The 72,089-nt window shown below is 36.5% G+C and overlaps 1 protein-coding gene across 2 annotated transcripts; it reads right to left on the bottom strand.

Moving 5' to 3' along the window:
• Window positions 1-16,231: 16,231 nt before the first annotated feature.
• GASK1B (golgi associated kinase 1B) lies at window positions 16,232-64,426 on the bottom strand. 2 transcript variants are annotated; one of them, XM_058277992.1, is made up of 5 exons: window positions 63,998-64,426; window positions 62,146-63,286; window positions 48,399-48,613; window positions 21,991-22,217; window positions 16,232-19,522 (listed from the first exon to the last, which is right to left on the bottom strand). In XM_058277992.1, the coding sequence occupies exons 2-5, from the start codon at window positions 63,050-63,052 to the stop codon at window positions 19,315-19,317; spliced, it is 1,557 nt and encodes a 518-aa protein (XP_058133975.1). In that variant the 5' UTR covers window positions 63,053-63,286; window positions 63,998-64,426; the 3' UTR covers window positions 16,232-19,314. The 2 variants fall into 2 exon arrangements, with proteins under 2 accessions (XP_058133975.1, XP_058133965.1); XM_058277982.2 differs by having other exon boundaries at window positions 63,994-64,099.
• Between the last annotated feature and the right edge of the window lie 7,663 nt (window positions 64,427-72,089).

Below are 72,089 nucleotides of genomic sequence, written 5' to 3'. Positions count from 1 at the left end.
ATGTATATTTTCAGAAAAAAAGATTATTGAGATACTGCCTTTAAATACATAAAATCTAAGACTAAATAAATACTAATGAAAAAAGCCCATTGAATCCAGAAGCAAAAAACATGTAAGAGGCAAAGAAATGAATAAATAAATAAAATATTTTTAAATCAAGTAATTGCCAAGGGTTTGTGCAACTTCAGGATCTTAAGAAATATGAGCAAGAGCCAAAGCATTTCCTGAGTAGAAGAGATTCAGCAGAGGGAAATAATCAATATAGAAAAGGCTATGTGGAAGATTTGAGATCACAGGAAATGCCTGCCTGGTGAGAGAATCTGTTCCTGCATCTTTTTCATAGTAAACATTTGTAGTACTTACTTTATAGCATGCATTGTGTGCTAGGTATTTCAATCCCCTAACTGGGATTCAAATTCAGACCTTGTCTAGCCCAGAGTTGGGTTCTTAACACTAAGCAACATGCTTTTCCTCTAGGGCCACAGTTTCTTCATCTGCAAAATGTGATAATATCAAACTCCCACAAATATTATGAGAACTAACCAAATGACTATATGGGAAAGAAGCATCCTAGCAGCTTGGAGCACTGGTTCTTGAGTCCGACAGTCAGGGTTAAAATTCAACTCTGCACCTTACTTTCTTGTGATCTGGGGCAGAAAGCTATTTCTCTCAGGTTGTCTCCTCACATATATAACAGAAATAAATTATAGCACCTTCCTCACAGGTTATTTGAGACTTAAAAGAGAAAACCCTTGCAAAGTATTTGGCACACAGAAAGCACTCAATAAATGGAAGCTATTGCTTTTATTACGTATAAACATCTGGCAACTACAAATTCTAGTTCTTATTAAGAAGAGTAACTAAAAACATAGTTTACTGAGCAGATGACAAAACAGAAATATGTAACCTAAAATAACAATAAGAGTTACAAAAGTAATGTTCTACCAAGAGCAATAATATTGACAATAAAACAAAATGACTAAAATTGACCTACTTGAAAGCAAATTGAGCTATACAGACAAATTCAGTAATTTGTTACTTACAGAGATACATCTAAAGCAAATAATGTAAAATATTAAAAATGATATTATGGTGAACTATTGAACTATGACAAGATATTTATGTTACACATTGAATAGCATAGCAAAAAAAAAAAAGGTCCAAATAAAGCTTATGTGATACCAAAGGAAAAAAGCAGTAATGACTATATGACTATGGTGGTGGGAAAAAAAACTAAAAAACAGCATCAGGTATTTTTAAATAATTTGTAATGATATTAACAAAATAACACCACAAAAATTTCTAAGATTCAGTGAATATATCCATTTCAACTATTCATGTAATATATTAGGACTCAAAGAAACTATCAAGTAAAAAAGAAACCTAAAGACCATATTTTATCATCTTAATGTATTAAAACTAGAATTTTTTATGTAACAGAGTTGATCCTTCACAGCTGTAATAAAATAAAAGGGAACTTATAAATTAAGACAATTGAAGTTTCATAATATCAAGTGAGTTTAGGACCAAGGTTGAGAATCTTTGGTTTGATCTTTGTTGAAGTCAGCAAAGTAACACATAAAAAAGCATATTAGTTTTAAATGCCATGAATGCTACAGATATAGTGCATGTGCTCTGGAGGAAAAAGAATTACATCTATTGATGATTTGTCTTCTCTTATTGTTGAAGTTCTTTAGAACTTAGTCTTAGAGCCTATCCTCTTCTGTCTCTATATTCCGAGATGGTCCTTTTTTAAAATAAAAACATTTATTTATTTATTTTATTTACTTATTTATTCCCCCTCCCACCACTGTCTGCTCTCTGCTTGCATTCTCATTAGGTGTACTGATCCTGGGACCTTCCGGAGTGGGAGAGAAGCGATCATTCTCTTGCTCCACCTCAGCTCCCTTCTCTGCTACATCTCTCACTGTTTCTCCACTGTGTCTCTTTTTGTTGCATCCTCTTGCTGCATCAGTTCCCCACATTGGCGGCACTCCTGCATGGGACAGCACTACTGTGCAAGGAGTCACTTCTGTGCAGGGCTGCATGCCATGTGGGTCAGCTCGCCACGTGAACCAGCTTACCTTCACCAGGAGGTCCTGGGTGAAGGACCATCCTATATGGTAGACAGGAGTCCAACTGCTTGAGCCACATCTACTTCCTGAGATGGTCTCTTTTTAAAGAATTTTCTCATCATCACTAGCTTTTGGCAGTTTCTCTGTACTGTATCTGTGTTGAATTTATTATTTATCCTGCTTGAGACCTATGTTCTGTTTGCTTTGCTTTCCTTTGTTTTGCTTTGAGTTTTGTTTTCTTTTTCCATGTCTTTCAATCAATTTTGAAAATTCGCAGGTTTTGTCTCTTCAATTATTGCCACTTCTCTCTTCTTTCTATCCTATTTTTCAGAAACTCCTAACAGATACATATTGGTACTTTTCTGCTACCTTCCATAAATAGGTTATCTTTAAGCTGTCTTTGATCATTGCAATATGGTTTATCTATGATCTGTGATCTTCAAATTTATCTTCTGGTTCCTTAAGTTTCTCTTTTGTACTAGTCTACACTTCGTAGATTATACACTATTTTTTGTAATTATACTAACTAAAATGATTATTTCTAAAGATTCTATTCTGTTCTTTTTCTAATCTGCCTGTTCTTATTTTATATTCTCTTGTTCTTTTGTTATACTGTATTTTTATATTTTAACTCATTTTTCACATTATCATTTCATAGTCTGTTTCAGATTATTTATTCTCTCAAATGACTAGAGTAATAATCTTCTTATTGTTATGGCTATAAACTTGTTTCATGGTAAATGAGTTCTTTACACTTCAGTTTTTAATTTTGCACTCCTTTTCATAGGGGAGTGTTTTTTGTTGGGGTATACCTGTTTGTGGAATGTGCTTCAGGGGTAGTTTATATTTCCAGGCATCACAAAATCCAACTTTTACGTTAATATATCCCAGCTGGGGTACTCTGGCCTTCTTAGGTTGTGCAAGTTTGAACTCCAAACCAAAATGGTGTTCAGATTTTTAATTTTCTGAAGAGAGTTTTTCCCAGACACTAGACAAACTTGAGCACCCTTGTCAATTGCTGGGTCAGTAGGCAGACTTTTAACAGCCACTTTTCACAGAAGCTGAGGCTTTCTATGACACTGACTTAAGAGTTATGCATGTTTGCCTTGTGCAGTCCATGCAGAGTTGATAACAATCCAGGCCCCATGCCGGCTCCATGTCTGCTAACCCCTCCAGCTCTCCCAGGGCCATGGCAGCATCAGTTCCACATCCATTGGTTTAGATACTGTTTTTTATTTTCATTTTATTGTCTGGGAATCTCCTTTCTTTCCGATGGGCTCAGTGTGTTAAATTTTTAATATTGTTATATCTTATCAGGCAGGTAGAGGGAGGGATTCTGCATTTATTTGATCCACTATTTTGCTCCTTATGTAATCTCTTCTACAGCAATTCTCAAATTGTATTTCTAATCCAGTGGTTCTCAACTGATGGTGATTTGGGCCCACAGAGGGCACTTGACAATGTCTGGTGAAATTTTGGGTGGTCACAACAGGGAGGAAATAGGACATCTAGGAGGTAGAAGTTGAGGGTACTGCTATACATCCTACAATGCACAGGACAGTCCCACACAATGAAGAATTATCCCACCTAAGATGTCGATAGTGCTGACATTGAGAAACTCCATCCAGTCTATACCCCCTTTTATTTTTGGTATCTGCACTTGAACGTACATTGACATGTATTAATCAGAATTGTGGGATATTGTTGTTTGTTCTTTCACAAAACCTGTTTTTTATCCAGTCTTTCCCATCTTGGTTAATGGTACCATCACAGACCCAGTTGTTCAAACCAAAAATCTGGGTGTCATTCTTGAAAACTTCATTGCCCAGTCTGGTTGATTTTACTAGCTAATTGTATTTTAAATCCTGCAATTTTCATCTCCGCTATCCCAATTATAGTCTATCATTGCTCAGTGGGCTACTGAATGATCTTACAAGCTGTCTCCTCATCTCCCATTCTTGCCTGACCCTAAACCATAATCCACACAAATGTCAAGGTCACCTTCCCATTGCATTTTTAGCGAATTCCTTAGCAGGCCTACAAAGCAGGTGTTTTAGTTTCCTAGCTGCTAAAACAAATGCCACACAATGGGATGGCTTAAACAAACAATTTATTTGCTCATGGTTTTGAGGCTAGGGAAAGTCTAAAATCAATGTGACGCTTTCTCTCCCAAAGACTGTGGCATTCTGGGGTTGGATGCCAGTAATCTTTGATCCTTGATTCTCCTGTTACACTTCCACGTGTACGACAATGTCTTCTTTTTCATTCTGTTTCTGTTGACCTCAGGTTTCCTGCTTTGCCCATGGCTTCTCCTTCTGTTTCCAATTTCCTTGGCTTTTAAGGACGTCAGCCCTATTCGTTTCAGGTCCACCCTCATTCAGTTTAGTTTGGGCACATGTTAACTAATACAATCTTCAAAGTGACTACTTGCAAATGCATTCACACCCTCAGGACCAGAGGAAGGGACCTGAACTTGCCTTTTATGGAAAACATGATTCAGTCCTCAACAACACATGCTCATGATCTGGACCCTGCCAATCATTTTAACCACCTTTTTTGCCATCGCTCACTCACTGTGCTATAGACACAGTTGCCTTCTTTCATGTCCTGGAAGACAAGAGTCCTCCACAACTCTTCTCATGCTGTTCCCTCTGCCTGGAATGCTTTTCCTCCAGTTCTAAGGGTAATTGCTTCCCATCCTTCAAATCGCAGCTTATATGCCACCTCCTTCAGAAGACCTTAACTGAGCACCCAATCTGAACCACATCTCCCTGTTTCTCCCACAATATTTATCACAATTCTCAATTCTTTCTTCTTTATTGTATATGTTAGCCACTGAAAGAAAGCTATATGAAATCAGGAAATATGTCTGTTTTATTCACTATTTCTTATAAGGCTTAGAATATGGTAGGCATTCAATAAATACTTGTTGAAAGAATTAGCTAATGCTTACTAGAAATTTAAAAGGGTGATCACCACTTGAAAAGGTTCTGTTAACTTTGAAATAATAAGGACAGCACATTATAGCTGGGCATGACTGAACTCATACTATGGAAAAACTTATGCATATAATATGTATATAAATATTTTAATTACATCTATTTATTCTATATTATACATGCTTCTGTATATGTACATGTACATATGCTCATGTAAACATTACATATAATATGTAATATATTGTATATTTTATGGTATGAAAATATGTATATATTATATATCTTGCATAATGTTTGAGTGCAGTTTTATATGTAATGAAATATACTATATATAAATATTATATATAAATATATAAAACATTACCTTTGGTTCTAATCTTCAAAACTAATATTGGAATTGGTGAAACTTTTATATAACTATGACATTGGAGATGTCTCTCTCCCAAATATCAATCAATCCCCTTAGATTTTAATTGTCCTGGTCCTGGGCCATTTGCTACTTTTTTCCTGAGGTTCTATACGAAATGCCAAACTTCTTCAGAATAATCGCTTTATATCTTAACCTTCTTTCTTTTTCATTATCCAAAGTTCAGGTTTTAAGTTCTTCTTCATTAGCATTTGTATTGTTTAAGTATTTTGCTATTCCTAGCTGGAAAGCAAGTGCTTTGAGGTCTTTTTGGAATGAGATATTGGAATAAATTAATACAAACAAACCAATCACTGTACAAGTGCATGCCTTGATAGATTTTATGGAGCTTTATTTTTCAACAATAACCATGGAATTTTTTATTCAGCAATAACCTCTTGTAAAGTGGCTATTGTTCTTTGAAAATGACTTTTCCTTCTGGCTCTGTGTACTGGAATGAATTTGACAGACTCTGTGGCCTTTATAAGAAAGAATACGGCATTCTAAGAAACATCTCATCTCCCCAAAAACCTGGACTGAAATCACCAATTTCATATTGCTTTATGTGTCACAGTCACAGTTAAGCTATAAGTTCTGGTGTCTAACTTCATGCTCATAGCAAAATTGCAACATGGAGAAATCCAGTGTTCTTTAAAACTGTGTTTCTCTATAAAGGTAAAATATGTTCTTAAACATAATCCATTCCTGTGGGTGTGAACCATTATAAGTAGGACCTTTCAATGGGTTAATTGTGGCCCAACTCAATAAGAATGGGTCTTAATTCTATCACTGGAGTCCTTTACAGGCAGAATGAAATTGAGACAGATAGAGAGAAAGTCATGGTAAACAGGCAGCTCAAGGTCAGTGGGACGTAGAAAAGAAGGGAGAAGTCAGGAGAGGTTGCCATGTGACAGAGGAGCCCAGGACCAAGGATCACTGAGAACCAGCCCCAGAACACCAGTCTTCAGGAAGAAAGGATCCCCTTGATGAGGACTTGATTTGGATTTGATATGGATTTCTCCTGACCTCAAAATGGCCATTAAGTTCTCTTTATTTAATCCAACTCATTGCATGGTATCTCCTTTAGCAACTGTATTAGTTAGCCAAAGGGGTGCTGATGTAAAATACCAGAAATTGGTTGGTTTTTATAAAGGCTATTTATTTGGGGTAGGAGCTTACAGATACCAGGTCATAAAGCATAAGTTATTTCCCTCACCCAAGTCTATTTCCACTTGTTGGAGCAAGATGGCTGTCAACATCTGTGAGGGTTCAGGCTTCCTGGGCCCCTCCCTACCTCAGCCTTCCTTTTCCTGGCTTCAGGGTTTCTCTCTTCCTGGGCTTTCTTCTTTTTCCTCTGTGAGCTTACTTCCTGGGGCTCCAGGCTTCAGCACCAAACTCCAACATCAAAATTCCAACATCAAAAACCCCTAACTCTGTCCTTTGCCATGCCTTTTATCTGTGAGTCCCCATCTACCAAAGGGTAGAGACTCAATGCCCTATTGGCACAAGAGGTTTACATAATTACTTAATCAAGTAAACTTATGAATCAAATATATATGCACAGAGGAAAAGATTAGTTTACAAACATAACCCAATATTTCTTTTTGGAATTCATCAATAATATCAAACTGCTACGGCAATCAAGGAAACTAAAACAGGGAGATATGTATATATTTACCTCTAAATCTTCCCCAATCTTTAATACAAAAGTTCCAAAATTTTATATAGACCAACCAAATAGATATTGGGTTGTTAAGTATATATTAGGGACATAGAGTTGAACTAAACCCAAAAATCTATTTTTAAAGGTATTGTCACAACTGGCAATAAGAATACCAAAAAAAGTTCCAATTAAAGCAATGATATCAAATTTTATAAGTATCACTTTTGGGTTAAGAAATAAGGGTTTTTTAAAATATGATTCTAAGTGAAAGTAATATTTATTTCTTTTCTGGGAAAGACAATTTATATGTGCTTAAGACTGTTCTTTGTTTTTCTAATCCCTTCCTGCAAAATACACTGTTTTATCAGATGACCGAAGTTCTACTGGCCTTTATATCTACTTGCAAATTAGCAAATTTAAGTTTCAACATAACAACACAAAGTAAAATGCACTGGAATGCTGTGATTTTAAGGAGGATTTGCCCTCTTTTGTTCTGTGAACTTTGCCAGCTTTCACACCAGAACAGTCTCACAGCCTTTTGTTCATACTCACAACATTGAATGCAAAGAATGGCTTTACATTATCATTTTCTTACCCAAGGAATCCAAATGCATCAAGAAAAAAGCTCAGCAAAGCTTGGAACAGAAAGAGTTGTTTATTTTACATGTCCCCTAGTGCTGCAGAAATCTGAATCATGACAAAATGGATTGGGATTGCATTTGAAAGTATCTTTGTCTCTTATGAATCATGAATCCCAAACACTTGGCCCAATATGATAACCCTTTTAAATATTAGGTAGTGATAGTAGGAACATAGAAGATTACCATTTCACATACTTAGGTAGAAGCCAATTTGCAAGAGATATTGTAGACTTTTATGGCGTATTTTGTGAGCTCAATCAGACATCTATTTGTATTTTTTTTCCACTTACATACCTGACCTCAATTTTTGCAATTTTTCTCACTGTGTGTAAGAAAATACAAATTCTTTCAGGAACATCAGTGTGGCAGAGTAGAGAGAGCATGACCAGAAGTAAAAAGGCTGTGTGGTCTACTTGTTAGGAACACAGGTTATGAGTCAAGCATATCTGGATATGAAGCTCAATTTGGCTACTTCCTGGCTGTGTGAGCTTGAACAAACATTTAACTTCACACTTCAGGTTTCTCATTTTCAAATAGAATTGCTGTTAAGACTAGAATAGAAAATATTTTTAAATAATTTCCACAGGGCCTTACTCACAGTAAGGGTTTGATACAGGTAGCTGTTATTAAGTCAGGAGCGCTGCCATACTGTTTCAAGTGACAGGTCTATAGAAAGCATATGCAACTATTTGCAAAATATAAATGAAAAATTTGTTCCAGATGAGGCCAAATAACCTTACCAGATCTCCAATTGTGACATTCTATGCAGTATATGTCTCTTGCTTTAACTCATGCTCTTTCAGTTGATTAAAATGACATACAGAAATTTTTAAAGAATTAAAACATCTGACAGGCAGAGGTCTTATGGAGGTATTCAGTAAAGGCAAATTTGATTGTCATTTGCCTAGGTAATAGAAACAAAGCTATGAATCTACTCAAGAGCAACTATAAAGGATTAAAAAAATCAAAAATATTAAAACTTAAAAAAAAAACAGAACCTTAAGGGAAGTGAAGGATGAGAAGAGGACAGAATATCATAGGATATATCTCTATGCCCTAGTGAAGAGGGTAGAAGCCAGCATTTGTAAAAATGGGAAAGAAGCACCTGAGATTTTACAGATGAAACTGCTATATATTATAGAAAAGTTACTTCAGTAGCAAGTCAGAAACAGCATTTAATAGTTTCCTAGGAAAAAAACAAATGGAGGTAGCAATCCTACAATGCACTTAAAACTGAAATGTAAGAGAAGAAAAGAGGATTACTAATAAGGGAGAAAGACATCTGGGATGTTGAAGATCCTTGAAAAGATTATGTTGCAACTAAGGGAAGCAGGCTTATGGAAGATGGCTTCTTGAACTTCACTATCTGGTTCCCATTACTCTTTCCCTTCAAAAAATGTCATCCATTTATTCCAGGGCAGAACATTTTGCCAAAAAAAAAAAACTGTTTAAATATTGATTTTAAGACACTTTCTTGATTTGAATGTATACTGCCAAAATTGGCAAAAATCCAAACTATTTCTTTCTGTAGTCTTTGTCATGATTTACAGGAGTAGTTTTTACTCCAAAGATAAAATGGCAGAAAACCAGAATGTAAGCCTGCCTGAAACACAATTCCTGATAAAATGTATTGGCCAGAGCTATTGTGAAGGGCATTTGAGATATAACTCAAAAGACTCTGGATATGTACACAAAGATGTCTGAAAAGCAACATTTCTTGTTTTAATACAAACATTTCAAGAATGGAAAAGGAAAGTTTGAAGAATTCTGTATAAAATTAGTTTTTCTAAGGTATGAATACATTTTGACTAATGCCCCTGGTTTCTATTATATTGCATACACACAGACATTAACTTTTATAGTTTGATGTTCAAAGGTTTGGAAAGAAGAAGCCAGTTAAGATGAATATGCTCACTTCTTGATTCTGCTCTATCCTAGGAATCTAAAGCAATGTCTGGCATGTAGCTTGAACTCAATAAATATTTGTTATTTGAATAAATAAATGAAACCCTATAGAAATCAAATTGTCAAGTGAATTCTTTATTCATCAAGAGTTGAGAGCTAACTGGAGCCAGAAAATCCTGAAGTATGGATTTGAATCTCATGGTTTGGGACATCGCAATCTGAGTTCAGAACCTCAGTCTTGACAATAAGTAATTTGAATAATGATTCACAATTATGTGAAAAGAAGTCAACCTGTTTATTAGGGGAAAAAAATGAAATGAAAAATCTAGCTCCTTATTTGGATTTGTTCCGTGTATGTATGCATGCACACATGTCTCCTTCTGAAGCGGATACATCCTCAGGTGACCTTTTGTGGCTTAGATAGAACTTTCCTGAGAAAACTAGAGTGACTACAGTTGAATAAAATTTATGTAAAGCCTCAAGCAGGCTGTTTTGCTTAGTGTGTCTAAAATATTTTTTAAAGTTTTCTGCCAGAGTAATATTTTTCTCAGAATGCTTAGTAAATTCTCTTTGAATCTTAAAATATGTAATGGTCCACGATTATACATGAAAACTACAAACTGTCCTACCTCATTCTTTGATTATTTCATGCCTAAGTAACTTGTAGAGCTTCTTAAGTTATATCCTCAAGTCTTCGCCATTCTCTCCCCCTCCATGTATATACACACACACTCCAATCCACTGGAACAAACATTTTGGTCACATGGCTGACTTCCTTAAGAACTATAAAAGTCTCTCAGTAAAAACAATAAATATAAAAGGCATAAGATCATTTTGTTCTTATAAATGGAAATCACTGAAATAAAGAGAATGAAAGTATGGGAAAGAAAAGTACATCTAGCATAAAACTATAAAACAGCTACTCACAAAAAAAAAGAGTAGGAAGAGTATAAAAATCAACAATGTTTAGTAAAATTTGTACCAGTTGAAGGAGAACAACAGAACAACTGTATACTCCCCCCAAAATAAGCCTTGTGCAGATTTCTTTGAAAATAAGTGATAGGGTTCTAAGAGATCTAAAAACACGGTCCTTTATCTGCTCCTTCAATGGCTAGTGATGGTTGGAATTGGGAACATTTTTGTGATGGTTATTTCTACAGCATGTCAGAGCAAAGAAGGAGGGCCAATTTAGGATCTCTGGAAATATTCTGTCTTAGTGTCTCTTAGACCAAACCTTTTGCTACATAAACTGTCTGGTAGGTAAGGTAAGAAAAAAGTGGGGAAACAGAACAGAAAATACACAGGCAGTCACATACAAAACTATACACAGAGACCTGTGCTCTAGGGTAACTGTGGCAAACAGACCTTCTACAATGATGGAAATTTTCTATATATGTGGTGTCCGATATGGTACTATAATATCCACTAAGCACATGTGGTTGCTGAGCAATTGAATTGCAGACAACCCAACTACAGAACTGAATTTTTATTGTGTTTAGCTGTAATTAATTTAAAATTAAATCTGAATAGTTTCCGAAACTATATCCTAAAATATCAAATCGTTTTTTAAAAAGCTAAAAAAAACAAAGCTCAATAAAGATTAAGAAAGCAGCAAAAGATTAAAAGCTGAGCTGAAAAGCTAAAAAAAAACTGAAGATGAAATTATTACTATAATTAAAACTAATTATAAACACTAAGAGTAGAGAAGATGCTGCTGAAATAGGGCTGGGGATATAAAGAAAACTTTGAGAACTAGTATAGATTGTGAAGAAAAAAGTACTGAGAAGTAAACAAATAGGAGAAATATAATAGATTTGGAGGCAGGTGATAAAGATTCCAAACACACATAATAAATAGCTCTGTACCTGAAATCATAACAAATAGAACCAAAAATATTCAAATATATATTGTAAAAATCTTTCCTGAAATAGAGGAAAACGTTAAGTATGTAAACTCCATATTGGGTTCCTGGTCATATTGTGTTCTGGGAAAATTTGGCAAAGAATGATCAACTGTAAGTCATGTCCTAAGGGAATTTATTAAAATTCAAGAATAAAGAAAATTCAGTGAGGAAAAAAACACAACAACACAGGCCAGCCTCTGAAATCTTCTACAACATTAAATGCCATATAAAGTTACCACAATGTCTACAGACTTTCAAGGGAAAAAGAAAACATGGATCCCAAATTTTATATGTCTCATTATGTTTATATATAAGCATATAAGAGGACTGTTCACAAATGGGTAAGGCTCAGTGAAAACATAAATCATGAGTATGCCTATAAAAATTACTTGATGATGAAGTCCAATCAATGATGAAATTAATCAAGAAATAATAACAAATCCTCAGAAACGGGGAAGCTGTAATTGATTGTGGGCAAGAAATCCACTCAAATATAGAACTATGTAGTGTGACAATTAAGGTGGAAAACAGAAGGCAAATCTTAAAATGTTTGACAATATAAGCATGATAATAAATATTTTAGCTATTGGTTGATGAAGGGAAGTATTGCAGGAAGAAAATTAAATGCACAAACATTCTTTCTTGTCATAGGGGGAAATTCCAATTTGCTCTTCTAAAATTGATAAACTAGAAAAAAACTAGTTCTTTTAGAAACCAACTGTAGATTTCTCTTAAGTCGCACGTATCAAAAAATAATCAGGAAGCAGATGTAGCTCAGGGTTGAGTGCCTGCTTCTTATGTAAGAGGTCCTGGGTTCAATCCCTTCCCTGGTACCTCCTAAAAAAAAACATGTGGAACTTGGCTCAAGTAGTTGCCTGGGTTTTGTCCCCAGTACCTCCTAAAAGCAAATAAATAAACAACAAGCAAACAAATGAAAAAATCAACTCAGGAGAGCCAACGGAGCTCACTGGTTAAGCATTGACTTCCCACATACGAGGTTCATTACCCAGCTGGTACCATTAAAAAAATAAATAAATTAAATAAAATAAAATAGGAAACAGAACTGGAAGGGACCTCCAGAATAATTAACATAAAACAACCAAAAGCCACCAGACTTCTCATACTCTTCTGTCTCATCTGTCAATATCTGCATCCATCTTCACCTTCTCTTCATGCAACTGTCTGTCTCCAGTCCACATAGAGAAAAATATGGCTTAGGTCTCCAGAATATTATCCATTATTTCTTGAGTCTTCAGTCCTGATTTTCTCATTTTCAGTTCTAAAATTCTGAGAGAAATTTTCTGATTGGCTCATGTAAGTTAGGTGATAAATTTTGAACCAATCAATTATGACAGGAAACAGTTGAAGGAAGAGAACCTGATTTGCCCAGCTTAAGTACATAGGTAACTCCCTATACCTATGAGCTACAGCCTGGAAGCTAAGGTAGGGGGAAGATGGGAAGGTGGGAAGTTTATCAGAAGAGGTTTTTGGGGAAGACAATGATAGGTTTAGGTTATATTTGTCTCAGATCTGTTATGATTACTAATGTTATTCACCAGATATGTCTAGTTCCCCTCTTTCTAGGCTATTCTTACATCGTGAGTTGTGCATAGAAGTTCAGGGCCCTTCAGAGCGTTCTTTTACTCAGGCATGGTGATGGAAACATGTTAGATGGTTGCTGCTCCATCCGCCTAGGCCACTGGGTGGTTACAAAGAGGAAAGGCCTTTTACCAACCCGTAATGGACTTGTGCCATGAGAAATGAACCTTTATTGTTTTAAGCCAGTCAGATTTGATGGCATTTGCCACTTCAGCACAGCTTTGCCTGTTCTGATATTCTATCCTTCCCTTCCATTTACCACTGTGATTCTTCACAGTCCATTGACAGCGGTCTGTATCATGGTTTAACAATTCTATCTAATGTACTTTGCTACTCTTCTTCCCTTTCTGCTAGTAGAGAAATATCCTCCACTTCTTTTGGCCCTCTTTCAGAAGATATCCCCCCTGGGCTGTTGAGCCCCTGATGAAAATATGGCTCCTTTATATTCTGGGCATCTTTTCAAATGATACAGATAGTGAGGCATGGGACAGAGAGTGGTAAAGCACATATCTGCAAGCACTCTTACGTGTATCCACCGTTCATTTCTAAGTCTTTCTCCTAATATTTAATTTGTTCCCATGATCCCAGATTTCTTCCTCACCTGGAAAACTTCTTTCAGAACCATATTTTTCCTTTCCTCTGGCTTATTTAAATGATCCTTGTTCTCCCAAATCCTACCATCTTTCTAGGGCACTTACTGATGTCCTACATTGTGGCAATACATGTTTAATACCAAGAATTTTGACAGGGAAAATTTTCATAAAGTGAATGTGAGAGGACAAAAAAAAGTTCCCTTTTATGAAGAAATTTCTATCAACAGGTTAAAGCAGTGGTTCTCACCTGGGATTGATTATATCTCCCAGGGGGCATTTTGCAATGTTTGGAGACGTTTTTGGGTGGCACAATTGGCATGGGTGTGGGTGAGAGAGTGAGGTTGGGGTGGGGCAGAGTTGATGATATAGACATCTAGGGGTTAGAGGCCAGGGATGAGGCTAAACATCCTGCCGTACACAAGACACAGAATAATCTGGCCCATAGTTCTATGAGGTGACCTTGAGGAAGCCTGTCTTTAATTAGGAATTTTCCACCAAGGGTGCCGCCAGATCACTCCTCCTTAAACACCATATGTTATCTCTACTTGAGATAATACTCTGGGCTTTGCAGCCAACAAAGGAAATGACACAATAAGAGAACAACAAAGGAAATGACACAATACTAGCAGCAAATAGCACAACAAGGGTAGTCACCAAAGCTTTTGGGAAAATACCATATTTTAACTCATTTGTGGCCTAATTAGAAGAGAGGAAGATTGAGTCCCTCCTAGAAGGATAAGCTATAAATTTTTTTATTGTTCTCCTTTAAAAGACCTGAAACTTGCAAGCTTACTTATAATGTATTTTAACAAAGTTAGAATTGCTGGATGACAGTTAAAAAAATAAAAGTCCTTATGAGGCAAAAAAAAAAAAAATGTTGACCTCAATTCTTAATACTCCTGGGGGCCTGAATGAGGATACAGAACATAATCTCTTATTCTCCTAAGCAGAAATTGAGCCAATAACAATAACATAGGGTACTTTATAGGGTACTTTATGAACCAAATAATGTCTGGTATGCTAAAGCTAAAGAAAATGTTGGCATCTTACAAAATTACAGCTGTTTCAGTCTCATTTTGTGACTGGTCCCACTTTCTGCAGGCCAGTTTGCCCTTTGAAATACAGCACAGCTATTCTCCAGCATGTGTTTAAAGTCACCAACAAGGCAAGTTTTCTTTATATTTTAGCTCTTTGTCTCAAAAGCTTTAGAAATTTTGACAAGTACTGTTAAGTAATACAGATTACATTTTTTGAAAAAGATGCATAGGACTTTCTTAATGTGAACATAATTGTGCATATTTTTATCAAGCAACTAAATGTACTTTGGATTCATGAGGCAGTTTTCCGCAATGCAAAAAAAAAAAAATTTTTTTTTGAACTATTTTAATCATCTACTGTTCTGTTGTAAGAAAGGATTTCTGTGACTTCAGTCAGTTACCATGCGCATTTTTAGGCTACGAAACAGAGTCTGCCAATAATTCTTCTGAGTCAGACCCTTCTTACTCTAGAGCCCCATCCCAGGAGACAGTAGAGCTTAAAAATTAAGTAAGATGCCATATTTTTACTTAAGTCAGCTGTGTGTGAATGGAAGAGGGAACAAAATGTGAAATTAGTATAGACACCCAGAACTGCTCTAAATGTCCAAAGATACAATGAGAAAGAGTTACAGTTCTTTGCATAAATGTCTAGGAAATATTGGGGAAAGTTCATTAATTTGCTTAGGAAATTGTTATGCCTAAAGCAGGAGCATTATGGTCATACACAGAAAATCACTGGAAGTAACCAAGTTATTTCATTTAATAATATATATTAACTTATTTTCCTTCATGCTGTAAAATGCTATAAAATAAATGACTGTCTTTGGTGTTTTATATTTTTAAAAAAAATCAGGTAACTGATCATCGTTAGTAAATCAAAGAATGAAATGAAAATAAATCCAAAGGATTCCATTTTCCAATTGATTAAGTGAATTGGCAACTTTGATATGGGCTGAAAACTAAATTATTGCTACTGTAAATGACTGCTCAAATTTCATTGGTAAATAAGGTAGCTAATTAAATGATTTTTTCCCAGAACCTAAGTTTTGACCTTTGTTTAAAAACAAAACTTTTAAACTACATGAGGTAAAGATCTTTCTGAAGTACATAATATAATTTCCCACCATCTTAAGTGAACTGTAAAACAAATTTTTAACTTGTGAGTTTTTAAGTTAGAGGGAAGAGTTCCATCAGTGGGCTTCCAGGGATCTGAGAACTCCTTGAAATTATATTCTGAACTATGAAAGCAGCCTGTACTTTTAATTGGCATCTCAAAGTGATCCAGAGCACATAAAAGCTTACTAATGACGATAAAAAATATGTATGTACACAAACACAATCCAACAAAATTCTTAACTACTTAATTGTTCTTTTTTCATAAAGGTAAAAAATTCCTATATACTTAACTTCTGAAAAGTAACCCATCTACAAAAGAAAATGAAACCGTTTACAAATAAAAAGGCATTCATCTTTAATTTCTAATGTTTTATTACAGATTTCTAAGATCACATATTTATTTTCATATCGACTTAAAGAAAACAAAATACACAAGAATAAGCTTCTGCATGTTTGCCAAGGTAAATTATTCTGTTTTAAACTTATCACTTTTAAAAAACTGCATAATGTGCTTATGTGAACTAAACCATAGCACAATCTGTATGCATTTGAAATACAGAGTATTTTCATGGTTACCGTGAGAGAAAAGATGAGTAGTACTTAGAATTAAAAGCTTTGCCTTCAGTTATACATTATTTTAAAATAAGACATCATGAAATATCCACTGATTATAAAACAAAATACTTTGTTAAAGAGCAAAAGTGACTAAACTGAGGCCTTTCATTAAATATGAAGAATTTTAGCATATTGGGAGGCATATAAAGTCAGATCCACATTAGATCAAAGTTGTCCAAAAGCAACTTTTATTTTATTTTTTAAGGCACAAAAATAAAGCTTGTTTCTATGAAGCCTTGAATTCCTACCATGAATAAAATAAATTTTGATTAAGATGTTCTCTTTCCATAAAATCATATATTAAAGTGCAAATATGCCACGTTGATAAGTCAACATGTTAGACAACTTGCCAAATGTGTTATTTCAAATCAGTGACTAAGTCAAACTAGAACTTAGGTCTCCAAACTTTCGTTTGGCTCTTTTTCCATTAAAAGGCTAATTTATGAAAGAAAAGTGTATCTTTAAAAGTCCAGAAACAGCAGGTAAAAGTGGAGATGCAGGAAAGCCAGAGAGTACTATGAATTTCTGGGTAAAGAGGGAAGCAGAACACTGAAGAGGAGCAGTCTGAAGATCAAATTTTTCAAAGGCAAAACCAGCAAATAAAAGTGCTAAAAGTAGTTACATGGAATAATCATAAGTCTACTTTAGTCCATAGTTGCTTTCCACCCTTAGATTTTTTCATTTCTCAATTTTGAGCTAGTGATGCCCACTCTGTTTCCAATTGAGAAAGGGCTTAGATCCCATGGGGAAGATGGGTAGATATAAAAGCAGTTTAAATCACTGATGTAAAGGCAGTGGACGCCAGAGGTTCTGAGGGGAGGGAGAGGGAAGAAGAGGTGCCACATGGGTGCATTTTGGGGACACAGGAATTGTCCTGCATGACATTACAATGATGGATACAGGCCATTATACATTTTGTTAAAACTTTTAAAATGTGCAGAGCAAAGTGCAAATTATAATGTAAACTATAGTCTTTGGCAAGTACAATGCTTCAATATGTGTTCATCAATTGTAACAAACGTTCTACACTAATGAAAGATGTTGTGAATGTGGGAAAGTGTGGGAGGGGGAAGGGTGGGATGTATGGGAATCCCCCTATATTTTTGATGTAACATTTATGTAATCTAAAGCTTCTTTAAAAATAAAAAATATACATATTTTTAAAATAATTATACTTAGACCATTGAACAATCTTTCTCCTTGGTTCATCTTCTCTTGTCATCTTTATTTGTACTTAACAGGTTATTTTGACATTTTGCTCTATACATTTGTATAATTTAGATTCTATAGATATGTTTTTTCTAAGATAAACTTCATCATAATGCCTTTAATAGTTCTGATTCACATTGCTATTGAGGAACCCTTTATCACAACGCAGAAATATGGTACATGTTAGTAAAAACAGAAAGACCCGGAAAGAGGGCAGAATGTAAACTTTCTTAAATTTAAATTTTAACTTTCAGGGAAACAAAAAGTCAGCAAATCTACTTTTAAAACTGGGGTAGGATATGTAGGGTAGAGGTGGGAGGTAGTAAAATGATTTTTTTCCAGGTTTAAAACTTCTATATGAATATCTATGTCATATATGACTGATGATCTTGGGCATCTTCTAGGAAAATAAAGACACAACACATGAATACTGTATGTCCCAGTCCTTCCATACTAATTTAAAAATGGGTAGAGAGAGTCTGGGAAGAATGATTTGAGGTTTAACATTTTCCTAATGTACTGTTTCAGTTCTTAGTCATGTGCTTTCATTGAGAATGATTGATCAGAATGAAGTTTTAATTTACTGTACTTTCCTCATATTTCTTACTTTGAAATAAGCCAGACAATATATTTAAGCATACTAAATACCTGGACCTATTGTCAATATCTAGACAATATAAATTTGATAAGATTTAATAGAATTAAATCATAAAACATACAGAAATCATAGTATACATTTCATAAAAAATGACAACATAAAAAGAACATCCATTTTTAAAAGAAAAATACATTATAAACACACTTTTTAATATATGACTTCATACCTTACAAGTGTAAGAAGTTGTTTAATTCCTCAGGCACTAGACACAAATTGGACCAAAATTGAGAGAGTAAAACTATCTAATATATATCTAATATATAAATGGTCAGATTTGGATGGCTCTTTACTGACAATAAAATAAATTTCTAAAAGGGAATTGAAAATGTGATCCTCCCTGCTTAGAGATGGCTGATTATTTGTAGAGATATTAGAGTACATGTATTGGTGGTATTTCAAATAATCTGTCATCTCTATTTAGAATATATTGTAGGTTCAGATGATTTTACAGATCATATGCCTCAATTTTCTAATATAAAGTTCCCTCTGGATATTGTTGGGATTGCTCTCTTTTTGCAATTAGTGGCAGAAGAACATCAAGAACATTCCAATTAGTAATTGGTCAGAAAAGTCAAAACAGCATAAGATACATATTATTAATTAGTCAGTGCTTCTGATTTATACTATTCTATTAAATGGCATGACAAATGTTTTAACAAAGCAAACTGGAATAATAATTAGAACAGTTCTGCAATCAATCAGATATTGAGCCCCACACAGCACGATGTTAACAGAAAAATAGAAACAAGAATTTTTTGAGCAGTATGCTTTTAAAACCTTTTTCAGTCTGCTTACAGTACTCAAGTTCATCTCCTGTACCTGGTTAATTCATTTATTTTTATGTATTCATCCACAGTGACTTAATCCAAAAAGGATTTGAGGTGGTGTACTGTGTACTTATTTAAAAACAAAAATACATGAATACATCTAGCACCCTAACCAGAAGATCATTTCATTATTCATTCATAGGTAATACTTTGGCCCCATGTGCATTGATGTAGGTGAGAAAAATCTTGGCTCTCCGTTCTATTACATCAATAAGTTTTTCAATTCCTTGTCTGCCTCCTTGACTTTCCCAGTAAACTTTATCAAGAAACAGAGACTGAAGAAGTTTCTGCCTTAAGTGCTGGCTCTTCAAAACAGAAACTGCAGATGTGGGAAACCTGAAAACAGAAAATGATATTTCATCTTAGTAATTGCTTGGAAATTTTATGCCTTACCCAATTGCTCTGCCCTTCATTAATTTGGCAGTAATCATACTAACAAATTGTATCTTGAAAACCAAAGCATTTTAGTCACTGTCAAGCTGACACTTCTCAATAATAATCTAGAAGAACATGTTTCAAGTTAACTGAATTTTCTATACCTTTCAGAAGTTCATATACTAGCATCTTACTTAAGGTAACTATATGTAGGCAAATAAAAGCACAGAATTAGAAAGGGTTTTGTTAGTCTGGTCAACACACTTTCCTTAATCTTAAATTCCATTTTGACCATAGAAACCACTTTTCTCTCAAGTAGAATAGTATTTTTCTAAATGTTGTTATAAAAAATAAAATGCCCACCAGCATTGGGAATTGTGGCAATTTGAGATTATTTATGAATCCCCAAAAGAGAGACTGTAAACTAATCTTTTCCTCTGGATGTGATACCTTTTGATTGTATTAGATTCAGCTGAGATATCTGTAATTAAATTAAGATTAGGGCTTTGATTCGAACACGTCGGTACGATGTAACTCAGGTTAAAGCCCCACCTACTTGGTGAGCTATATAAATGGATACTCATTCAAGAAGACACACAGAAGGAGGCACAGAAAGAAACAGAGCTCCATAAACATGGCAAAGGAGAGAACTTTGATCTTGCAGCTCCAGGAGGAGAGATGAACCCTATACCAGCATATAGCTGATAGAAAGGAAGGGTGAACCCTTGCAGAGATCAGCAACCATCTTGCGTCAACATGTGGCAACTGACTTGGGTGAGAAAGCACCTCTTATGATACCTTGACTTGGACTCTTTAGGGCCTTGTAACTGTAAGCTTTTACCCCAAATAAATACCCAATATGTACTTTGCATACTTTCTGATACTTTGCATCAGTACCCCTTTGGCTAATATACCCACTAACAAGATTTTACCAGTAACAAGTGAAGGCATAGTAAAGAGAAGTAGGGTGCAATGGGGTTCTCTTGCCTATCTTCTCCAAATAACATTCCTCTCCCATCAACTATTTGACAAGTTATGTTCAGCTAAATAAAAGTGTCTTATGACTAGCAATTCTGCTTCACCAAATTGCAAAAGGGATGCATTTTTTTCTTCCATATATATAAGAAAAGCAAGTGATTGACAGAATGCTTTTTTTTTTTGCATGACAAAGAATCTTTACTTTTAAATGATTACCAGTACATTAAGCAAAAACATAAAATAAGTCCTGAATTCTATCTAGTATTTTTATTAAAAGAAACTAAAAGCAGCCCAGTTATTCTGGTATTCATTGTTCAAACTCTTAGCCAGAAAGGACTACTTACAGGTTGCTTGTTGCTTCACACACACTACAAATGACTATTTTGTATTTATCTATTTTCATAGATAAAGCCCCTGACCTTTAAGAAAGCTTTAGGGAATTAAAACATTTAACCCCTTTCTTTCTTTAAATGTGGTTTTTGGTATTAGATCTAAGAAAGAAAAAGTCAGTATTGCCACATATGTAGCTTGAGCTAAATGGCAAAGGAAATCAGACAACATATACCCATTACTTTATAAGAAACAGGAGGTAAAAAGACGAAATTCTTTGGATAAGCTCTAAGTCTGTACAAAGAACCTAGGTTTGCTACTCTCTAAAAAGTGAAAGGACCTACTATATAATATACAGAAATAAGTTAATGCCTTTCCCCAAGAATATAACTCTACTTTGCTAAAGCTTCATGTTTCATGTGAAGGCATCTAAAATGCCCACCCATGGAACAGGCACTCCTTCTCCCCTATCCATTTATGCAGTAGTTTTCATGGATTTCTGGGCGGATGTCACAGACAAAGGCCAAGAGGTTATCCAGAACTGCTTTATATAATTTTTTTTTAAATTTAACCCCCCTGAGATGGCTCCCTTGTTTTTGTTTTGTTTTGGTTTTTTATTTTTTTGCTCATTCTTTGCACTCGTTGTCTGCTCTCATTTTCTACTGCTTTCCTAATATTCACTCAAGTCTGTTCTGCCTTTGGGTTTGCTGCCAGTCAACATCTTCATTCTGTTAACCTCCCCCGTGCCTACTGGATGGCCTAGGAAGGAACCCTCTGTTAGTTCCCCTGCTTAATCCCTCCCCTGCCAGTTCCTGTTCCTTAGATCCCTGCATCTTCCAACCTAACCCACAGGGATTTTCACAGGGTAAGTCAGGCACGCTAATGGAGGTAGAATGTACCAGGAGCTGTTGTAGACGGCATGGCTTGATGGTGGAGGCACTCTTGTTCCGTTCCATTTGGGTTTGTTTCCCTTCTCTGAACTTACCTTCTGAGATTCCACATTCACAATTCCTTTCAAAGGTTAAATCAATCAGACATAGGGCCTGAACTTTCTCAGAAGCTTATTACTTATTTAGTATGACTGTGGTGCCCTGCAAATGTTACCACACAATAGAACTTACTCTTTGATGCCTTCTAACAACTTGAAGTTTAAGTTATCTTCACTTCTGTCAAAGAAACCCTTATTGTCTATGAAGACCAAGTGCTTCGGGTTATGCTTGTGCTGGATGATATGTGCTAGAGCCACAGAATCTTGGTCATCACATTTTGGCCTCAGTCCATTCTGTATACAAGCATCTTCCTTGCGAGGTCTAAATCCACAGCAATTTGTATCTAAGCGATTATAAATCTGAAAATGGAAAACAGAAACAAAATCCAGGATGCTGAGTAAAAACAAAACTTGGGAACGTTAGAAAATTTCCAAAGAACTGGTGCTTTATGAAGAGCTGGCTTGCCAAAATCTAATAGAGTCAGGCTCATTTAATTAAAGGCAACTGTCAGAAGAACTCCAAGGTTCATATCCTTCTGACTCAGCTTTAGTTATAAGCATTTCCAGTTTCTGCTAATAGCTGCAGTCAGAGCATCCATGTTCGGCATCTCCACCCTTACTACTCAGAGTTCCCACTGACATCACATATAGACACACAGCCAGAAGAGTCTTTGACTCCATTCATGACAGAACAGACACCATGTACTTCTACATACCTGGAAGTCTATATGTGGTTTCCACCCTCTGATTACATAATAGAAAACTTGAGTTATCTCATTTTCTCTAATAGTTTATTGCAACCCCTACTTGCTGTGGTTTTCAGTATTACAGTATCTAACCTGAAATAATATAGAATAAATCTATTGAAAATGTGTGAGATCCAATAATATCTAAAACCACTACCTAATTGAAGGCCACAGTTGCATGCTAAATAAGTGTGTAAAACAAACAGAACTGTTGGAGCTTATTTTGAGAAATAGGACTACTACCCGAGAGAAGAAGGTAAACGGATTAATTAAGAAAGTTAGAACTGTGGTATTGCCATTTCTTTTGAGAAAAGGGAGGAAATAATATTTATTATTTAGGGTAAAAGAAAAGCCAATGCTCAGGAGTCAGATAAATTTAAAGTCAAATCTCTATGCTCACAACTGTTAACTCTGTGACCTTATGTAGATCCCTTTACATCACTGAGCCTCAGTTTAATTACCTATATAATGGGAATAATGATAGTCACTTTGCACAGGTGGTAGGATGATTAATGAAAATGTTTGTATGCCCAGCCCAGGCACCTAGGAGATACTCAAAATATGGAAATACGTCTATTGTTGAAACCAAAGAAACACTGGAGAGGGCAATTTGCCTCACAAGCCTCTGAGGCAGAGGGTAATTTATCCATTTTTAAATAAAGGATAATTGAAATTTAGAGAGGTTAAGTAGTCTGCTCCAGGGTAGAATATTAATAAGTAGTAAAGATCTAATATCCACAGATCCAAAATTGTATGATTTTTCCCAGTATATCATCCTGAACAGTGCAGAGAGAAATGAAGGCTAGTCAAAAGTTGTACATATGCTCATGATTCAAAAGAGCCACTGTCACTTTTGTTCTTTTGGCAATAAATTCCTATTCTTTTCTCCTCCTCCTGTGCTTTTGTACCAACCCTTGGATAGTCAGTCCACCTCGGAAGCCAGGGGCTAAGAAAGGGAAGCAGAAAGTACAGTACCAAAAATCTAGCCTACTTTGAAATGATTATCCATCCATCCATTTATTCATTCATTCAACAAATTGAACATCTTCTACCTCCTCTCAGTGAACTAGGCACAAGTGTCCATGGCCAGCACCTCCTCTCCATGACCACTTCCAGAGAGAGCAAAGTGGTTACTTAATTTTGTTTAACTTTCATACCAAACTTCAAGAAGTGGACAAGTGAACTTGCTCTCTGTTTTCTGCATGTAAATGGACTTTGTATCAAGTAGCAGCTTTAAGAAACAAGGATTGTAAGAGAAGTCAGCATAATCCAATTTTCTATGAAGTTTATGCAAAGCCAGTCGTAGGATAAGGAAGGTCAGTGAGGGTACATCTGCACAGCTCAGAGGGTGAGAGTGCCTGCTGGTCTAGGTCCCTAGATACGGGAAACCTCTGTTGAAATTGGTTCTAGGCAGCTGCCTCATGGGGCTAGAAGTCTAACCAATGGTTCACCCAAAGCCTGACCCAGGGGGCAGTAAATTACCACTGCCAGTTAAAGTGCATTGGTTTGACATGAGAATAGGGAAGTTTCTCAAAGGTGAGCAAGGGTGTCCCAAGAAAACCACTATAGGGTAAGGGAGCATAAGAAATACCAAAATGCATCAATTAGAGAAATGCATTGAACCCTTTCCCTTCAAACAATTTCATTTACTTTATGTAGTGTCTTGCCTATCTCTGAATATAAGAGAAATCATGATAGACAAGACTGCATCTGATTGCCAGGCTAACATTAGAGAAAACATGAAAATTAATTATGTTTTAATTAAAAGCACGTAGTAGCTGTTTCCTATTCATCCCTTATTCCTTTACATACAATAGCTAGAAATTCTCAATCACCATGCCATTTTTCCATAATCATTGTATATTTATATCAAGCTATAATTTGATTTGTCATTTACATATGGAAAAAACTAAATCATAGTTAATTTTGACTGCAATATCAGGGTCTATTATGTTGGATATACATGTTTAGAACTTAATCCTTAAGGACAAATTCCCCAATCACTTCTTAAATACTGCTCTGAACGCTAAGTTCTTTCTTCATTGTTGACTTAATGGTAGTTAGGAAAGATCTAAGGACATGTAGCTACATTTGTATTGCTTCCACCACAAAACCGTTAAATAAGCACTTTAAAGTTTAGGCCCTAACATTAAGTACTTCTGTATATATTACAATTGGATATTTTTTAAGCAAAATGAAAGCAATAAAAATTAGTGGTGGAAAAAACTGATTTAGGTGATCTTTTTATGGCCTTACCAACATTAGATTGTTTCCTACAGTGTATTTTTAAAGTGTTTTGTCTGATCTAATTTTGAATCACTCTACAGTCTGTGATGACTTCACCACTTCCCTGACAGACTGTGTGCCATTCAAGTCTAACAGACCTTATTACTGAAAATGGTGTGTGTGTTCAGCTCAACTTCTCTCAAGAAAAATTTTACCACCCATTTCACTCATGAATGTGTGAGTGCATGTGTGTGAGTGCATGTGTGCACACCTACAGAAGTAGAATCAAATTGTAAGGCCTCAAATAATCTGGGTTTTACTTTTTCCAACAATAGTATATTATGTCTTTCTATTATTGCCCTTGTTCAGTCTATCTTAACTAGCTAGTAAATCTTTTCCAATAGCTTTTCTCAGGATTTTGTTTATAGTCTTCCTTTTGAATTCATATTCAATATACCAAAAATAATGCAACCACAAAACCATAATCCATCCCTTAAATTCAGTGCCATTTTATTTGACAGGTAATTTAGTTATAGATTGAATATATTTCTGCTTACTATTAGGATGGTTTACCTATTTTTTAAAGCCTAATAAAGTAAATCCTAGATGGCTATGGATGCAAAATACGGTTTGAATATGCTTGTTTAGTGCACACATTAAAGCAATCATTTCATTTAATTATTGCATGATTAAGTACTGAAGTTTGCATCTTCATATCTGTGTTCTTAGATAATTATCCTACAAATAAGGCTATTTGGGGATAAATTTTGTCAATTAGGCAATCACAAATGAGTACTAATCATCATTATTGTAGATCATTCAAATTTACATCTTCTTACTCTTTAAGGCACAGAAAAGTTTTTGTGAAACTGATCTTCTGTGTCTCCAGAGTACTGCCAAACACCATTTTCCATAAAATCACCCTTTACTCTTTTAGGAAAATCTATCTTTTCAATGTTTATCTAACTAAAATTATACTTAGAAAAATCCAGGTGTTCCAGCCAATTTTTTGTTGTTGTTGGCTGGGATATTTTTAGGTATATTTCCTTCTCTACAGTGTTTGCTGTTGTTTTTTTTAAATTCCGTTTTCCTCTTGGTAGTGTTAGTTGTTTCTGTAAGAAAAAGTATCATCTGAGTGACGCAGGTTGTGCTCACTGTGCCTAAGCAAGAATGCCTCTGCTGCAATACCACAGCTTCCCAAGGCCACTAGAAATCTGATGAACACCAACTTCCCACACTACAGACACCTCTCAGTCTAGATATGTCTCCAAAAAAACACGTCTATCAAAGCAATTGGTTAGTTTCTTCATAGCTTCTTTTTCCTCAAAACAATGGGATTAAATGAGCAATTTCAGACAATTTCCAAACAAAGGTAATAAAAAAAATGCTGAGTGCTGCTAATGCTGCTAATGGAAAACAATTAGCTGTTATTTGTTGAGTGTTTAGTATGTGCCAGTAACTGTACACTTAATGTTTTACATGTATTATTTCATACCATCCTCACAGCAACCTTAAGAAATGAATACTGTCCTTAAACCCATTTGATAAAGGAGGAAACTGAGATGCAAAAATTAGTTGACCTTCACAAGGAGCCTCAGCTCTAAATGGTGGGATTCAGGATTCCATTCCAAGTGCCTGGGATTTCAATATTCATGTTCTTATCCATTCTGATTGTATCTCTCAGGTATTGCCCCAAAACTGTACAGCAAACAAGCCAGGGCATTTGTATAGACTGTAAAACAATGCTGCACTTATTAAACACTGGTTATATGGTTTCAGCAAATACAGAAAGTATTTCAATGTGTACATTCAGGGGGAAATTCACGAAGGAGAGAGTATTGCAATTGGGTTTTAAGAGACAGATGTAACAGACAAAGGCATGAAGATAGGAATCAAAAGTCATGTTTAGACAGAGAGTATATACCAGTATATAGATCAGTACTTCTCAAACTGTCTGTAGTGAAGAACTCATTGTTTTTTGATTTTTCTTTTCCTCACAATCTATGTGAACTCTTGATTTTCTAAATATAATTTAAAATTGTGGAAGCAACCTAAGTGTCCATCAACTGATGATTGAATAAGTAAATGTGATATATACACATGATGGAATATTACTCATCCAAGTTCTGATACATACAAGAACATGGATGAATCTTGAAGACATCAGGTTGAGTGAAATAAGCTAGACACAAAAGACAAATATTGTATGATCTCACTGATAGGAAACAATGATTAGAATAAGCAAATTCATAGAGTCAAAATCTAGAAAATAATTTACCAGGGGGTGGGGTGGGGCTAGGGAAGGGGGATAAAGGCATAAAATGTACAGAATACCTATTTGGAAAGATAATAATGGATAGTGGTGATGGTAGCACAATACTGTGAACATAATTAACAGCACTGAAATGTACATGTGAATGTGGTTAAAAGGGGAAATGTTAGGTTGCATACATGGTAACAGAAAAAATTAAAAAAAAAAAAAACATTAAAGTGCACTTGACAAACAGAATCCTAAGTTAAACCATGGTCTATAGTTAACAGTACAATCATGAAAAAACAGGCTTTTATTGATTAAAACAAATGTGCTACACCAATACAAAGTGTTAATAATAGGCTAGCGTATGGGAATCCTATATTTTATTCATGATTGTTCTGTAAACTCACAACTTCTCTAATAAAAAAACAATTGTAGAACAAAATTTAGAAAAACACAAAATACCAGCCCAATATTTTATTAGATTCAACAGACAAAATGTTTTTCTGCTAAATTGCTATCAAAATTTCTAAATGCTTACTTATCATGGACCAACCTTGGATTACACTGAGTAGTACAGTACAAGATCATATTGTCGAGAGTAAAGGATAGATAGTCAGAGCTAAAGGTAAATAAGAGTATTGCATCTGTAAGAGGAAAATTCTGATTTTCTCCAAGTTTCATTGCCATTTCCTCATGTAGAACTAGAAGAAAATTAGAAGGCAAAGAAGCAGGTTTCTTGTAAAAAAAAATTTTAAAGAAGAATACTGTAGGGAACCAAGGCAGAAGAGAGAAGCTAGAGTTAAATGAAGAAGCTCTTCTAACCTAAATCAGGAATTCCCTTTATCTAAACATTTTTCTGGTTCAATTATTTTAGTTAAAATGGATAACTTTGTCTATTTTTCTACATTTATTTTCCTATACCTCTTTAAGGCCCTGGATTGGAGACACAGAGTTACAAAAACACATGGGCTTACCTATTTATTAGTTAAGGATGTTCACTTGAAAATCTTCCTACATGAATTTGCTTCTTTACGTGTATGGTAGTCATGCTATCTAGTGGACTTAGAGTTACACCATCTAACTAATGAATGTGTGAAGATAGACCAGACCCCAGAGAAGAGCAGCCTGAAGCAAATCTCATCACTGCCAGGATATTGAGTTATATTGGTGCAGATATACAAAGCAGAGACCCACAGCATTCTCACCCACCTGCATCTGTATCATTTGGGAACTCTAGCCTGATAAAATAATGAATTTCATTTTTGTTCTGTGCTGCCATGGCAACAAGTGCCTGTTAAATTAGTATGCATGCAAATGTGACTAGCAGAGCAGTTGATGAATGATGAAAAACATTAAAAAATAGTCTGCAACATATCCCTCTAGCATTGGGCTTCTCCTCCCCAGCCTGTCTTTGTAAACAGTAATCATTGTTCTATACCACCTACCCTATAGAATTCCACATTAAAAATAAATATCAGCGTGCACCATTCAAGGCAGAACCCCTAATTCTCTCACATTACTGAATCATGCATAAAGCCATAGCAATTTTTCTTTATATACAAATAAAAATATGTTAATGCCATGATATATTTGGCTCTGTTTATATAGATTCAATGCTTAAAATCCATAAACTACACCTCTAAATGAGTACCAGATGCCAAACATCACTCTGCCACGAAAGACTCCGGGGAAAGGCACTAGGCAAGTGACAATCTATTTTTAGAGAAAGAAAATTCATGTTCTATAATTTGCACAAGCAGAGCTACACTAAAATAGCTTCTGCCAAAGCCACACCTACCTTCCTCTAAAGATCTATAAAGAGTAGGCTATAGTCAAAATAACAATAATATTCACATTTTATGAAATTATAATTTTTAGAATACATTTATATTAAGTGACAAATTTAGAACTGGAGCAAAACAACCTTTATATAAATAATATTAAAAAATAATTTCCTTCAGTAAAGTAAAACACCTTTTTTTAATGATTTTTAATAGTTTACATTAATAGGATTATAAGTGTAGGATGTTTATTTACATCTTGGAATATTGTCATTGCAATCTTTTCTCTTACTTGACTTCATTCATATGAATTTTTAGTATTCAACAGAATTTTGATCAATTTAATTTTCCCTATACTATAAAATAATAAAAGTACATTGAAAGGAAATTGACAAAAATAACTAAAGATTATAAACATAATAAGTATAATAATAAGTGACTATACTAAAACACAATTCTGATTATGTTTAACAGAACTCAGTGCAGTAAATCCAATAGCTCTTCACTCAGTTTTTTACTGAAGTCAGTTCTCTTTTTAAAAGTAAATTAATTCTGACAAACAAAAATAAGAATAATTCTATTAATTATTAACAGAATTAATAATTCCAGGTAATGAAAAATTAATTTTGCTTTACTGAATTAAACTTTGTTTCCAAGATTATTTTGATATGGTGTATAGAATTTTCCATTCTAAGATGGATTTGTTTCTTTGCTTCTTGAGTTAACAAATAAGATATAAAATAAAGTCCTCTATGTAGTCTGCCTATAAAATTCTAGAAACTTCTAAAGCACTTTACATTATAGAGTTTCTGACCATCAAAATAGCCCAAATAGTATTATTTTTCCCTCACAACACAAATGGAAAAATCTTAGAGAGTGTAAGTAATGAGATACAACTATGACTGATGTGGATTTCAGCAGATATCTGTCTGACTCACCAACTACCTCCAATGGTAGAAAACACAAGGTTCTTGCTCTCATATTGATTATAATCTAATGTCTCTAAAGACGAATTGCTGTGTATCCTTCATACCTATTACCATTATATTTTGCACAGTGCAAGTACTAAATAAATGTTTTTTAAAAAATCAATGAAAGAATGAATATTGGTTCCACTCAGCTCATCCACTGAAATGCACTGCATATAGTTACTAAAAGGCCTCTAATTAGGTTCAGACCTCCATTTTTCCTTGGCCTATTGTCATGTAAAAAGCTCAGATCTTAAAATGGCAGAAACTTAGAATCACAGATATTTAAAGATACCTTTGAAGATACTAGGTACTCCACAGACAAGGAGAGTTTATTTTGGAAATGTTACCCTGGAACAGTGCTTCCCAAACTTTTTTATTTCAGGACCCTTTGACATTCCTAATAATTATTGAGGACCCCAAAAAGCATTTGCACATGTGGGCTATTTGCCATGTAGAAATTAAAACTGAGAATTTCTAAAATAGTTAAGTGTTCATTCAAAAGTAACACTGATAAATCCACTATGTTAGCATAGAAAACATATTTTTAAAAGAAATAGTTGCACTTTCAATTTAAAAAAACAGAGAGGGAACAGATGTGATTCAAGCAGTTGAGTGCTTGCTTACCACACAGGAGGCCTGGGGTTTGGTTCCAGGTTCCTCCTAAAACAAACAAACAAACAAACAAAATAAGCAAAACCAACAAAAAACCCAACTCAGGGTAGCTGATACAGCCTAGTGGTGAGTATCAGCTTCCCACATATGAGGTCCTGGGTTCATTCCCCAGCTCCTGGTACCTCAAAAAAAAAACAAACAAACAGAAAAGTGGATTTTTTTTTTTCAGGTAAAACTAATGTCTCAGGAAATAAGCAGCTAATTCAGATCACAATTTGAACAATAGTATCCATGGTTTTCATCAAGACAACTATTGCACTTTGGGAGGCAGCCCAAGCCTTTTACGCATTCTTCCTATTTTGTCACACAGGATATTAAAAATATGTGTACTTGCAGTAGAGATTTAATAAAATTACTAACTTTTATTTCTTCATCAAGGACAGTCTTATGTGCATCTAGCATTTGTTTCATGCTTTTTCCCCTGTGAGTTCAGAGGCAGAAGAGAATATGCTGACTACTAGGTACAGTTTGGTGCCCTGCCTCAGCTCATTCTAAGGCATCAACAGTTTTAGCCACTATAGCAAATTTCATCACAGTGAAAAAGGCAGGAAAAAAAAGCTTCAGTATTATTAAGAAATTATTTGACTTATTGGACCTCTTGAAGGAGCCTTGGGGAAAGTATCTCAGACAGTCCCTTTCAATTTGACCATACAACAGCAATAATTCTTTAAAGCTCTGTATCTTATTGATCTGTGCCAATGAAAAACTTGAATATGGCATAAAAAGTATGAGATTAATAGAATTCTTATCCCAGTTATGTCATTGGTAAACTAGCTGTGCCTTAACCCTCTTTGAGTCTATGCTTCATGACCAGTAATGAACCATAACCTTCTTAAAAAAACTACATACAAAAATAAATATATTAAGCCTGATGAACCCCTGTCCTCTCAGAGGTTCTTATGGAATTACTATCATTTTAATTTTCCAAGGTTTTCTTATTTACTTCCTAGAAGATTTACCCAGAGGTTCAATACTTAGATCTTCTGTTTTTCTGGAAAACAGCAGCCAGGGTACATTTCAGACTGTTATTCAATGGCACAGGTTTAGTGGGAAAACATTCCAAAATGCTTGTTTGAAGAATGTGCAAAACACTTTTTGAATCTCAAAAGGTGATTTATTTTCTAACAGAAGCGTCCTAAAATCCCTGATCTCTCCAGCTCAGCTATGTATACAATTAGTATAACACATACTAATTATGCACTGATCACATTCACAGCAAGGGTGAAAATAAGTTAAAAAAAAAGACATAATTAAATTATATATTCTGCCCTTTTGACTAATAATAAAATTAGAATTGACCTAGACACGCTCAATTGGCTGTCACTTAGCAATATGAGGTTATGGATATAATTTATTTGTCCAGGCATTCCCTGCTTTGAGTCAAGCTGATATAAGAAAGATGACCTAGGCCAACCAATTTCCTAGTCCGCATTTTATGCAGATGAGCCTTCAGTACAATCATTGCCAGGAATCTCTGAGAAAGAAGTTAGAGAATAGAAGGAAGGAATATAGAAAATTCCAAAGACTTTCAAATTAAAAGCAGACATCTGAAGAATCTGTGTGCTCCTTAATAGGAGGGATATGCTTTGAGACACAGATCACTCCTACCAGGAAGCTGGCCAGGAGACAGAGAAACACATTCTCATTGTAGAAGCCAAATAATTAATAAGCTACCGGGATCAAGGTGGCTTTCATGAAAACAATCAGATAAATAGCTTAAATCTTGTGAAGTGAGAGAATGTGCTTTTGAAAAGTTAGGTCTTTGCTAGGGAAATTATGTCGAAGCCCCAAAAAAGGAGACTCCATAGTTCAGTGCTTTTGTATTTACTCTCCCAGTCTGTCATATTCTTGCAGAGAATTTTTAGCATCAGAAGGTCTGTTTCATTTAAGGCCTATAAAAAGTATAACTATTTGCCTTTTGAATTCTAGACCTTTATAATTCTACTATTGGTTTCCAAAATTCCCTGAGGTTTGCAGAAGGCCTAGCTTTTCAAACAGGAAGGTATAATCTAGTAGGCCAGTTTCTGCAGAGGAAAATTTTACAGACTTCCTAGATGAGACTCTCTTTGGATAGGGCTCATTCAAAGTAGTCACTTAGTCTAAAGGGGACCATGAATGGTCGAGATGGAATAGGATATGAGAGGATCCACAGGGAGGACATCGGGATGGAATCATACTGAGGAACAAAGGGTACAATAGTTTTCAAGCATGGAAATGACATTTCATCAAATTCAAAAGGTGAATGAAAAACAAAACAAACAAACAAAAAACAGTGAGTCACAAAATCTCAAATGATGACTGAGGACCACAGACCAATTGGCAATTGTCTGGATAGAACACAGAAATACCTCAATTCGGGTTTGTTGAATTTAAGTGAATGCTTTAAAAAGTTGTTCATATAGTTTTCATTCCTGATACTTACAATAAAATAAATAGTACTAAACTATGCTAACAATGAAAATAGAACAAAGGGTTTTAAAACAAAACTATTCAAATAAAATACACACAAAATTAAGTAAAGCCTTTTATATGATGTAAAATGGCCAAAAATAATAAATAAAAGCTCTGTGGGCACCTGTTACTCTACAAAAATTTTGTTCTGGTTGCTTCAGCAAATAAATTGAAAGGTAAAAAAAGAAAGAGACATGGAAGTGGAGACTATAGATTACAAAACGTAATCAACCTATCATAAGGTGTAGGTTTTATTTGAATATTGATTCAAATAAACTATAAATAGAATTTAAAGTTTGCTTCTTTGAATCAGGATATATAATTTTACTTGAAATATATATATATGTGTGTGAATATATATATTCACAATTGATGAGGCAATTTTGACCTCTGACTGGATTTTTGACTAGATATTGAGAAATTATTCACAACTTTTCTTTTGGGTTCGATAACTGTGATGTACTTTTTCACATTTTTAAAAAAACTCTTAGTGATATATACTGATGAAATGATATTATGCTTGGATTTCTCTTCAAGTTTTTTGGCAAGGGGAAAGTGGACAGGAATAGAGGTTTATGAGTTGTTTCTGAGTTTATAATAGTTGAAGTTTGAAGTTTAAGAGCAGAATATGGGAGTTTATGATATTATTCAGTCTACTTTTTGTATGTTTAAATTTTTCTACATTTTTTAATGTATTAAATTATCTGAAAAATATTTTATAGTGAAGTAGAAGAATTTGGAGGGTTTTTTTTCACAAGAGGTAATATAATTAAAAGGGAAATAGGATAGATAAATCCATCAAGGATATGTAAAATAAATTGCAGTTGATGTAGACTATGGGTAAGAAGATCAGTTAGTAGTCTCTTATGCTATCTTGACCTGTAATGACAAGAGTCTCATTAGGATAGTGTTAATAAGAATGAAAAGTGAATGGAATGATTTTGAAAACCTGTCAGTTTTGTGCTACTTGACTATGAGGTACCAACTAAAGAAAGAAAGAAAAATGACGAAAAAATTTAAACCTTATTTTCATAAGGGAGCCAAATCCACTAACTTTTCCTCTAAAAATAGTGCTTAGAAAACTATATATCCACATGCAAAAGAATGAAAGTGGACCTCTACCTCATACCATATACAACAATCAAAATGGAACAACAACTTAAATATAAGAAATAAAATGATAAAACTCCTAGAAGAAAAGAGAGAAATATCTTCAAAACATTTTTTAGGCAAAGTATTCTTAGATTTTTACACCACAAGCAGAGAAACAAAAGAAAAATTACATAAATTAGACTTTGTCAAATTGAAAATAAACTTTAGTGCATATAGGGACATTATCAAGGAAGTGAAAAGACAACCAACGGACTGGGAGAAAATATGTGGAAACCATATACCTAAAAAGGGTTTGATACATATAAAGAACTTCTACAAATAAACAAGAAGACAACCCAATTTAAAAATTGTCAAAGGACTTAAATAGACATTTCTTTAAAGAACATATACAAATCACCAATAATCATATAAAAAGATGCTCAACATCATTAGCCATTAGGAAAACGCAAATCAAAATCACAATGAGACACTATCTTATACCCTCCAGAATGACTGTTATTTAAAAAACAGAAAATAAGTTTCTGGTCACCAAGATGAAGGCATAAGATATTCCAGGGTGCCATTCTTCCATGGAATCTCTGAACAACTATCAAAAATTGGCAGAGCCATCTTCTTCAAAACTCCATAAAACAGTTAAAGTGTTGCAGTAACTGTGCAAGGACCAAATCAAGAAAACACACTGTTTTAAAAACGGTAAGAGAAGCTTGTGGAGCTGTTGTTGAACCCTTCCCCAGTCCCTCAGTGGTGTGGAATGGAGAGTGACTAGCCCCATTCTCAAGAGAGCAGAGTTACTTCTATGCAATTTTGGGATGCCTGTATGTCTGTATGTCTGTGCCTGTCTATAAGGTGGCAGTTTAAAAGACTGAAACAGGAAACCATTAACTGGCTTGCCTTCCCAGAACTTGCCTGCAGGGACAAGTAGCATGGGAACAGATAAAGTAATGAAAGAAACAAACTGAAGGAGTTTTGAACAGAGGATTACCTGCTTTAAGAAATAAAATAGAGCAGCAGGGAGGGGGAAATACCTGTAAACTGAAGATATGCTAAAGTCAGGAGTGACCACAGGTCCAGGACAAGACATAGGCTCAGAAAAAACTGGAAGTATCTTGTTTTTCACTTCTACCTCAGGCTGGTCTTCTTGACAGAAGGGCTAAACTCTGCACCAGCCAAAGCAGAGCCAATCTGCAAAGGCTGTGAAAGTTGTTTTTTGCTTTGGTTTGTTTTTGTTAGCTCTTGGCACTCAAGGAAATCTCTGTCATATCACTAGCTGGATACAAACTTAAGGAATAGAGAGCTCAAGGATTAAATCCCAGGGTTAATACAATAAAATATTAAAAGGTCCAATGTGCTGGGGCATGACTCTAAGGCATATGAATATGTTTAAGTGTTCGTGGGGCATGTCTTGGTGGGTGGAGACCCACACAGTAACCTAAAGAATACTGAATTCCCATCCTGGGGAGTTCTGCTACATTCTCTAATACAACAGCAAGAATTTCCCGAGTAGAAGGGCAGTGCCTAGTGAAGGAAGACAAACCATTATACAAGGTTCTTGATATTGATGATTGTATTTATGAACCTTTACTTGTGAATATGAAACTTAGCCCTCCTGAAAGTCTCCTTGTTGCTCAATGTAGACTCTCTATAAGCCAAACGCAGCAAATAAATATACTATCTTTCCCCAGGCATGGGACATGACTCCCAGGAATGAGCCTTCCAGGCACTGAGGGATTATTACCAAGCACCTACTAGCAATGCATCTAGAAAAAGACCTTGACCAAAAGGGGGAAATGGTAAATACAAATTATTTTTTATGGCTAAAGTATTTCAAAGTGAGTCAAGAGATCATTCCAGAGGTTACACTTATGCATGTCTCAGCAGGATCTCATTGACTGTCACAGTAACAGTGCCTCAAATAGTGGGGCTCCTGAGGGCTCTAGAGATATCCGGACACTATAAGCAGGGCAGACAAGCTCATGAAACTGGCATCCTGTCAGTGGGCCTTACTTTGGAATTTATGCTCCCCACTGTAACAGAATTAGACTCAGTAATGGTTTCCCTATACATGGTTCTTCTGTCTGCCTTATTTAACTCTATAATTAATATTATACTTGTTAAGTGTATGTTCCAGAGACTTAAATCTTTGATCCATCAATGTGCTGGTTAACCCTGAATCAGCAGAGTTGCAGCACCTACTCTCCAGTTAATTGGACTCACCCAAGACAAATAAAAGGAAATGATGGTAGACAACGCCCATCCCAAGGAACAGAGAGTGTCTACAACTGCAAGCAAGATAGTCCCATCCATCTGCCCCATTTTATTATTCTAGCAATGGAAGAACTCTGATCACTGATACAAAGGCAGAGGCCACCAGAGATCCTGAGGGGAGGGAGAGGGAAGAATAGGAGTAATATGAGGGCATTTTCAGGACAATGGAATTGTCCTGCATGACATTTCAATGACAGATACAGGCCATTATATATTTTGCCATAATTTGCAAAATTTTTGGGACAGAGTATAAACTATAATGTAAACTATAGTTCATGGTTAGTAACTATGCTTCAATATGTGTCCATCAATTGTAACAAATGTACCATACAAATGAAAGATATTGTTAATGTGAGAAAGTGTGGGTGGTGGAGGGGCATATGGGAATCCCCTATATTTTTTATGTAACATTTATGTAATCTAAAGCTTCTTCAAACATTTAAAAAAATAAAATAAATAAAATATAAAAGTTCCAGTGTGCAAAAAAAGACTATAAGCTAAACATAAAAACAAGAATTGATCACCCATCCAAAGAAACAGATAAAAATTCAGAAACCATCAAAAAAGAAGACCAACTTTGGACATACAAGACTTTAGAAAAATGATCCTCAATATACACAAGAAGATAAAGAAAACACAAATAGAAATAAAGGATATCTAGATAAGGATGAATGAGTAATATGAAAATCTCAATAAAGAGATGGAAATTTTTAAAAGGAACCAACAGAAATACTAGATTTGAAGACCAGAATAATTGAAATAAAAATTTTCCTGGAAGGTTTCAAGAGCAGACTGGAGCTGGCAAAGACCAGTGAATTTGAAGTCAAGACATTGGAATGATTCAGTTTAAATAGCAGAAAGAAAAAACATATATGAAAAAAAAAAAAGTGAGCAGTGCCCAAGAGCCCTGTAGGACCACATCAAGTATACCAATAAGTGTACCATGGGAAACTTAGGAGAAGAAAAAGGAAAAGTGAAGAGAAGGAAAGCTAAAGAAATAATGGTGAAAAAAAAAAAAAAATCTTCCAAAATTTAATGAAAAACATGACTATGACTTGAATGTGTATTCAAGAAGACCAACTAACTTTAAACAGGATAAATTCAAAGAGAACCATGCCTAGAACATTGTAGTCAAATTCTTTGAATGCCAAGGACAAGGAGAGAGCTACAAAAGGAAAGCAGCATATTATGTATTAGTGAGCTCCAGTAACATTAAGTGCTAATATGTAATCAGAAATCACAGAGGCAAAAAGTCTGTGGAATGAAATATTTAAAGTACTGAAAGAAAATAACAGCAAACCAAGGATTTTGTTTACAGCGGACACTATCTTTAAAAATTAGAGAAATTAAGACATAACCAGATAAACAACAGCTGATAAATTTTGTCACCACTGGGCCTGCCTCAGAGCAATGCTAAAGGGAGGTCATCATACTGAAAAGAACAGACATTAGAGAATGGATAGAGCGACATAAGGAGATAAAGATCTCTGGTAAAGTTAACCATATGGGTAATTATGAATGCCAGTACTATTGTATTGTATTTCTTGGTTTGTAATGCCACTTTTTACAGGGTCTAAAATGCAAATGCATAAAAAGTAACGATAAAATTATGGTTTTGGGCATACAATGCATAGTATGTGGGAAGTAATGGAAGGATAGAGAAACAGTGAAGTATATGTATACAATTCAAGTTAAGTAGATATTATATCAAACAGAATTGTTATAGAATTAGATGTCAATTAAAGAGCACTCAGTTGGGAAAAATAGTCTCTTCAACAAATGGTGCTGAGAATACTGGATTTCCACTTGCAAAAAAGAAAAAGAAAAGTAGAAGGATGCCTACCTCACATCTTATACAAAAAAATCAACAGAAAATTGATCAAGGACAAATACAAGAGCCAGAACTATAAAACTCCTAGAAGAAAATGTAGGGAAATATTACACAGTGTTTTCTTAGATTTTATACCCAAAGCACAAGCAACAAAAGGAAAATAGTTAAAGAGAACTTAAACAAAAATAAAACTTTTGTGCCTCAAAGGACTTTACCAAGAAAGTAAAAAGACAACTTACACAATGGGAGAAAATATTTGGAAACCATATATTTAATAAAGGTTTAATATCCAGAATATATAAAGAAATCCTTCAACTCAACAACAAAAAGACAAACAACCTAGTCAAAAACTGAGCAGAAGATTTGAATAAACATCTCTCTAAAGAAGTTATATAAGTGGCCAGAAAGCTAATCATTAGCCACCATGGAAATTCAAATCAAAACAATGAGATACTCAATCATACCAATTAGAAGGGCAGCTATTTAGAAAAATGTAAAGTAACAGAGAGGATGTGGAGAAATAGGAACACTCAGTTGCTGGTGGCCATGTAAAATGGTTCAGCTGCTGTGGAAGACAGGCATTTCCTCAGAAAGCTAACTATAGAACTACCAAATGATCCTGCAATCCTGCTACTAGATGAAACCTAATGTGAACCATGGACTATAATTAATAGCATAATTTAATAATATTGTTTGATCAAATACAACAAAGTTACCACACTAATGCAAAGCATTTCTAATAGGGAAAGCTGAGTGTGGGGAGAAATACATGGGAACTCTATTTTCTTCATGATTTTTCTCTAAATCCTACAAATTCTCCCATAATAAATAAATAAATAAAGTAAATTAAATATTTTTTAAATAAAAGTCAACCATATTAAATAAATGGAAAATATGCTGGTAAAAATGCAGAGAATATGAACCCTCATACCTTGGTGTTGGGAATGTAAAATGGTGCAGTCAGTGTGGAAAACAGTTTTATGTTTCCTCAAAAACTAAACATAGAACTACCATATAACCCAGCAATCCCACTTCTCAGTATGTACCCTAAAGAATTGAAAACAGGCATTCTGACAGATATTTGTACACCGTTGTCCATAGGAGCATTATTTACAATAGCCAAAAGCTGGAAACAACTCAAATATCTATCAACAGATGAATGGATAAACAAAATGTGGCATATACATACAGTGGAATACTACTCAGCCTTAATAAGGAGTGAAATTCTGATATATGGCACTACACGAATCTTGAATATATCATTTTGAGTAAAATAAGTCAAATACAATGGGCCAGCTATTGTATGATTCCAAATATGCAAACTCATAGAAATATAAAGTAGAGAATAGGTTACTAGGGCCAGTGGGAAGGGATTATAAAGTTAATGCATAATAGGTATAAGTTTTATGGTTAGTGTGATGGGAAAGTTTGATAGTAGCTGGTGGCATGGATAGCACAACATGGTGTATGTGATTTAATCCCACTGAATACTTGAGAATGGTTGAGATGGGAAAGTTTATGCTGTATATGTATATTCCTATTATAAAAAAAGAGAACAACTAAAGGGACATGCCAATTAAATGCATTATTAGATCTTTAACTGATCTAATAATGTAGGGGAAAAGGCTCAAAAGGACATTACTGGGACTTGTGAAAAAATTGGAATATAGACTGTAAACTTTATATCAATGCTAAATTTCAAAACTTGATAACTGCATTTAAGGTGATTACATAAGTGAATATCCTTGTTCTTAGGAAATGTGCATGGAAATATTATGCGTTCATGGAGGATGATGTAAAAATATTTAGAAAATAGATAAATAGCTAGACAGATGAGAAAGGGAAAGAAAGAGAGAGGAAGAGAGAAAGGTGATAGAGCAAAATGTGACAAAATGTTAAAATTGGTAGATCTGGGTATCTGGGGGATTGTGGAGGAAGTATGTTGGAGTTCCTTGTTTGGGCTTTATATTTGCAAATGTCATGTTAAGTTTGAAATTATTTCAAAATAAAAACTTTGCTGATTTTACAAATAATAATGTCATGAATAGAAATAGGTAAGTCAATGGGCTAAATTGTTAGGAAATAAGATGGTAAATTTGTTTCCAGAAATCAAATTTGAAAAGCTTAATGAAAAGGTGCTATTTAAAATAAATTATTGTTTAGCTACACATGCATAAAATTGATGTATTTTGTGCTCTCTCCTCCAATATGAATTATTTAAAGATAACATATCATAACTTAAAGTCTGTATTTTATTTTATTTAATAAAAAATGTCAAATCTCCTTATAACTGATACTAAAATAGCCCAAATCCTACTTTAATAAAAACACATTCTTGGCATGACTTAGCAATTTCATTCATATCCTTTCCTCTGCAAAACTCTTAAGTTTCTTGAGATCAGAAGCAGATCTGTGTGCTTCTTTTAGATCCCTTTCTTTATCCCTACACATCTAGACATATAAAGCAATAAACACATTGTAGGTACTCAATAAAATACCAAGCTTTCTGGCCAATTTCCCCACTTATTGTGATGTTAAAAGGTTATTTGAAAAGTCTTGTGAGACCTCTTTATGTAAGAAACAAAGATTAGTTTAGTTTTCACATAAAGGAAGAAAATAATGATTAATGTAACCTGGCAGCCTACTGCCTCAGTCTCCCACTCCAGGGTTAGATAGCAACAAAGGAAACCAGCTTAAGCCAGTCCTATAGGCAATAAAAAGATGCCCAAGAAAGAGCTAAATCAATACCAATTCAGCACTAAATTCCATTCCTTATTTGACAAAGGGGAGCAGGTAAAAACTAAAGTGGTTGGAATGTGATGGGAGAAGTGGTTAATCACAAACTTTTGAGCAAGAAAGTTAGATCTTCTCGGATAGGCCGTAACTTCTGAAGTATCCAATCTATGGAGAAACAGAGGAAGGGCTTGCGTGCTGGGCTTAGGGGTATAAATTGTGTCATTTTTCTTCCTTCAGGGCGCCAGCCATGTTTTCTGGTTGTGCGCCCCTTCTTGCAAGATTGAGAATAAATTCTTTCTTCTCCACAATCGGGTGAGCCTTATTTTCTTCCAGATGATTTCTTTCTAACATTTATATAAAATTTATGTAAGATTAGACCCGTATTGTAGTATCATTAGTAATGAAATAATTTCATCTATTGATAAAATATGAATATAAGTATAGTAGAAACTAAGTCAAAGTCAGATCTTTGAATTTCATTTATATCCAAAGGGATAACCTAGTTTTATATAATTAAAATTCTGTAGTGTCCACATTTTAGTTCAGTGCTTAATACATCTATACCTGCCCAGTTTGGAGTTTGTCATTTTTCATGCCGAAGTAATATACATCGTCTGGATTTGGTGTGTCTCTTGCTGCCAGAGCTCCAGCCTGTGAATGTTTTTCCTGACTGCACTTTGAATGCTGTAAGCCAGACCCTTGATCACTAAACAGCAGGATAAAAGGAGGGAATGCTTGGGAGAGCCTCATAATCTCTCTAGAGGGCCATAGATGGATTCCTTCCTTGACTGGCACATGGAATGTTCCTGCAGAAACAAATATCCTTTCAGTAAGAAGTAATGTTTCCTTTTGTTTAGATGATAATTGGTTGTGACCATTACTTTTACTCATCACACCATTAAGAGGAAAAAGTGATCCACAGAATCAAAGAGGACAGTAAATAAGTCAAAAATTACGACCAGGAACTAATGACTAAGTGGCCAGGCAAGAGTTAGGATAGGAGAGTCCACTAAACAGAAACAGCTCACAAGGGACAAAACATACAAAGTCATAGAAATGGTTATAGTTGCTGCTTGTTAAATGTACAAACATAAGTTTACTATTCACAGCCATCTGGGAGAAAATTACCTTTAGAGAACAGAAAGTTTCAAGAAGCCTTTCTTTTACTCACTGAGATTTTTCACATGTTCAGCCCTTTGCCAGGATTTCTCCCTTTGAAAGTCTCTCCCTCTCTCTTGTGTTTTTCTAGTTTCTGCATGTTTTCGAATGTCACATTCTCCATTCACCTCTCTTACCTCATTTCCAAAAGGACAGCCCCTTTATCTGTTTCTGTAACATTTTAACTTGATTACAGTTCTTAATAAAATTCAAATGGAAAGAAATATTAATATATTTAACTTATTTTGTTGATGACTGAAACAAAAATCCCCCAAGAAACATCCTTGTTGGTTGCCTTCTATATAAAACTCCCTTAATTTCTCATTGAATGGGGAAGCGGACTTGGCCCAGTGGTTAGGGCATCCATCTACCACATGGGAGGTCCGCGGTTCAAACCCCGGGCCTCCTTGACCCGTGTGGAGCTGGCCCATGCGCAGTGCTGATGCGCACAAGGAGTGCCCTGCCACGCAGGGGTGTCCCCCGCGTAGGGGAGCCCCATGCGCAAGGAGTGCGCCCCATAAGGAGAGCCACCTAGCGCCAAAGAAAGTGCAGCCTGCCCAAGAATGGTGCTGCACACACGAGAGCTGACACAGCAAGATGATGCAACAAAAAGAAACACAGATTTCCGGTGCTGCTGATAAAGATAGAAGTGGTCACAGAAGAACACACAGCGAATGGACACAGAGAGCAGACAACTGGGGGAGGGCGGGGAGTGAAGAGAAATAAACAAAAAATAAATCTTTAAAAAAAAATTTCTCATTGAATAAAGTTAATTCTTAGAAAATGTTTCAAGTACCTGAAAGACTCCATTAAACAATAAAAATATTTAATATTTCCTATTCATTCTTTCATCTTCTAAACTTCTAATTCTCTTACTTTGACAAAATTTTAGTTATTTCTGTGTAGCAAGTATACTTTTATTTCTTTCACTTTTAACATTTTTTTATTTGACCCTTTTGGTTAATATTTAAATATAAATAAGTAGTTTTCTTTGATCAAAAAAAGCAATTCCCTGCGTAACTATGACATATCCAGACACTCTGTTGCATAATAGAATGGTTACAAAGACAGGGATCCACCTTTGAGAAATTCACAGCTTATTAAAAAAGACAGACTAGTCAAAAACAACTAAGACCTAATAGCTAAAATACATAAATATGAAAGTTCGTGAGAGTAGAGAGAAATGAAATGATTTGGGAATGACTTGCAATTTAACAAATAAAAGTAATGGTAGACTCTTTATATAGTTCTTATATTGATATTTACCTCTATAATTATTTCTCAGTGATCAATTGCTTAATTAGTAGCTAATATACATGAAGCATCAGCTATGTACCAGCATCATTCTAAATGTTTTATATGTATAAAGATATTTAATCCTCTCAATAGCTCTTTATATGGCCATTGTTGTTATTCCCATTTTACAAATGAGAAAACTGAGGCAGAAAGAAGATAAATAATGTCTCAGGGTCAAAAAATTAAAAATGCAGAATTGGGGTCCAAATTCAGCAGGTTGACTCCAGACCACTATGCTACACTGTTTCTGAGGTCAATAAGCAAATTTTCTGTACCCCAAATTTTCTTCTGTTACCTAATATAACCTTATAAGAGAAATTTGATGAAATGTGGAAAATAAAAAGCTCTCCACAATACTTTGTCATCCTAATGGAGGTGAATTTTTGTCCACATAGTTCATAGCCCCACGCTTCAAGAATAAAAGGTTACTTGTGCTTCTATCACATTTACAGACCCAGTAAAATGGCATAGCCTTTGTGAATGTGGATTTGTTAACTGGGTGAAACAAAAAGAATGCTGCGTACAAAAAATTAACAACTGAGCTCTGTATTCCCTTGCTCTAGAATCACAAAGCCAGTAGCTTTAGTTTGCTTCACGTTGAACTTTTCTAAGATTGGTCACCAAATCTAACATACTTACCAAATGCTATTTAATAAGGTATATATTCCTTTTTAAAAACAAGGTTACATTCTGACTAAAATTTTCAGTGTAACTGATGAGAAGAATTATTGTAGAGCAGATAACAACTATTTACTCTGGTACTTGAGAAAAATGGCCTTTTTTTTTCCATTCATTCATTCAATAAATATTTTCTTTGGTTTAACACTAAATACGGAAAAATTTTTTTAAATGCTTTCATCTCCCCCTCCACCCCGCAAAAAAAAAAAAAAAAAAATGAAACTTCTCTGGAGTATAAGCTACCATAAACAAAGTCAAAACAAAACAACAAAGAAAAAATATTTGAGACATAGAGGATAAAGCTAATCTTCATACATACAAAAATTGCTTTACAAATCAATAGGAAAAAGAATGCAGTAAGAAAAATGAAAAATTGGGCTGAAGATTCAAATAAAATATTCACAGAAAAAGAAATAAAAATAACAAATTTTTGAAAGTATGATATGCTCAATCTCAGTCATAATTTAAAAACTATAAAACTAAGCAAGACTATATTAGCCTCCATCAGATTGCCAAACATTGTGTTTTTCCCCACTGTCAGAGCTGGCAATAGAGAAGGAAAATAGGCACTTTCTTACCTTACTGATTAAATTGTAAACTGTTGAAACCCTAGAGAAAATTAGCCTTCTGTCTTTGGCACTGTGAAAACCTATATTGAGTAAACAAAAATGTAAACCCATTTTCACAGATGCCATCTGTGGTGGACTGAATTATGTACCCCAACAACAGACAAATTCTTAATCTTAATCTGCCTTCCTGTGAGTGAGTGTGAACCCATTTGTGAGTAGGACATTTAAAAGATGTATTACCAGTTGAGTTATGGACTCGTTTATAGGTGCTTCTAAGATCCTCCATAGGTGGGGCCAACTGAATTAGGCACTAATAAAGGATGCATTATTTCATATTTATTAAGTCCTTTACAAGCAGAAGAAATTTGGATGCAGTTAGTCAGAGAAAGTCATGGGAGGAGGTCAAGGCGTCACCACGTGACAGAAGGCAGAGATGGAAGCCAAGGAGTCCGAAGATTGCAGCAGCCAGTGATAGAATGCCGCAGCCTTCAGGGAGAAAGCCAGCCTTGCTGACAGGATGATTTGGGATTTCTGGTCTTTAAAACCATAAGCCAATAAATTTTTATTGTTTAAACCAAGCCACTGTACACTATTTGTCATAGCAACCTGATGAACTAAAACACCATCTTTATCGGTAATTTGATATATAAATACTAACCAAATTAGCTGTTCACAATTAGGTTAATTTAGGACTTTTAAATTAGAGCCTAATCTAGGAAACAGCTAAGAGAGCACAGTAAAAGGTGAGACTATGAATTTAAAACTAGGATGTAGAGCTGTCAACATTGCACAGAAGCAGTACATTCACATCAGGACAGCAATCTGTGCCTAAAAATACATAAGGCAGGGAAAGGTAGAATGGATTGAATGGATTGAAGAGAATCCAGATGAGAGTATCCAGGTGAGAAATGGCAAAGCCTGAACTAATACAGGGGCATGTCTATGCTTAAAACTAGATGGATTTGAGAAATACCAAGGATTCTTAATATTATTATATATATTTAATATTTATGTATATATATGTATATACTACACTATCCATACCTCAGTTTCCCTACCTGTAAAACTGAAACAGGTGCCCACCTCACCCATACGTTAATTAAATGAAATAATGTGATAATATATATATACAAAGCTTAACCCAAAGACTGGTATAAGTAATAGCTCAATGAATATTGATCATCACAACCATCATCTAAATTGTCTGCATTTATAAAACTTAGATACAAGAAATTTAACTCCAATTAAAAAATAGAGACAGAAATAACCTTACTACCCACTTTACCTTCTTCCCTACTTATGTTATTTTCTCTGTCTTCCCTGTGAACAATATTCCCTCTTTTTCTCCTTGTAATCCCAACTCCCAACCACATATTGACTCCACTGAAACCAGCTTGAGCCTCATATCTGAACTGTTCAACATCATTCTGACCATTATTTTAGAAAGAGCCACTGCTCCTTTTTCTATAGGCCCACAGCCTGACTTTCCCCTCATTCTCCTGGGTGATGAAGCAGAGGTGTAGCCTTGGTAATATCCCAAAACCATTACTGGATTCAGTGCAATTTATGCTGTGAACATTTAGTTGGTATCTTACCATTCCTTGGAAATCCTTTGATTATCTCTGGTTTACTCTATTTGGCTAAAATTTTACATTTTCTTCAGGACCGCAGGTCTCCTCACTTTCCACTGATAAACTCAAATGGTATTACTGATCTTAATTTCTTCTGACAAGAGAGTATTCAGATTCCCACATTCCCAACAAGTCCTTTTTTCCATGTACTTTTTATTTCATCCTTTCCACCTGTCCGACAGGTGATAACATATCTGTTCCTTTCCAAGAATAATGCATCTTTCATTAGCGCCTTTTTATTTTATTTTATTTTTTATTATTTTTAAAAATTTATTTTTTTAATGTTACATTCAAAAAATATGAGGTCCCCATATAACCACCCCTCCACACCACTCCTTCCATAACCACAACCTCCTCCATCATCATGGGACATTCATTGCACTTGGTGAATACATCTCTGAGCACTGCTGCACCACATGGTCAATAGTCCATATTATAGTTTACAGTCTCCCCCAGGCCACCCAGTGGGTCATGGGAGGACATACGATGTCCAGTAACTGTCCCTGCAGTACCACCCAGGACAACTCCAAGTCCTGAAAATGCCCCCACATCACATCTCTTCTTCCCACTCCCCATCCTCAGCAGCTACCATGGCCACTTTCTCCATCTCAGTGCTACATTTACTTCCATTACTAATCACATTGGTTCTAGAATAGAATATCAGTAAGTCCACTCTAATCCATACTCTATTCCTCCATTCTGTGGACCCTGGGATGGTTATGTCTGTTCCTATTCTATATCTAGAGGGTGCTTAGATTCCATTTGGATGATGGATGCAATTCTCCTGTTTGCAGTTGTAGGCATTCTTGGCCATTAGTGCCTTTAATTTGCCCTTTTCCACCCCCTTTCCTCCCACCCCTCCAACTTCCACATGTTCTGTGACTTTGTTCCATTACTCACTCTGGACACGCTCATTCTCTCTGCTCACCCCTTCCTATCACCTCCCAAGCATGTCTGGCATTCACCTATGTTTTAACAAAATAATTTTTAAATTAAAAGAAATTCTCCTTAAATATCCTCTCTTTCATCTTTCTTTCACTTTCTGTGAAACTTCTCAAAAGATTAGTGAGATTTTTTACCTCCTCTTTCTCAGCACCCACTCCATCCTTAGCTTTCTTCATTGTTTTCTTCCTCTATCACTCTACTGAAGTCTCTCTCCAATGGTCACCAACTACTGAATAGTTGTCAAACCTAACGGCCAGTTCTCCAGCTTGATCCTCAGCAGTAGTTCTGCAGCACTGACACCATAGATCATTCCTTCCTTCTTGAAGTTCCTAATTCCTAGATATGACTCTGTACTAAATTCATGTTCTTCCTACATTTTTGTCCATCTTTAATTGCTTCTTGAAATGTCACACAAACAAAAGAATTTAATAAAAGGAGAATGTTTTGCTACTATCCCTAAAGCAGTCTTAAATTTCCACAGAATGCTAAATAACCATACAATATCCATGTCAACTACAACAGAATATTAGTTTTTCTAAAATTATGGAAGGGAAAGGCAATAATCAGAAGGAGGGGGTAGAAAGAGTCATGAGATCTTTATCAAAAGCAGGTAAGAGTTATGAGAACTTATAAAATGTTGAATCACTCAATTATGTAGTTGACTGACATTTATTTTTCTCCAATGTCTAATTTTAATGCAACATTTTCAAAAATTATTGAAAACAAAATAAGAGAAATGGTGGATATAAGCTATATAGCCAAGTGACCATTGAAAGGCGATGAATGATGAAATGATGGGAAAAAGATAAACTTTCACCATCAATAGATCCCAGAGAATCCCAGTGCCAAATTTTAGTAGTTTCAGGACTGTGGGTGAGTTAGTTAATCACAGAAGACCTCGTTTAATCACCTCCCAAACAGGTTAAGGCTATCCACCTTGAAGAGTTATTAGTGGATTATATCAATAAATTGTGGCTATGACTAGGATGATTATTAGTTCTTCAGAAAATAACAAAAGGGCCATGAAACTTTTACAGATATTTTCCAAAAGGAACTAAAATTTTGTAATATGAATACCAGATTTGGGAAGTATAGCATTTAAAAACTTTAACTCTGGTTTCATAAAAACTCAAGGTACTGAAAATTCCTTAGTTTCTGATTTATATAACTCTGTGTCCATCTTATATGACCATTGACTTGATTTGATACACTTACCTGCAACAAAAAATCAAAGAGTGCCATCTTGGACCATTCATGGTGATGTATTTCAGTACAACCCCATTCAGGTTTCGGTGCTCGACCATTCTGCCAGCACTTCTGTTTCAGCAACTGCTGATAAGTTCCCCAGGTTAGCTTAACTGAAGAATGAGTCCCATTATTTGTTGGAGATAATGATGAGTCCCAGAGAATGACAGGACAAGGACGACCATCTATGGAACCAGAAAAACAAACACAGGTTCAGCATGTTATTGACTCAGTGTGTGCCTTGTTTAGGTCATTCTCACTTTCAGAGCCGTACTTCCTTCACCTGCCAAATGCAGGAGTTTGATTAGATGACATTTTATGATCCCTTTGTCTTCTAAAGCTTTAATATTTTTATACCTCAGTGATTCTTCCTGATAGAAGTCTCATAAATGGAAAGTTATTATTAGAAAATGAAAAAAAAAATTTAAAAACAAGGCACTTTATGGATGTGACAAGCTACTAACCACCGATAACAACGTCCTCTGGTTATGTGTTTTTTTTCTCACATCTAAAGCATCCACCACCACACTCAAAAAAGGAAAGAATTCAGACATTTATAATTGTCTATTCAATGTCTGAGGAGAGCTGCTCTCTATTTGTAATAGCAACTGTCTGATTTTCTGAGGCCACATTATGAAGTCAGGAAGAAAAAGAATTTTTAGGAGTCACAAATTTAAAAGTGAAATTGTATGGTTCACACCACTCACTGTAATCTCCAAAAATGGAAAAATGAAGATTCATTGTTGCTTTTTCATTTCTGATAAAAACTGTGTGAGCACAAGGGTGCTCTTGGTCATGGATAATTTATTCTCATTTAACCTAATAAAGTGTAGTTAAGAAAAGTCATTTCTTCAATGGGATGTGCAAACATGATTTTCAAAAATCTGTCACTCAAATTGTTTTTGTCTTATACTTGATAATTTAGAAATTGTCTTTCTTTTATTGCTAAACTGTAAAAAGAGTGGTGAGCCCAAGTAAAGTTGTTACAAACAAGAAAGATAGTAATCAGGACACATTTAATGGCACTTCAAACTTAAAACTGATAGCATCACTCCCAAGCCCCCATTTCTGCCAAATAAAGTCACCCAGAGATGGTGTTGAACAGCTTTGTTTATAACTCATAAAAGCCAGAATGATACTCTGGGAAAAAAAAAAAAAGAAGAAGAAATTAAATCACAAAGCCCTAAAAAATCCCAGTTAACTCATTCTTAAAAGGCCTGGACAATAGAAGCCTCTGAAATTATGGGTGGAATGCCCAGACATGTCACAAGAATTTTTAAAGGCCCTTTTAAATAACCTCAAGACATTCTCAAACCATAGCTTTAGTTCTTGCTCGTTAGAGATTTTTGTTTCACCATCTTGCTTGTTTCCCTTCATGCAGACTTTTTATCTATGGTCTTTAATACAGGAAACAGTCATCTTCCCTAACCACTCTTGAATTTTGTGTTATGGTGACCTCAAAAACTTGAATAGCATTGACTTTAATCATTCTAATCACTTGCATTCCAGTCTTGTTCTTATTCTTTCTCCCTTTAGCCTTGTGACATGGACCAGGACATGTGGAAAATCCTTTAGACAATGAAAATATGCCACTGCATCAACTGACAATCAGAGAAAAACAGAGAAACATGAATCATTAACTAAAGAACTTTAACATTACCTTTTTCTTTTTTTTTTCCTTTTGCTTTACTAAATGATTTAAGACTAGGGTGACCTAATTATCTTCTTAAATAGAAGATGAATATAATTTTTAATGTGTATACTCAAATACTATGCTAATTTTAAAAAATAACAACAAATGCTAGGTAAGAGCAGTCTATCATGTAGCAGGAAAAATGTATAGACCAGTGTAACCAAGTATCAGTGGAAGACACAACACAGCTTCCAAAGACACATGTACTTCAGATTTCCAAAACACCAAGAATCTCTATCTGTCAGTGTATTTTGTCCAAACTTATAAACAGATAACATTTTGCATTTTCAGGGCCAGTAAGTATTCAATGAAAGTTGAAGCCTAATATCAAACTTCAAAAACACATATCAATACAAGAGACAGAAGAAGAGACTGTTCTACATAAATAATGAAAACATTGAACAACATCCTGGGCTATTTTTTCTTCTCTCTTAACACATTTGTTTCTTATTTTTGAAGTAATTAATAGTAAACGCACTCATCTTAGAAAATGTGTAAAAAAATGTGTAAGAACAAAAAATATATATATTTGTATAACAATATAACTATTGTATGTGTATAACTATACATACAATAGTTATACATATAACTAGGTAAATAAAAATCACCTATAATCTTTTATCCCAATAATAAGTTCTGTTATTTCTATCTTTTTCTCTGGGATTTCTCCATCCCTTTCACTCTCACCTGAACACATAAATTGCTGTAAGGAATTTTGGAAGTATAGTTTATGAATCTCAGACTCTAGAATCCAATAGACCTTTTGAACTCTGGCCACTTTACATATTAGCTCTGCAATGTTAGATAAATCTTACTTTCTTCTTCTGTAAAATGGGAGTGATAATATAGCTTCCAAAACTGACTTTGTTAGGATTAAATGAGATAAACTGGTGTATAACATATATGCATGCCACTGAAGTGTTATGCTATGGTTATTATTGCATTTATACATTATACAATCACATAATTCATCAGTCTTCAACTGACCTTTACGTACTTATTGGACATTTAATATATGCCAAGCACTGCTGCAGAACCCAAGGCAAAAAATAAATAAATAAACTAGATAAAAGTCAAATTCTGTGCTTTCATGGTGCTTATATTCTCACCAGCAGTAAGAAGCAAAAAAACATACAAAGAAAATAAATTTGTGATCATCTTGGATATACAGTTTGTCATTATTTTTTCACTGTTTTATCAACATATCTCTTATAATTATTTTTAATAGCATCACTTTAACTATGACATAAATGACCAGTGATCAGAAAATCTTACAAAGGTCCAGATAGTAAATATTTTATACTCATGGACCATACAGTCTCCACTTCACAATTATTCAACTCTGCAACTGTTTGACTTTGCCACTGTAACACAAAAGCAATCATAGGCAATACATAAACAAAAGGTCATCCTGTGTTCTGATACAACTTTATTTATAGACACTGAAATTCGAATCTCATGCAATTTTCAACTGTCATAAAAACATTGTCATTTGTTGAGTTTTTGTCAGCCATTTAAAAATGCAGGAAACATTATTACCTCACAAGGCATACCAAAGCTGGCAGTGGACCATCTTTGGTCCCCAAACTTAGTTTACCAACCTCTGATCCAGACTATGAGTATACTGCATTTGATTTACCATCTATCTATTTTAGATATCAATTTTTTTTCACTGACACATTATCTATGCTATTAATTTAAAAGTTTTCTCTCAAACTGCCAGAGGAAGCTTTCAGCTGATAAGAATAATTGATTTTCAATTAATATCCTGTGTTTTCCTACACATCCAGTCATGTCCCTTCGTCAAAATATTTTGAATGCCAACTATCACATAAAGACAGTTTGTCCTGTCCTGGCAGAAACCTGGGCACCATGGGAAGGGGTGTAGAGTAAGGAGAGTGAAGGGGATTCTCAAAGAGCAGGAAGAGAGCTGGGGAGCAGCGACACTCAGACGGAGCGGGGATGACTCGGGTTCTTCTGATGCACGGGTGTTCTTACCCCTTATCAGTGTGTGTGGCTCTTAAAGGTAGTCAGTACAGCTTCAGAGTCACTGCGCTTTGAGTACCACTGTGAGGAGAATTCTGCTTTTTATAAAATATGGCTTTTACACAACGGGAATGAACTTTGATAGATCGAAAGGGATGACAGAAAAATAACCCCTGAAAACAGGAAACTGGTTAAAGCAACCTACCCTGAAGTGTTGCAGAGTGGAGGAGCATTCATCTCTTCACATGCAGGTTTGTCAAGATGATGCAGTGCTGTACTCTCTAGAGGAATCTTAACAGGGAAGACATAAAATTCTAACTGTCAGAATGATGAGAAAGCAGGTTTTAAGAGATATGTGGGTGTTCGTGTGATTTAAAGGTTATACAGCTATCTTAAAAAATGAGTCTTGCCTGTATAACTTCTTTTTTCCAAAATCTGAATATTTCCCCTGAATTGTGATGTTCTCCCAAGTCGTTCTTTATTCCAAAGCACAAAGAAGACATTCTTTGAGAAGAGGCACATGAAAAGTCATTAAGAATGAAAACTACACACAATCTCCTTTGCCTGGATTTATTAAACGCCCTTCTCTGTGAACAGTGGCTGACTGCTTTTGTTGAACTACAGGTGAACGCTAAGCATGTCAGTGTCGTGAATGTCTGTCAGCATTTCTTACTGGGCAGAAATAAGTAAAAACATCCTGATTTCTCAAATCAAAGGTCCTTTCTCTTGCTTGGGCCAAGTTCCAAGACTCCGGTGAATAAACACAAAAAGGCAAATGACAGTCCAGCTCAGAGCCCTTCATAAAAAATATAACTCCGCAGAACCCATTCAAGAAAACAAAGGCCAATCAAAACCAGAGGTGCATCTTTATTAGAGGTAACAAATTCTGTCAGAACTGTCAACAACCCATTTTAGGAGACCCCTCATGCTGTGGATCTTTAATTACTAAAGGCAATTGTTGATGTTATGCAACCCCAATGATAGTGTACCAGATGTCTAGTTGCTAATGAAACCTTAGTAATAACTACTCGACTTTTCTATAGTAGGGTTTTGGCAATTAAAAATATTAGAATGAAGAATAAAGCCATGAAGATCTTTGACCCAATCCCTCATAGAGTTGGCAAATGCAAGCAAGTTAGTGGTTGTGAGGGAGGCAGACTAGGAGTGCAGGATCTGCGGCAGCCTTAGGGGAAAGGGAGATTTCAGGATTAGAGGAAATTTTACAATTCCTCAAGGTTTTTGACCGTTGTTAATTCTTTTATTCATTAAATGAATGTTTAAAAGTGCCCTACACTATCTGCACCTAGTTGGTTCCTGAGTTTCAGACAGAGATCATTCCAAATGAGGCCTATCCAAAATGGAGGGCTTACCAAGTCACAGCCCAGGCAAGGTCCAGGCCTTAGACAGCTTGGAGTTTGGTAGAAACAGACCAGCGTGCATACACAGTCACACACACAGACACATTAATCAACTAAATATTTGCTGGTTAGTAAGTGCTTGGAAGGGAACACATGAAGGACTAAAACAAAGACCGAGCTCTCAGTGTAATGCCAAGAGATGAAGAAATGCTTTGCCCCAGGAATAGCTATTTGGTGAAATGCCAGTTAATACAGAGAAGAACCTGGTCAAAAGAAAATAAGATGTGGGGTGGGATGGGATGGGGCAGAAAAAGGAGTCACAAGTCATTGATTCTATTATAGACTCCAGGACTAATCTCTACAGGACTTAAGTTAAGTCTCTGACCTTCTCACACTGAGGCTCCAAGTTCCCCAACATGCCAAAAAGAAGTACCTTCCAAATCTATCGGACACAGAATTAATGTGAGAGAATTAGTGAAATACTGAAAATATAGCATTGCCAAACATTAAAAGGACCAAACCTAAGTAAGCTTTTATTATTAAAAGTGGACAGGGGCAGGGAGGCAGGATTCTATAGATTCTGTATGTATAGATTCTATACAGTCAGTAAACCAAATCCTGGATATAGGAACTTGTCTTAGAAACAGATTTCTAGGTGATTTAGAGTGATTTCTTCAAATAGAAATTGAGTTTATGTATTTATACATCTTTTTCATGCCATAGCTTGCTTTCTCTAGGTTGGATTTAGACAAATAATCCCTCTATTCCCTCAGAATTTGATAAGTGTGAAGCCAAGGAAACAGGAAGAGAATGTCTTATGGATTTCCCCATCACAGACTAATTAAACCATCCAAACCAACAGTTCTACTTTAAAAAACAAAGTGTCCTTCCTTGTTTAGTGAACCTTCAACTGAGGGGCAGGAACTTCTGCTTTCTAGGTCTGCCCTGGACTTCCCCTGTATAAATGGAAACTCCCAGGCTCTTCCTGTCTCAATGTTCCATTTTAAAAAAAACAGGAATCAAACTTGACTTCAGAGGTGCTGATGATGTGGTCACTGTACGGGGCTCCACAATCACAGAAGGCAAATGAAGGCTTGGCCACATCAGGGTGACCCAGTCCTGGGCTATTTAGTGTTTATCAGTGCAGATAAAGGAACCATAATTTCCGAACTAGAGTGACCTTCATGAAAGTCAGATCTCTTTATATCACTCCCCTTGAAACCTTTCAGTGATATCCCACCATCTGTAGGATCAAGTCCAAGCTCCTTACATGACCTAAAACACTACTACTCACCTGTTCATTATCTCATTTCATCACCACCTCACTGTGCTCACCAAACCCTAATCTCTTGTTTTTCAGAACGACTCACAGTTCCCTGAGGGTGCTCTGCCTCCCCAAGGTTTCCCCCATCTACTCTCCCTTTCCTTTCTACACGCACCCCATCTCTCGCTCCACCCACAATGACTTCTAAGAATCAGTTCTGGAATTCTCTCCCCCACATACCTCATACACACATTCTGGGCTGGGCTAAGTACCTCTCCCCCACATTTACAGTACCTACAAGGCCCCCTGAATACACCTCCATGGGGGCGCTTCTCAGACCCGTATTGTACGGTGGGTTGGCTAGATGTCTCCCACACTCCACCTTGAGAGCTCTGCCAGAATAGGAACTTACTCATCTTTGGTTCCCCAGCACTTGACCAAAGTGCTAGACCAAAGAAAGCACTCAACAATTTTGATGAATGGATGAAGTGTTGCCAGAAAATTGTTCAGAATTTCCCAATTTCCGTCTATATTCCTTAGGTTCTAAGTAACACTCAACAAGCCCAGAATAGGGCTTTTCTGAGTAAAGATACAATATACTTTCAATCCAGATTTCTGGAAATAAAACATGATTACTATGCTCCCAAATAAAAACTTTAAGCAAGTTTCACAATTATGTCAAAGATTTCTAGGATTTAGAAAGCAGAATGCTTCCAAGTTGTGAGGCATCTGGGTTAATCTCACAGCTCGCTACAGAACTACTTGGAGAAAGCCTGAAACAACAAAAAATGCAAAACTGCCAATCCCCCACTCTGTCAAGAAGCACCATCACCCAACAACTCACAGTGCTGCTCACATGGCCTCAAAAAGAGACTGAAAAATACACAGTATACCTTTCCTCCTTTATCATAAGAAAAGGCTTTACATGTTGGAAAACAGTGGGCAACTTGGGATCTACAATGAATTTAAATGGAAGTTTGTGGGGTGCCTGCAGTTTGTCAACTAAGCAGCTTTGACATGCAGAATTCCTGGAACTAGGCTACTTTAATTTAGTATGACTGCTCTGTGGCAATAAAGCAGCATCCTAAAAATAAAGCATACATAATACATCTTCCACGCTGGGCATGAAAAATAGTACAAAGCTTAAATGCTACCAAAACGATGTCCCCTGGGATTCATTCACATTACCATGCAGGAAAGCTTTGGCAGTGCTGCTAAATCGAAGATCACAGGGGGGTGCTGGGTACTCTCATGCAATTGGCTTATACACAGAGTCTGCTTTGTCTTTTCCAAGATAAATACTTTAAAATATCTTGCTAAAAAACTTATCTAAATATATCAGTGCCACATAGTATCTGGTGACTTTTGTAATGATTTCAGACATTTACAAGGATAGTTTGACACACATTAAGGTAATACAGTCACGTTTGCAAACATACGATTGCTTTGGGTAAAACCAGAGAATCCAGTAAGCATTGGTTTGCATTAAAAAAAAATTTTTTTTAATTGCCGCAGTGTTCAGAACAGGATATCAATACCTCAGTAGAGTAAGAATTATATCAATATTAAATTGTTGAATTGAAAAAAAGAAATTAAATGGGAAAACTAGCATAGTGGTAAAATCAGAAATTGCCATGTTAAAATTTATCCATTTTTGTCACAATCCTGTGATTATATAAAGTTAAATTTGAGAGGGGTTAACAGAAGCAACATGATGAGACTTTAGTGTCAGACAGAACTGACTACAAATTCCAGTTGCACTCCTCACTAGTATGTGGCCTTGGGCAAGTTTCATAATGTCTCAGGATCCCAGTATTCAAATCTCAATAATTTCTGCTATGCAGAATTTTTGTGACGTAATAGACATAAGACACCAAATGCAGTATAGACACTGCATGATGCAGAATGTTAAATTCTATATACACTCAACTGAAGATTTCATTATTGCAAAAATTTTGTAAAAATTTTATAAAAAAGGCCTTTTATGCTAAATTTCAACTCACTTTTGCATTATCTGCACAGATACACATAGGATGAGAATCTTCTCAAGTGACAATTGCTGGATTTTGTAGTATGGGATACCTCCGGCACTTCCTACCACTAATTACAACCTTGCCCTTCTCCAAGTACATATTTTTAGGGATATGTTTGGGGTCTCACCTGTCAGAAAATGGTCTAGTATATATTGCTAGGCCAGTAACTCCACTCATTTCTAACATACATATTTTTGCATTCAAAGAGAATCATCTAGAATTCATCAATTTATACAACCAAGAACCTGTTCCAGCCTAACTGGGGCTGGTAGCTCTGCACTAACAGGATTATCCACAGTAGTTCTATAACTTTAAAAACACTGAAGATGAACTTTATAATTGGGACCTTCTGTCTGTTGGGAAGTTTGTTCTGAGAGGCTGAGGACAGGCAGATCATTCAAATCATAGCATTTCATTTCCTTTTACATTATCCTTTACATCTTCATATGCTTCCTTTATATATTGAGGTAATTGAGGCAATGGCCTTGAGCAAAGTACTAAATTACTCTGAGCTTCATTTTCAACATATGTAAAATGGCTGTCGCAGAGTACCCACCTCATAGAGTTTTTGTGAGAATCTAGTAAGTTAATGAATACAGAGCACTTTGCACAGTGCCTGGTATATAGTAACATTCAATAACTTCTAGCTAGGTATGGTTGCTGTTGCCTTGATCAAAAACAGAGTTCCAAAACCTGTATCTGTGCTATACATCAATGTGTAAGTCATCAGTTTCAGAGTTAAATAACTAGATACACTAATAGTTTCTGGCAGTAGGGAAAGAAGACAAAAAGTATTTGATGAGGAGCACAGCTTGATGAAAAGAAGAAAGACTTGAAAGTTAAAAGACATGGCTAGAATTCTTGCTGAACATGTAATCCATTCTATGATCCTGAACTTTGTTTCATCTCTAAGTTGAGGTAAAAAAAAATTCTAATGCATAAGACTCTTGAAGGATTTAATGAGATACTCAAATATTTATATTCAATTGACAACACAGACTAGCTAAATTCTTTATATTAGGCATGAATTTATTTTCACAAACATTAATCAGAAGTCAGAGAAAAGAAATAATATTTAGGGCATATTACTTTTCCAGATATTAAAAACTCTACTCATAGATCAAGCAAGATCATCAGAGAAGTGGATACATTAAACCCTATTGTTCCTTCTGCAGAATACCCATAATCCAGTTACACTATAGTATGATGCCAACAGGCCACATTGAAGGCCCTCACAAGAATAAGGCCTGAAAATTTTATCATATGCATAAGAATGTATAAGAACAATTTTCATTACCTCTACAATAAGTTCTTATAAGAACTAGGTTGGATATAGACTAAAAATGAGTATTGGAAACTGGACACAAATACAAACTTCCTATTTGGAGTCAGTGGAGCAGGACAAAAATTCACTCCCTCACTCATCCAAAAATATTTATTTAGCACTTACTGTGTGCCAGACTCTGAGTTAGGATCCAGGAAAGCAATGATAAACAAGACAGTCAACATTCCTTCCCTCACAGATTCAGAAAATTTGGGGAAGGAGCAGATGATTAAACAAGTAATTATAAATAGAGGTCTAGAATGAGGTGGAAATAGGTACTGGGTAACCTGATAAGACCTACCATTTCCTTGGGTAGGCAGGGAGACACAAATAAGGCTAAGTTTGAATAAGAGAAGAATAGGAGGGGACTAGAAGGAGAATACAGTTCTTCGGAAATCAGAGAAAGAAAGACACAGGTCAGAAAAAGACTAGAAGTGAATGGAGAGAGATCTCTAAGGCTCTCTCTGTATCTCCTACCATGACTAGAACTGGTCTATTTACGTACTTGATGGCAAAGGGATCTTGATATCAAAAAGTTTAACTTCATAATCAAGGGACCTGGATTTTAATCCTAGTCCTGCAATATGAAAAAATAATATGTGCTGTTTGGAGTTTATGTTATTGGACCAAGGATACCTCATGTGTAAAAGGAAGTTGTACCCAATTTTTCATAGGATTCCTTCTAGGGCTCCCATTCCATAGTTCTAAATGCAGACACTGAAACTTTTATTTGAGTAATTCAATGAACATGGTACCTCATGTCTTAATGTCTTAATGGTGGTTTACTTTGTGGAAGCACTGTATCTATGTGTTTTCCATGTATTAACTAACAATAATCTCATAATGTAGGTATTATTGTGATTTTACAGGTGAGGAAACTGAACCCTAGAGAGATACTGTAATATTTCCAGGTCCCATGGTTGGTAAATAAAAACCCAGGCAGTGTAGCTTCAGAACCCAAGCTCCTCACCACTGCTGCATTCTCCCAATATCCATCTGAGAGCACCTAAGGGAAGCTCAAAAGGCATATAAGAGTACCATGCTTCAAGGTATATTCAAGAGCTCACCTTCTCTTCTCTGGACTTTATAACATGAAAATGAATGGTGGGGAGAGGATGTGTCTCAAGCAGTTGAGTGCCTACTTCCCACATGGGAGGTCCCGGGTTTGGTTCCCGGTGCCTCCTAAAAACAAAACAAAAATAAAAAATAAAAAACAACAGCAAGCAAACAAAGAAAATACCAACTCAGGGGAGCCAATGTGGCTCAGCAGTTGAGTGCCAGCTTCCCCCATATGAGGTCCTTGGTTCAATCCCCACCCTGGTACCTCAAAAAAAAAAAAAAAAATCAATGGCAGCATAACATAATGAGCATGATCCTATGTCCCTCTGTGCTCAAGACAGCCTTGGTATATGCCCGTGGTTCCAATACCTATCAATGTGCTCCAGTTTGGATGATAAGTTATAGTCACCCAAGTGCAGTGTTTAAGAGCTTATGTTCTGAAATTAGCTACGCCAGCATTCAAAACTGAGTTGAAAATACAGCTTTACTAGCTGTGGAAGTTGGGGACAACTACTTTGCCTGAATAAGCTTCAATCTTCCCATCTACTAAATAAAAAAAAAAAGAACCTACCTCATAGCATTGTTGTGAGAACCATGTATCAATTTATATGTGAACTTTGTATGAGCCAATTAGTATAGTGCTTAGCCAATAGTGAGTACTCAAAAAAAAAATTTAACTTTTATCAACATTAGATTGAATGTTTAAGAGACTTCTTTACCTCAATATAGTCATAGTGGACTACTTTGTGAACTTGAGACATGTAAATATACCTCTGGATCTGGGGCACCTAGACATGAATCAGTATAAGGAAAACGCCCGATCTTTCTAAGGCAATCACTGGTACTTCAAGGAATAGCCATTCTAAAACTAAATTATAATCCTAAAGTCATTGGAAATTCAGTTTGGTTCTCATTAACTTCCAAGGGTTTTAATCTGTTCCATTCCAGACCCCAAGGGAACATCACTGAAATTCTAAACTTTGTGAAATCAGGGAGAAAGGGAGTTCCAATGAACTTATCCTCTTACATTCTTAGGTCAGCTTGGATTCATAGTGGTAACTTCTGGGGCCATTCTACATTCAAAAATAAGCTCTGGGAAGTGGATGTGGCTCAAGTGGTTGAGCTCCCATCTATCACATGGGAGGTCCCCAGTTCAGTTCCTGGGGCCTCCTGCTGAAGGAGAGCTGGCCGATGTGGAGAGCTGGCCCGTGTGGAGCATTGACTCAGCAAGATGACTCAACAAAAAAGAGACACAGAGGAAAGACAATGAGAGTCACAACAAACCAGGAAGCTGAGATAGCTCAAGTGATTAAGTACCTCTCTCTCACATCGGAAGTTCCCATGATCAGTTCCCAGTGCCTCCTAAAGAGAAGACAAGAAGGGAAGACAAGCAGACACAGAAGAATATGCAGCAAATGGACACAAAGAGCAGACAGTGAGCACAAGTGGCAAGCAGGGGTGGGAATAAAAAATCTTAAAAATAAAAAGCTCTGGGAGCAGATGTGGCTCAAGCAATTGGGTACCTGCCTACCACATGGGAGGTCCCGGTTCAGTCCCCCATGCCTCCTAAAGAAGACTAGCAAGACAGCAAGCTAACACAATGAGATGACACAACAAGAAGACACAATGAGTGATACAACAAGCAGGCAGCGGATGTGGCTAAAGCTATTGGGCACCTCTCTCCAACATGGGAGGTCCCAAGTTGGGTTCCTGGTGCCTCTTAAACAAAGACAAGGAGACAGAGAGAGCACACAATGAATAGATAGAGAGTAGACAGTGAGCACAAAACAATGGGAAGGGGGGATAAATATGTAAATCTTTTTTTTTAAAAGTCCTAACCCACCCTATTTTGCATTCAAATTCTGGAATAGCCTTAAGATTCAGAAGATATTCTTTACGTGGCATGGGTATAGCCCTAGCCCAGCCCAGTCCTTTTGCCTACAACTGCAAATGGTTTCATACGGTAGAATCTGCCAAAACATTTTGTCATAAGGAGGAGAAAATCTTGGAAATCAGACTCAATAAATTACTGTTATGAGCTTGAATAAACTACATGGCTATTTAGTATACATACTGAACAAATCATCTATTTTTCCCTTATTTTCTTTACTTATAAAATAAAGGGTTTAAACTCATTGTAAAGTCAAAAGATAGAATCACATCTAACATGATCTGGCTCTGGGCATCTCAAAAAGATTTCATTTATTGAACAAACATACTCTACTTCCCCATCACTTTTAAAAACCTCCAAAGAAGAAATTCTATTTTCTCCCTTAGCAAGCTAGCTCACGATATGCCTGACAGCAAGTTCTTTGCATCCCAGCTTCCTGTCTTCATCATGTAAATTGCCATTGGCTTTAATTAGGTTTAATAAGCCACCGGGCAATTACGGGACACTGTAGATCCCCCCAGGGCCCACTGGATGGAACGTGAGAGAGTCTGGGCTATGATGTGGACCATTGACTACGGGGTGCAGTGATGCTCAGAGATGAACTTACCAGGTGCAATGGATGTATCACGATGATGGGAGAGAGTGTTGCTGTGGGGGGAGTGGGGGGCGGGGGCGGTGGGGTTGAATGGGACCTCATATATTTTTTTTAATGTAATTTAAAAAAATAAATAAATAAATATTTTTTAAAAAATAAATAAATAAATAAAAAATAAAAATTTAAAACTATAAAATAAAGAATATAAATGACAAAAAATAAAAAATAAAAAAAAAAATAAGCCACCGGGAAGAGTACTAAGGGAAAGGGGTAGCAAAGATTGCAGAGTGTGGGTTTCCTCTTGCGTGGGGAGTACAGCCTTTCTCTGGAACCCTCATCCTCCCAAAGCTGGGAAAATAATGACGACAAGCTTACGGGAAGACATGCTGCTGCTGCTGCTCTCCAATTGTGAAATGTGGGTGGAGAAAGTCATTTAGAAAAAAAGAGTGAGGAAAAGAGAAAATCAACCCGAACCCCCCACAGCTTCAAAGAACAAAGTGTGTGAATCTGTTACCTTGGATGAACTCTGATTTCCTGCTTACAGAAGGCAGGGTCCTGTTGAGCCCCAAGATCCTGTCCAGGTGGAAAGCAAACACCTCACTCATGTCCAAGGGTTGTTTGAGCAGCCCACAGGGGCTAGGGCCGCAGCGGGGCGCAGTGCCAGCGGCGCTCCCCTCCAGCACCAGCAAGAGCGCACCGCTCCTAGAGGACACCGGCTGCAGACCTGCCACTGCGCTGTCAGCCAACAGGCGCATTCTACGGATGTCTTCTTTGCTCAGCCACGAGGGGGCGCTCTCGCTGTAGATCCTTATGTTGCTCTCCCTGTGGTTGAGTAGCTGGAAGTCAGTTCTCCCGGGTAGCACCCCGGGACCCCGCACTAGCTTCCAGGGTCGCTCCCCAAATTTGGCCAGGTCTCCTCCATGGACATACCCAGGCGCTTTAGCATCTGCTGCCCCTGCAGCCTTCTGTGGCTGAAGGGATGGTCCGGCCAAAGCCTCGGGTCCTGAGGCTCGAGATACCACTGCGTATTTCTTCCTGCGCTTCGGCTTCACGGTGCCACGAATATTGGCGGGCTTGCTGCGCTTGGAGCGTAGAGTAATGTACACCACATTGGGCTGCAGGGTCCCATTGCCCTGGGACTTGGGAGGGGGCAAGGTACCATCCAAGGGTATCTCCAGGAAAGATACTTCGGTGGGGTCGCCCCTCTGGTGCCACCTCTTTTCTGGTGCCTGTGCGTGCTGCGGAGAGGCGCGCCCTACCTGGCTCACAAGGAAGCCCAGGTAGATGGCACAGGCGGTGCCCAGCAGTAGGTTCCTCCGTGTGCGTGGACGCCGGCTGCTCCAAAGTTTACGCACCCGCTGGACGCACAAGGAGCAGATGAACCAGTTTATGAGTTGTCCTGGCTTGTCTGGGCAGGTCATTTCTCCGGTGCATAGACATGTTGAACAGAGTTTAAAGTCTGCAGTTGTCTCCTGCTGACATGATACATGATTTCCTGAATTCGCCTGTCGCGTCCACTTCTGTGTCTAAATGGTCTCCAGTGGGCAGCAGTAAATGTAAAGGGTTGATAATGGAGTTGGGAATGTTTCTGACACTCGCCTCCACAAACCTTTTAAATTTGTATCCGTCTCCCCAAGGAGAAGTGTGGCTTGTATCTGGGAATAAATGGAAACAGAGTTAACTGAGTCACAGTCTCAAATCACCTCAGTTCCTCTGCGAGAGTAAAGAAAAAGAGTAACCCTTTCCTTTCATTTCCTCCCACTAAATGTTTTTTAAATCAAGTTTCAAAAGTGGAAAATAAGATAGATGTATAGATTTAACATCTAGTTCTAATGTAGTGAAAACAAGCCCCAAAATCCAAGAATATTTTATAACTTGCAGCTGGAACCTTCTGGTTCAGAAGGAAAAACATTAAAATTTGACAAACCCAGGCTTTTCATTTTTGAAATTCAGAGATAACTTAAGACAAGTAATAGATGGTTTTTTAAAAATCTATTGCTATGTACCCCATAATTATTTTTAAAGTCAGTTAGTTTTAATTAATTGGACAGAAGCACCAAGTATTAACATTCACATTTAAAAACATATTCTCTTATTCAAATGGTACAAATTTTTCTTCACAATACATTCCATTCTCTAACTTTAAAAGAGGTAGTATAATATGAAGTCATAAATGCCCACGTATCTTGGAAACAGTAACATTTATTCACACACACATGCACATGACGCCCAAAATGGACTGCTTGCTATTCCTTTTCTTTCCACCAAAGTCAACTGAAAGAAAATAAACAGATCTCTAGCTCATTTTTTTCCACATTATTAAAAAAAGAAGGAAGAGTTAGGAACTCAGAAGCAAGCTTACTTACACAGCTGGCCCCGTGCTTGACTCCAAGAGGAATGTAGTCTCTGACTCTAATGCAAAGAACTTTTAAAGGCTGAGGCATGTAAGTAGAACATATTTCATGGTCAAGAGTGTTCCACATCTCAAATATTTCAGTTCAGCTTTAAAATCTCCCTTGAAAGCTAGTAATTGCAAAGCAGTTGGTTGCTTGTGAACTGGCTACTGAGAGCTCCGTTTTAAAATGTTATAAGTTAAAAAAAAAACAGTTTAATAAACCTCAATTTTAAATTCTGAGAAAACAAATGCCGAACACAATCAGTATTTAATTCAAGTAACTTTCCACTTATTTTTAACCCCTGGGAGCCCTCTAGTGTCCAGTTTGTAAATAGACTCAAAAATGTCAGTCTCAGAATTAAAAAGACTGAGAGTGCTTGTTTAGCTTAGTGGAGCAATCGCTGCTGAATACCTTGTAAAATGAGAAGGGCTGTCACGCCTCTGCCCTTCCCTGGTCCAGGATTACAGTGCCAGGGTTTCCAGAATCCACTACTCACCTTACCATCTTGGGCCATTTACAGAGAAATATTTGTCTCCCACCAAATCTGAGAAGAGAAGAAAGGCTAGATGTTCTCAACAAGGTAAGAAAGGGTTAACGCAAATAAAGAAAAAATAGAACAATGAGATAAGAGTGCACATAGATAGAGAAAGACATTTATAGTGTGCAGTTACACAGTGCAACAGGTCACAAAAAGAAGTCATGGGTTCTCTCTGATTGGAGTTTTTTAAAAAACAGGTTAGTGATTGGATTAGGTAGTTGCAAGTTCTGGCACAAAGGCAGAGTCTTGGGACCTCCAGGTCTCACTAAACCTTTTCTAGTTGATTCTGTGGCAAATAGAATCAGAAGGCAAGTAGGTAATAGGGCAATTTTTCTTCCCCACTGGGAAAAAGCTTGTGATACTGGTGGTTGGGTAAGAGATCAAAGAAAGCATGCAGTATAATCCCAAAAATACTGTATTTTACAATGCAATAAAAGGGGAATTGGAACACAGATAGAAGGAAAGTGTTAACTTCCAAGTGATAAAATGCCAAAAATAAACTCAAACTTTTCTTTCTCTTTAAAAGTTCTGCCAAATGGAAGGAGGAGATGGAGAAATTCCAACATAGAAGTGCACCTGTAGGTTTTGGCTAACTTTGTGAGAATTCGGGCAGGAAAGCAATTTTCTTTTGCTCCAAAACTTGTAAAGCATAAGCACAGAAATCATTTTCTATGGTAAGAAATGTTACTTACTGAAAGGAAATTATGGCAGATCTCTGTTTTTACAACCATCTTATATATATGTCCAGAAGATAACCTGACCTGTCTCTTTAAAAATTAAAAGCAAGTTTTTGGCAGGGACCGGATTAAAATATGCAGAAGCTTTCTCTAGTTGTTTAAAAAAGCATTTCAGTGGAGAAATGCTAAGGAAGTAAATGACTTGTGTGAGTAAGCAAATTTGGTAGACCCTTACACACACCCTCAATTTCTTTTTATTGAAAAAAAAGAAAAACTAATACATTGCCTTCTCTTATTGCCATAGAGGTGATGAGTGGAGGCTAAAATGCATGCTGTTTGGAAAACCACTCCAGAGGGAGAAAACCCTCCCTGCTTTGAGTTCTCTTCCTTCACTTTCAAGCTGCAGGCCCCTGTGACAAGTCATCTTACCTTTCTAAGCCTCAGTTTCCCCATCGCTTAGAGAGGAAAAATAACAGCACTTACTCCATAGATTAAATGAGATAATGGTGACAGATGGTAACTGGAAACATTAGGCAATGGGTTTTTGCCCCCTTGGCCCCTTACTGAACTTCTCAGAGGCCTCTCTCCAACCAGGCAGCTCCTCCGGGACAGAAAACAATTTTAATCCCCACCCTTCCATTCCCACCCATTGAAATCTCTGTAACCTAGTAGTTCTTTTCTACTCCCGTGGATGAAAACTCAGGCAGGCCCTGTGACTTTTCTAGTCATACTCAGATTTTTTAAAAGTTCTCCAGTAATCACACACATACACACTAAATAAAACGTTTGATTCTATGTAATAGTCAAATTTTTCAAATTTCTTTTCGAATTAAAGCATTTCCCCTCTCCAGAAACCAGCTGCCTTTCAAAAAGTGTAGTAAAATCCAACTAAAAAGGGTAGGAGGTGGGTATCTGGGCTTCTTTTTTCCTACCTACAATTTCTATTGTAGTTGTGTGGTGTGTGTTCACGCATCTGCACTTTGAGCTTCGTTCTGGCTATTCCAGGGTTGAAGGGTGGTGGAGGGGAGGAAATAGTAGTAGCAGAAAACTTTGTATTACTCTGTTATCGTTGTGGATTAGGATTATAAACTCTTTAGGTTTGGCAGGTATGCAAAGCTGACCCTCTCAAGGACATTTTGTTGCCACTTCCAGGGCACCACTACCAAAGCCTCTGTCTGCCTGGCTGCCCACGTCTCTTCAGTCCCTTGGAATCTGAGAGCCCGCAGTCTGTGGAGGTTATCTCTTCCTTCACGCTGTTCTCTTGTGCAACACTTAAGATAACCAGCAGTCTCACTTGGGTCTCTGCGTAAGCCCACGTGTTGTCCAACCGAGACAGTCACCGTCCTCTGCCCCAGCAGCCTCAGGCTCAGGAAAGCAGCCTGTCTTCCCCCTGCGTGGTGGACCCACACCTCAGCTTAGAATATGGGAACTGGTTTGATTGCCTCATGGTTTCTGTTGAAGCTGAATAGAAAGAATCTATTTTCTGCCATCAGCTGCTAGGGAAGCTCAAGAGAAGTTTAATTTACTGTTAGAAAAATAAAGCCAATTTCCTTGCCATAGAAGGAGTAATGGCTTGAAATTTTGATGCCATGCTGTAAAACACAAATAACACTCAAAATGCTAGTTATTACTACATATTATTAAATCAAAGAGATTAATAATCCTCATGGCTAAAGTATTGTCTTTTGATTAAAAAAAAAAAAAAAAGCCTATGAGGGAAACAATGGTATGGCCCATTAGAATTATCTGGGGTTCTTTTTATACTTTTGTGGAGAAATTAATGGAGAAAAAGCTTGGGCAGGGATTGGGGATCCTGGTAATGATCTATTTCTATGCCTGGATGGGGTCATTTGGAGATAATTCGTTGACTGTGTATTTATAATTTGCATACTTTTCCATGAATCTCTTTTCATTCAATAAAATTTAAAGAGATAGTGGGTAAAGAGGGGCTGCTTTTATATTCTTTATACCTTGTATAAGCTATCCATCTATATAAAAAAGGAGTGTGAGACTATTGTTTTATATTTTTTATCTACAATGAAGAGTTCCTATTACTTTAGTCATTTTAAAATTAAATTTAAAAATTAAGGAACAATAAAATCACTGAAAATTTAAAATAAAACATATGGATGTCTAGGCTTTATCTATTCCCCCAGAGATTCCAATTTAATCAGTCTGGGGTGGAGCCCAGGAACCTATAGTTTTAAATTTTCTAATGTATAGAGTTGTACTTCTCTGTTCTAAGAATTAAATGGCTAGTTTCACAAGCAAATTAATATCTAAGCCCCCTCTTGATATAGATGTGGAGTGGACACAATCATTCTAAGGTCTACAGGCTGGAGGAATAGAGTATGGATTAGAGTGGACTTACTGATATTTTATTCATGAACTATTGTGATTAGTAATCGAAGAAAATGTGGCATTAGTGTGGAGAAAGTGGCATGGTGGCTACTGGGGGTAGGGAGTGGGAGGAAGAGATGTGATGTGGGGGCATTTTCGGGACTTGGAGTTGTCCTGGGTGGTGCTGCAGGGACAGTTACCGGACACTGCATGTCCTCCCATGGCCCACTGGATGGAACGTGGGAGAGTGTGGGCTATGATGGGGACCATTGACCATGAGGTACAGCGGTGCTCAGAGATGTATTCACCAAATGCAATGAATGTCTCATGATGATGGAGGAGGTTGTTGTTATGGGGGGAGGAGTGGGGTAAGGGGAGTGGGGGGTATATGGGAACCTCATATTTTTTTAATGTAACATTAAAAAAATAAATAAAGACAAAAAAAAAACCTTTTTGTTGGTCAAGTGATAACAACTAGGTTTCACTGGGAGTGAAATAATCTGTAAATCCTTCAAGGCTTTCACTTGTAAAATTCATTTGTGGTAAAGGTTATTTCTCCGTCAGCCTGGGAGACTGAAGGAGATTAGACAGTCAGGCTCTAAGGGGCTTACCCCTCGGCACTCTGTTCCCCACTCCAGTCAGGTGCACCAGGTGCTGCCCTGTGTGTCCAAGCTCGCCTACCTCCCAGAAGTCATCCTGACTCTCAAAGTGAAGAGGAATGAGTGAGGACTCCATTCACTGAAAAGCTAAGTAGTAAGCTCTTCCTGCTGCTGCTGGCCCATGCTCCTTACCTGGGTTACATTCCTACAGAAGGATACTTTGTTCCTGGCTCTGTGCTGACCAGACAACTCCACTGGGAGCCAGCCTTGCTCACCGCCTCTTGACCTCCAGTCACCCTAGCCCATCTAGAACTATGGTGCTGCCTTTAGCTGAGGTTGCTGTGTGTAACCTCTATCCCGCTTGGCATGTGGAATTTTCTGATATTATTGCTGTCCAGTCTAACACCAGATCTGGACAGCAACAGGCCACCCTGTCTTGCCACTAAAAAATGCTAAGCCTGATAATATTTGAAATTTTTCCATAAAGGTATAATTACTACCAAGGAGTTTATAGTTGTTTAAATAGTGCTCTATACTGTATCCATCTTTAAAACTGTATGTGTTTATTATAATATTACAGTATATAGAAATACGTGCACTTTTATCAACAGTTGGCTCACTCTTCAGGACATGTTTTCTGTTGTCCTATACCGGGCCACCTACTTGCAGCAAGAGAAGCACTCTTTTTCCTCCTCACAGTTAGCTTTATAAGAGAAGACCCACTGTCTCCTCACACCTAGTTTTATAAAGAGACATCTATTAAGTGATACTGAGTGCCACACCTTAATCTCACCAAATAACTATGTTTCTAGGAGATAAAATTCCAGGCATTCCTTTATATGGTGTGTTCTCCTCTCTCTCTACTATTATATCTGGGTAAGAGTGACATGCAGCCTCCCTGCCTTTTCCCAGTCAGGAAATCTTCTGAAATAATTCATTTACCCTCATTTTCCTTAGGAATGGCCATTCTGTTTATTTATTTAAAGTTGGTAAATTGAATTTTGTACCCCAGAAAAACACATAATCTTAGTTCACATTCCTAAGGCTGTGAACCCTTTGTAAAAAGGATCTCTTGCAGATATTATTTTAGGTAAGGGTGGCCCAGCTGAGGGAGGGTAGGTCTTGGTCTGGATCCAGTAGGCCTTGTGAAGAGAAGGCAGGAACCCAGAAGAGGAAGGAGAGGGCATTGCCACGTGACAGGAAAGCCATGGAACCCAGAGATTGCCTGTGACCAGCACCAGAGCTATGGCCTTTAGAGGAAGCAGGCCTGGCCAATATTGTGATTTTAGACTTTTCCCCTCAAAACTGTGACCTAATAAATTCCCGTTGTCTAAGCCAAAGCCAGGTGTGGTATTTGTGACAGTAGTTTAGGCAAACTGAGACAGTTGGGTTTGTGTTAGGATGGTTCTAACACATGAGCAGAAATGGAACAAAGTTCACATGAACAAAGCCTAATAAAGTAAACCGATAAAATGTATGACAGCCATTTTGACACATAATTGACATGATAAACATGAATATGGTTGTTATTTCACTGCTTGATAATTAGATAATTTATGAATGTTAGAATAACTAGCATTTTTTGTATAGTTCTGAAACCTCATAATGCTTAGCATCATTATGGAGTAAGAGAAGATTTAGGTAAATAGGGGGCCTCCCTGAGTTCCTCATAAAACCCTTTGGCCAATCTAGACAACTAAGCCTCTTGATTTCAGAAGTGGGGGCTGAAGACCTCAATACTCTGAGACTCCCCCCACACAAGTCCCGGGCCACAAACACAGGAGCAGCCAGGAGAGACACACCAGGCCAGGTCATTCTTGGCTTAGGCTAGCACCACCCATGCAGCAGGCATTTTCTGCTTTGTAGAGGTGTAGAATGGATAAAACAGTCTTGATCCTTGGGTTCCTTGCAGAAAACTAGTATAGAATTACAAATTACTTCATCTCACATATGCTAAGCACACACACACATACCCCAAAATAAACAAGAACAATTAAAGGCATGAAAACTCCATGGCTACCATATATTAAACATGTCATATTAGAAATGATTTGGGATTATAAATAAATACCTTTAAAAGGCAGGAGAAGCGGGAAGAGATTTGGCTCAACAGATAGAGCATCTGCCTACCATACAGGAGGTCCAAGGGTTCGATACCCAGGGCCTCATGGCTCCTGTGCTGAGCTGGCCCATGCACAGTGCTGCTGCACACAAGGAGTGCTGGCCCATGCAGGGGAGCCCCCATGTAAGGGTGCCCCCCCATGCAAGGAGTGGCCCCAGCGCAAGAGAGCCGCCCCGCAAAACCGCAGCCCACCCAGGAGTGGTGCCACATACACAGAGAACTGACGCAGCAAGATGACACAACAAAAAAAGACACACATCCCCAGTGCCACCTGATGAGAATACAAGCAGACACAGAAGAACACACAGTGAATGGACACAGAGAACAGACTACAGGGTGTGTTGGGGGGGGACAAATAAATAAATAAATCTTTATAAAAAATAAATAAAGGGCCAGAGGAGAAAGTAGAGAGAAGTTAAGGCCCTTTATTCTTTTGTATCTGATTATTTTGAGACTAACTTGTGTCCCTCACTATGATTCAGACATGAGTGGCATACCTGATAAATTGTTAGGGTGGGTAATTACAAATACGTGTTTTATGAATGAATAGAAAAACTCAATTGTAAAAGACAGACTGTATGAATATCACAAATTCTGCCCATGAATCCACTCCCACCTTCTAGAGATTTAAGTCCCAGAAAGAACTATAGACAGACACTGATGGAGATATTTTTTCATATGCATTTTGTGAAATACTGAGGCACCTGCAGCACAACTCAGTTTCCAGATGAGGAAACATGATGCAGGGACAAGGAAAACCCCATTCTCCCCACCACTGCTTAGACACTTCCCAGTGTTGGCAACACTGAGAACACTGGAGGGCAGCACCCCGGGGGTAGCCCTCGTGATTCCCATAGAAGGTATTGGTAGAAGCAGGCATAGTAGTGAGTGACCTTCACATAGCTGCAAAGGCTGAAAACCATGAGTGATGCTGGTGTGTGGTGACTAGAGTTATTTGGTTGGGTTATAATCACGTGAGCTACAAACTCTGGCATCCCTGAGACATAATTGGGTGTTTCTTTGAGAGGAACCGGAGATCTTGCTTTATGCAGAAAAAGGCAAGAGTCAGTACAATTTGAGCCGTTCTCACTAAAGGGTCCTTTTTACCCATAGGCTGTTCAGACTTGGAAAAATGTGAATTGTGCAATTGTTGAACATTTATTAAATATCTAAATGACAGTTACTAGAGCTGAGTTCTGTGGGTGGTATGCAATGTCTAAGGCTATGCCTGGTTCAGTAATGGCTCACTAAATGCAAATGAATGAATGAATGAATGAATGAATGAATGAATGAATGAAATATTAGGATGAATCAAACACAATCCTTAGACCGGTGGTTCTCAGCAGCATCAGCTTCACCTGGAAATTTGACTGAAATGTAAATTCTTGAAATCCACCCCAGACTAAATTACAAACCTCAGGGGGACAGGCTTTGTAAACTGTATTGTAACAAGCCCTCCAGGTAATTTGGATGCACACTAAAGTTTGAGAACCATTACCATAGATGAAGAACCCCAATAAGATGGGGCATACCAGAAAGAAGATGGGAAGATACCAAAAGAAGAACAGAATAAAGTAAAAAGTTAGAAGATGACTCAAGGGAACATCTGCAATTTATCTAGGGTGGTTCTGTCTCTTTTCCCTCATAATGACAGTCCTATTTCCTCACTGACCCATTCCATTTCTCAAAAAAAGAGCACAACTTGTAGATTCTGGGAAAAGAATTCTGGGAGAAACTGCAAATCACCATCAATGGAATAAAAACTAGGAAGAGACAGGACTGGATA

This window comes from Dasypus novemcinctus, chromosome 1 (genome assembly GCF_030445035.2).
Source record: "Dasypus novemcinctus isolate mDasNov1 chromosome 1, mDasNov1.1.hap2, whole genome shotgun sequence".
In the NCBI taxonomy this organism is placed as follows: domain Eukaryota; kingdom Metazoa; phylum Chordata; class Mammalia; order Cingulata; family Dasypodidae; genus Dasypus; species Dasypus novemcinctus.
The sequence above is the reverse complement of the archived record's forward strand: the minus strand, read 5'-3'. Positions and strand labels throughout refer to the sequence as shown.

What these genes read in the sequence shown, in the direction of transcription:
- GASK1B (XM_058277992.1), bottom strand. Translation starts at nt 63,052, where the DNA reads ATGACCTGCCCAGACAAGCCAGGACAACTCATAAACTGGTTCATCTGC. An exon ending in GAAATCAGAGTTCATCCAAG is followed by an intron (nt 48,614 to 62,145) that starts GTAACAGATTCA and finishes CTGGTTCCATAG; the next exon opens with ATGGTCGTCCTTGTCCTGTC. An exon ending in TCTTTGATTTTTTGTTGCAG is followed by an intron (nt 22,218 to 48,398) that starts GTAAGTGTATCA and finishes TTCCATTTTCAG; the next exon opens with ATTTATAATCGCTTAGATAC.